The sequence below is a fragment of the Castanea sativa genome, chromosome 9 (assembly GCF_040712315.1).
Source record: "Castanea sativa cultivar Marrone di Chiusa Pesio chromosome 9, ASM4071231v1".
NCBI lineage: Eukaryota > Viridiplantae > Streptophyta > Magnoliopsida > Fagales > Fagaceae > Castanea > Castanea sativa.
This window is the reverse complement of record NC_134021.1, coordinates 10,483,581-10,538,200: the sequence shown is the minus strand read 5'-3', so window position 1 is coordinate 10,538,200 and position 54,620 is coordinate 10,483,581. Positions and strand designations below refer to the sequence as shown.

The 54,620-nt window shown below is 37.9% G+C and overlaps 5 protein-coding genes and 1 pseudogene across 5 annotated transcripts; 3 read left to right on the top strand and 3 right to left on the bottom strand.

The window, feature by feature from the left end:
* The first annotated feature begins 4,728 nt into the window (after nucleotides 1-4,728).
* On the top strand, nucleotides 4,729-7,355 carry LOC142609843 (patellin-3-like). Its single transcript, XM_075781562.1, has 4 exons — nucleotides 4,729-5,934; nucleotides 6,142-6,266; nucleotides 6,385-6,535; nucleotides 6,690-7,355. Exons 1-4 carry the CDS (start codon nucleotides 4,864-4,866, stop codon nucleotides 6,942-6,944), a joined length of 1,602 nt encoding a protein of 533 aa, XP_075637677.1. The 5' UTR covers nucleotides 4,729-4,863; the 3' UTR covers nucleotides 6,945-7,355.
* A 3,520-nt stretch (nucleotides 7,356-10,875) lies between these two features.
* On the bottom strand, nucleotides 10,876-13,685 carry LOC142610727 (large ribosomal subunit protein uL1). Its single transcript, XM_075782648.1, has 5 exons — nucleotides 13,569-13,685; nucleotides 13,217-13,466; nucleotides 12,312-12,477; nucleotides 11,230-11,435; nucleotides 10,876-11,144 (listed from the first exon to the last, which is right to left on the bottom strand). Exons 2-5 carry the CDS (start codon nucleotides 13,439-13,441, stop codon nucleotides 11,091-11,093), a joined length of 651 nt encoding a protein of 216 aa, XP_075638763.1. The 5' UTR covers nucleotides 13,442-13,466; nucleotides 13,569-13,685; the 3' UTR covers nucleotides 10,876-11,090.
* A 14,827-nt stretch (nucleotides 13,686-28,512) lies between these two features.
* LOC142611120 (putative transcription elongation factor SPT5 homolog 1) lies at nucleotides 28,513-31,641 on the top strand (annotated as a pseudogene).
* A 588-nt stretch (nucleotides 31,642-32,229) lies between these two features.
* Nucleotides 32,230-35,620, bottom strand: LOC142609989 (cytochrome b-c1 complex subunit 9, mitochondrial). The gene is made up of 3 exons (XM_075781711.1): nucleotides 35,330-35,620; nucleotides 34,504-34,551; nucleotides 32,230-32,572 (listed from the first exon to the last, which is right to left on the bottom strand). Exons 1-3 carry the CDS (start codon nucleotides 35,453-35,455, stop codon nucleotides 32,522-32,524), a joined length of 225 nt encoding a protein of 74 aa, XP_075637826.1. The 5' UTR covers nucleotides 35,456-35,620; the 3' UTR covers nucleotides 32,230-32,521.
* A 1,521-nt stretch (nucleotides 35,621-37,141) lies between these two features.
* On the top strand, nucleotides 37,142-42,908 carry LOC142610668 (protein CIA1). Its single transcript, XM_075782550.1, has 11 exons — nucleotides 37,142-37,658; nucleotides 37,755-37,901; nucleotides 37,982-38,200; nucleotides 38,298-38,356; nucleotides 38,441-38,506; nucleotides 38,633-38,704; nucleotides 39,861-39,923; nucleotides 40,805-40,874; nucleotides 41,923-42,006; nucleotides 42,302-42,374; nucleotides 42,481-42,908. Exons 1-11 carry the CDS (start codon nucleotides 37,431-37,433, stop codon nucleotides 42,492-42,494), a joined length of 1,095 nt encoding a protein of 364 aa, XP_075638665.1. The 5' UTR covers nucleotides 37,142-37,430; the 3' UTR covers nucleotides 42,495-42,908.
* Nucleotides 42,909-43,107: 199 nt separating this feature from the next.
* Nucleotides 43,108-44,819, bottom strand: LOC142610669 (uncharacterized). The gene is made up of 2 exons (XM_075782551.1): nucleotides 44,212-44,819; nucleotides 43,108-43,584 (listed from the first exon to the last, which is right to left on the bottom strand). The coding sequence occupies exons 1-2, from the start codon at nucleotides 44,721-44,723 to the stop codon at nucleotides 43,545-43,547; spliced, it is 552 nt and encodes a 183-aa protein (XP_075638666.1). The 5' UTR covers nucleotides 44,724-44,819; the 3' UTR covers nucleotides 43,108-43,544.
* Nucleotides 44,820-54,620: the final 9,801 nt, after the last annotated feature.

The following is a 54,620-nucleotide window of genomic DNA, read 5'->3' as shown; positions in this document are numbered from 1 at the left end:
TTTAAATTATTTCCACATTTATCGCTTTCCATATTTTGCTGAACAGAGCTTTCAACAGGGACCAACATAGCGGGCACTGTAGGCGGTGGTTGTCCAGGCTTGTTTGTGGATTTTGATCACTGAGCTTCCTTCTTTTTTCCGGCATAGAATCTAGGGACTGTGATGATGTCTTTTCGAGATGCTATGAAAGGCTTTGCCCACAGCCACAGACCAAACTGTTGTGCATCAGTGGAGAGTGTGCTCTCGCTTTCTATCCATAACTCACAATCCTTGTCGTCATGTGTCAAGCGGCCACACCGATAGCAAAGGTTTGGAAGGCGTTCATACTTGAAGGAGATCCAATGCTTCTGTTCATCCTCCAAGGTTATTAATCTACCATGGCAAAGGGGCTGCGAGATGTTAATGGCAATTTTGACTCTTATGAATCCTTCCCGCACTCCTTCATGCTTCTCTACTGGGTGGAGTATCGATCCAATAAAGCTGCAAATTTGTTCTGCCACGGGTCTGGTCTTGAAGCATATTGGGATGTCATGTACCTGAAACCAAAAATTCACGACATTAAAATTCATAGTACGTATTGACATGTCCTTATCATAGCGTTGCAGCACCATTAGATGCTTGTCAAAGCTCCAAGGTTCACTCACTAAAATCTTGTCAATCTCTATTTTGTCATCAAAAATAAACAGAGCGGTATGGTCTCCAAGTTTCTCAATTTTGAACCCATTCCTCGACCTCCATGGCGGCTGAAAGGTGTTGGCAATGGCTTCGAAATTGAGAGCTCGCTTAGTTAGGAATTTCACCGCTAAAACAAATTCTGTCACTACCTGTTCTTCCTTAAGGGATAGACCTGGTCCCTCCCTTTCCGAAAGAGAGAGGTTTTTCCAATGTTCTGTTCAGTCATCCATGGAGAATAGTAGAAAACCCAAGAATACAAACCAAGAGAGAAAAACGTAGAAGAGATTCGTAGTGTTTCCCGAGAGCCCCTGAAAAAAGAAACCCCACAAGCTCTTGAGATAAACCTGTTACCTCAAGAGAACAAAAAACCACCTTCGAAGGGAAGGGACACCAATTCTACAGCCTAGGAGAAGTTGGAGCCCCAACTTTCACTAGCGCAGAGAAACTCTCTCTCTTATTAACTCTCATAAATAGTTATATAGCTAAATTTAGTAAACAGCTAATAGATTCAACACACGCTCACACAAAACACAGTTATCCAATCCAAACAACATAATTTGGGCACAAAAAATATAGAAATTATTGAGCTTTATTCAACAATTCTACAAACACACCCAATTTCAAACCATATTATTGTGTTGTCAACTTATGATAAGAGTAGTATAACTTTTAAATAGATTTACCATTGACATTATTTTATCATGCACCAATCATAACTTAACACATTAGCTAGATGTAAAATTAGATGTGTCCTTAGGCTTATTGAAATTTAAAAAAAAAAAATTCCAAAATGACTGCCAGTTCCATTTTATGTTGCTAATTTTGGTAGCTTAGGTCATTCTCCAAGCTGTACCTTTTTTGCTGTGACATTCATCAACATCAAACAAAACTTAAGATAACTAGGCAATCAGCTGTACACATAAGGGAAATCCAACTATTGATTAAGAAGACTGCCTAGACTAGAAGGTGGTTTGTTATGTATCCGATGCATGTAGCAATGTAGCATCTCTCTCACTTGCCTGATTAAGAAGAATTGTTTCTTTTTTTGCCTTATAGAGAAGAAATCTCATTAAAACAAGAAGCACAGGAATTAAATTGAAGAGTCCTTTAGCTGTAAAAGAAAGGATAGGCTTTCTTTCTAACCAACCTGCCTAGGAAGACTGATTCTGACTCCAACTTTCCTTCATAGTATAGTAAACAACAGCAGCCATTACCAGTCCATTTAATATGTGTGCTCAAGTCTTTTCTGTATTCTTTCAGCGAAAGTGCAACAACAAAAATGACCATCAGTTTCACCATAATTTCGTCAGAGAGCGTGTAAGTTAAAGAGTATTAATAGGCACTATGGGCTAAAGAGTTACATGAGTTAAACGGGTTGAATAAGTCTCAAACAGAATTTAAAATTTTGTAACTCTTAAGATTAAAATAATAAATACATTTGTAACTTCAATAAGAGGCCTTTGTAACTTTCCATTCAACGGTCATATTCATTAAATGAAAAATAAATTGCAAGTTGCATTCATTTATTATCGGTACCTCAATATATACCACTCACCTTTATCACCCCCACCAACCATTACCTCCTTTGTTGTTACCTTTGTTGTTACACAACATAGACTTTTTCTTTCAATCTTTTAACACAAAGTATTCCAATAGTATGGCATTTTTCAAGTACTTCATCTTATTTATATTCATTGCAATGTCCATTTCAAACATTAACGTTAGCCTTGCAACTCGTTTACTTATACAATCTATTGATCAACCCTCTATGCCAACCTTGTCAATTGTACCAACTTTGCCTAAGCTGACATTGCCACATTTGCCCTCATTTCCAACACTTCCACCTTTGCCTTTATTGTCAACATTCCCACATACCATAATTCCATCCATTCCCACTTTGCCTAAACTAACATTGCCACCTTTGCCTTCATTGCCAAAGTGTCCAACACTGCCAAAGCCAACACTGCCGCCTTTGCCTTCATTGCCAACACTCCCAAAACCCACAATTCCGCCTATCCCAATTATTCCAACTCAACCAAAAATGACATTGCCAACCATTCCCTCAATCCCCCAAGTCTCATCTATAAATGAATAGTCTAAGTTCCCTAGGTAGTTAATAGTTTAATTCAATTACAAGGTATGCAATATTCAAAAAAATTAGAAGAATAAACCATTGTGTTGGTTGTATTACAATCAAATTTCAAAAATATGGGCCTCAAGCTTTTGAAGTATCTCACATGTTATATGCGAGGAATCAATTTATGATTTGACTGTTGTTTTATAGTTGCTTATTATCTCTATAAAAATCTCTTAAAAGTTGTCATTTCCATTCTCTCTAATGTGTAGTTGTTCTTATTAACATTGTTGTTGTTAAGAAATGAGAATAATATGTATCCATTATTATACGCCGTTGGACCTTGATTTGGCCTACCTTCTGTATGGAATAAAGGCTTGAAAAAAAGGGTGCAATTAAGATAACGTAACAAATTTTAACACTAACAACAGTTATTAGGAGAATAAAAGAAATACATTATACATGTCAAAGTGGACATTCTGGAAGATCTTCTTTTCCTCCATACTGCAATTTCCTACAGCAAACCCCATACAAAGAACCTTATTGAGTTGAAATTTTACCATTGCTTTTGTTTCATTAACCGACTTCAAGGATTCTTGATGAGTCACCATTTTTGAAAATTTATCTGCAGTCACATCATTAATGATAAACGCAAGATACAGAAGAATCTGGACTATCCAACCTATGTATAATGATAATCAAAACAAAAGGTCATAGAACACAAAGAAAAGCCTGTTAATCACTCAAACAAAATTCTGCAAGTACCTTCAGAAGATCACGTTATATTAACCAGTGCCTAGGTAAAGAGAAGGCAGGGTGTCAATTTAGAAGTATGTTCAAAAGTTTTCTGGAATAGCCACAGAAAATAGTGTAAATGGCATCGTTCACAACTAAACAAACAAGCAGATCATGTGCCACAATCTTTAGAAATAAAAGATTTTCAATCACAAACAACTAATTGAAAGACATACAAAGCCACCAAGCTTCCTAATTTCCTATTAAAGCTCTATGCATCACCAAGCAACTTGGCACAATGAACTAAACAACCCACCCTCATTTGCAAAACTCATGCAGATCAAACAGAAGCACCAACAGATAACCTTTTGAGATATAGCAATGTCAAATAAGGACCAACTATTGCACAGTCAAGATCTCATTGCATAAAACCACAAAAGAAATGCCAACCAATTGAACTACTAGACTCTCAAACATGGTGTTATTTTCGTTAATTAAGTATTAAAATGTTTAATTGAAATAACATATTAACTTCACCAAGTAGCTAGTGAAGAGAGTTCACGCCATTCACCCTTTTGAAATAAAGCACCAGTCAGCAAGCTCTCGTGCAAAGCATTTAGTTATTTATTTTTATGGGAACCCTCGTGCAATTTAAGAATGGGAAATTAGTACTATTAAAAAGAGGGATCAATTTTATATTACACACAATCTTGTGTTTGAACTAAAATTGTGTATTAAATCACAATTTCAATTCAAAAAACATTTTTTCACCTTAAACTTTATCTCATATTATATTTTTATCCCTAAATTTTTGAAAGTACGTTTTGCACCCTTATTATGATTATTGTTACATTTGCATTTCAATATTAAATTTGTTATTAACTTGTATGAAAATTCAAAATTTAAGATGCAAAGTGTAATCAAAAGTATAAAATTTATCTTTTGTTTTTTAAAAGAGTTTCAACACTAATTAATTTTTTATGTAAGCAGAGATTAAAATTCAGATTTCTTATCCAGTCAAAAGTGGTTTTACCAATGGAATAATTTGAAACCCACTAAATTAATCTTTTGTTTTCAATTGTGTAATATATAACAATTAACCTAAAAAGAAAATGGAATAATTACTTGCGGTTGGGCAAGATATTTATATTTTGAAGGAAAGAGTAAAAAGGTGATGAAAAAGTAAAATGCTTTGTATTATAGTAATATTTACTACTATAATTAGATTCCAGACATTTCTCAAACCTCACTTTGCTCTTTGTCGGTCTTACCGACCGAACTCTCTCATCTCATCGTAATCTAAAAACCTCATCGACACTCTTTTTCTTTTTATTCTTCACAAAACAAAACAAAAAAGCAAAAGCGCAGTCGCTTTCAAAATGGCAGATGAAACTCCAAACCCACCACCTCCAGCAGTGGCTCCACCATCCTCCGATGATAATCTAACTCTAGCAGCGGCGGTGGCGGCTGATAAAGAAGAAGAGTCACAGCCACCACCACCAGAACCAGAACCAGAACCAGCACCAGCAGCTGCTGTCACTGTCACAGTGACTGAGTCTGAGAGTACTGCGAAAGAAGAAGAAGAAGAAGAAGGGTCACTCTCGCAGCCACCCCCAGTGAAAGAAGAGCTTCTCCCTCCGCCGCCGCCAGCTGCAGTGGAGGTGAAAACTACATCTACCCAAGAGCAAGAGGTTGTTTCTGCTGCTGCTGTAGCTGTTGTTGTTGCTCCTGTGGAATCTGAGAAAGAGAAACCCACCAAGCAGATTCCTCACTCTGTTGTTTCTTTCAAAGAAGAGAGCAACCTGTTAACTGATCTCTCAGATTCCGAGCGAAAAGCTTTACAAGAACTGAGGCAGCTCGTTCAAGAAGCTCTGGACACTAAACAGTTCACTCAAAAGCAGGAAGGCCAAGTGGAGGAAAACAAAGAAGAAGAAGAACAAGAAGGAGAAATATCCATCTGGGGTATTCCTCTTCTTAAAGATGACAGGAGCGATGTGATTCTTCTCAAGTTCTTACGAGCCAGGGATTTCAAGGTGAGAGATTCATTGTTGATGATCAAGAACACAATCAAGTGGAGGAAACAGTTCGGGATCGATGCGCTTGTGGGCGAGGACCTTGGGGATGAGTGGGATAAAGTGGTGTTCATGCATGGATATGACAGAGACGGACACCCAGTGTGTTACAATGTTTATGGCGAGTTTCAGAACAAGGAGTTGTATGCAAAGGCGTTTGCTGATGAGGAGAAGAGAGGCAATTTCTTGAAATGGAGGATACAGTTTCTTGAGAAGGGTATCAGGAAACTTGATTTTGATCCTCATGGTGTTTCCACACTCTTTCAGGTTAATGACCTCAAGAATTCTCCGGGACCCGGAAAGCGAGAGCTTCGTTTGGCTACCAAACAAGCTCTTCAGTTGCTTCAAGACAATTATCCTGAATTTGTCGCCAAACAGGTATAAATTATCAATTGTCCTATTAAGAAATGGTTATTTTAATCGATTTAACAATTGTTCTAACAATATATCCCAATTGTTATTGTTTTTGTTTTTGGCCTTATTTGAATGTTTATGTTGGTACTTGGTGTTTGACTTTTATGTTGATTCTGTTTTGTTAGATTCATTGGATTACTTGTTTTGATTTTTGGTTTTTCATTTCTGAAGGTTTTTATCAATGTTCCTTGGTGGTATCTTGCTTTCTATGCGATCATCAATCCATTCTTGACCCAGAGGACCAAGAGCAAGTTTGTCTTTGCAGGACCATCAAAATCTGCTGAAACCCTTTTCAAGTTAGTAGATAATCATTTATTTATGCATAGTTTCGACCTTACTTTAGTTTTACAATTTCACATCCTTCTTTGTGGCTGGCTGGTTTTAACTTTGAATTGATGTTGATTGGTAAATTAGATACATATCTCCCGAGCAAGTGCCAGTTCAATATGGTGGCTTGAGTGTCGATTACTGTGATTGTAACCCGGACTTCAGCGTTTCTGATCCAGCCACAGAGGTTACAGTTAAACCAGCAACCAAGCAAACTGTGGAAATCATAGTCTATGAGGTCTGATTACATTATTAACTTTGTGTTCTGCATACTTTTTTGTGTACTCATTCTAACTTCAGATTCTAAATATGTAATGTTGGCTTGCATATGCATGATTGGTGATGATTGAAAGAGTTGTTCTTTTAATAATTGGAGATGGGGTAAATTGCAGAAATGTATCCTTACTTGGGAGCTTCGTGTGGTGGGCTGGGAGGTGAGCTATGGTGCTGAATTTGTGCCTAATGCTGAAGGTGCTTATACAGTTAATATACAGAAAGCCATGAAGAAGGCTCCATCTGATGAACCAGTGGTCACACACACCTACAAAGTTGATGAACTAGGCAAAATATTGCTCACAATTGATAATCCAACCTCAAAAAAGAAGAAGCTGATATACAGGTTCAAAATCAAATCCTTCTTAGATTGAGGATTTCAAATCTGCTAAAAGCACTCAAAACTTTTCTTGCAAAAACTGTAGTTTCTCCTGTCATTAATTGATCATCCTCATAATGGTTGAAGATTTCGGCCTTGTCATTGTGTCTGTAGATTGGTGTTTATGTTAGTTTTGGTAATTTAGTATATGGACATGGATAGATAATTACTCTACCTGTAGTTCATGGTGGGTCTGTTTTTCTTCTTGGCTGTTATTTTATTTGTTTATTTATTGATGGTGAAGATCACTGGTTTGTAATACTTGATGTTAGAATTATCAGTCTGTTTGTCATACAAGTTCAAGTGGAGTTGGAGTGATTGTGGTGTAAAATTTTGGTGGCCTTTACAATGAGGTGGTGTTACACTGTATTTTCACATGAATGAAGTCTGAAACTTGTTAGCCCCATTAACTTGTGGTATATATTGGAAGTACATTAATTAAAAAGAAAAGGGTCAGATTGGCATATGTAAATCTTCATTGGTTTCCTAACATTTTATCATTCCAATTTTCGTCCATTTTCTTGAAAATTGAACTAAGATGTATAATGCGGCAGCAAATCGGTTATTAATTTGAGGATAATATGTATGCCAGTCTCCTTCATTTGATTTTTGTGAAAAGCATATACTCTAGGTTTTTCATTATTTTATTTTTCCTAGGCCAGGAAGATCACTTCTTTGTCCATCAGTTTTTTCATTCAATGATGTTCTCATATGCTGCTTAGCATGCCAGCGTTTTGCCTTAGGTTGCATTGGTGGCTTTGTACTCTGTATTTGATATCACCAGATGAGTACTGATATGTGGCCGTTTCTGCAACCCAGGCAAACTAGATTTACCTAATTTCACGGTTGTGATTCTTTTTATTCACTTTCAGGTATCCCCTAATTTTCTTTATATTGGGTGATTGTTCGTAATCTTTGATGCTTATTGTCATACATCTCTTGCACATTGTTAAACGGTTTGTTTGGGTGAGATCTGAATGCAGGATCTGTTGGTGAGTTGTGCTTACAACATTAGATGTTTCTCATTTTTCATGCTTTTCTCAGTAAGCTGAACTTACATGATGTTCTAGGTGTAACATATGTGGATTCTTTAGTACTTTTTTTCTTTTGGCTGAAACTAGAGAGAGCAAACTTTAGGTTTTTGAAGGAACATAAAATTTTAAAAGCAAGTCACTGATCACTTGTTTTGTGGTTGAAGAGGGGGGAAATTTTGTGATTGAAGAGTGGGAAAATTAAAGCCAGTTAGTAAAAATATGCACTTCATGTTCTAGGTCTGACATATGCTAATGGTTTCTTTAGTACTTTTTTTTTCTTTTGGCTGAAACCAAAGTAGTGTTGATGTTTGTGTTTGGGTGTATTGCCCTTGGAAACTCAAGTGCAGGGAATTCAGAAATTTTGTTATCATTTAATATATAGGGAATTCAGCAAATTCTAAATTCGATTCTAGTTTTTAGTTTAAATAATTTGAATAAAGTAGGAGAAAATACCATTTTGGTCTCTACATTTTGGTAGTAGTTAATTTGGTCCTTACTATTTTCAAATTGTAGTCAATTTGGTCACTGTTGTCAACTAACATCTTTTCTGGCACTTTTTTGACAACCAAAAACAAATCTAATTTATCAGTCTCCAACTCTTGTAGACGCACAAATCAACTTAGCAATTAAAACAAACCCTAATTTGGGCCCAGAATGACTACAAATTGAAAATAATTGAGAAAAAAACTGATTGCAAATTGAAAATAACAGGGACCAAATACCCTAAAATGCATGCCTACCAAAATGGTATTTTTCACCAACAAAGTATGAAAAGTACCAATTTTGTGAAATTCATGGATGGATTTGAATTTTAATAATATATAAATTTGAAATGATTAGGTGTAAGATGTTATTCCAAATTCTTTATACGTTTTTAGATTTGAAAGGACTAGTTGTAAGATGTTTTTCAAATTTATAACACATGCTCTTTTTTGGAACATATAATTTAAAATCAAAATATTTCATAGGCTCAAATATTATTTTAAGTACATGAAGCTAATGCTTTAGCTTAAATAACATTTTATATTTGTACCAATTAAAACGCTCGAAAATTATTCAATATTTTTGTGTGTTTTATTTGGTATGTGTTTTTTTTTTTTGAAATTATTTGGTATGTTTTAGATGAGTAGCGGTACCAGTTTAGTGCCCAGTACGGTTCATGGTACCAATATGCCATTGACTACCTTAGTCTTTTTCCTAGCCAATTGGGGAAGGTGAGGCACAAGTGTAGGCTAAGCAAGCATGTTTCTTGCCTCGTTTTGATATTGGTGTGCCTATGAAATGGAAGGTTTTGGGAATAATATGTGACAATTGGGTTATTTTGAATGTTCCGGCTCCAAGGATATGCAATGGCTGAGCGTGTTGGATGGGAATGCTAACAGTGTTGATTTAGTCGGAAAAGGATCTCTTCCCATTGAAGAACCCCTAAGACCATCCTCCAATGAATATGTAGATTTAGCCTCCTTGCTCAAAGGTTTTATGAGTTTTTATATTAGTTTTGTAAGGAAACATTCTTGGCATAGATTATACAATTTACACGTTAATGTTAATGCGACTTTATTATCAATTAATGGTGTAAGATACTATCATTATAATACAAAATCCGCAGAGGATGGATATTATTCATTCAATTTTGCATTTTATGGTGGAATAAAAAATAACCACAATACCTTAATAGCTTGTCTTGATTCTTGAGTTCTCAGTCTTCCTAGTGTGGCAAGACACATAGCAAAATACTACCTTAGTGGTCCATAAAAACCATGCTATCCCGTAGCATTCAACAGGTTCTTTCTATTTCTGAGTTCTTCCCAGCTGAACTGATAGTGAAGCAGCCACATGAAGAATATCATTCTTGTCTTTTACTTTACATTTGATCAACATCACCAGCTAACTTACAAACAGTGGGCTGGTCATGAAGCCAATAAAGGGTGTTTGGTAGTGTTGTTTAAATAACGGTTTTAATTTTTTAAACAACATATATTTTCTTTTGGTAGTGTTGTTTAAACATCGGTTTTAATTGTTTAAACAACATATATTTTCACAACACTTTCATTCACGCGTATCTAAACAACACATTTTCTATCTCAAAAATGGCCCCGTGCTTTCTGCACATGAGAGAGCCATGATTCTTCAAACGCCCATGCTGCGAAAGCACATGAGAGAGCCATGATTCTTCAAACGCCCATGCTGCCATTGATTGCTTCGGGTTATGCCAGTTTTGAATCATAGTCGTCTATGTTTTGAAAGTTCTTTCACTTCTTATGATTTTGTTGCGATTGATGCATAAAAACAAGGCAATACGAATGCTGATCCAAGGTGACAGTGATATTGTCCCAAACACAACAAATCCATGCCAGTTATAAAAATTGCAGAAGGGAAATCACTAAATTACAGGGGTCTGTTGCCAACTTATAATTAATGACTAATGACTTCAGTCATTTTTCTCCCACCCAGGCCATCTTGGTGCAGTAAAAATCATTGAAGCAAAGAACCGAGCACCCTTCAGCCTTCGCTACTGAGTGCTGCTAGGGATACTAGAAAGTTTATATAATCCTTACCAACTGACATATTACTGATCACATAAAAGTAATTCAAGCATTCATTCATTGTGATGTTTAAGTGGCACTAATCACATTTTTGCCACATCAACTTGTAATGTTTTTCTAGTAAAATTTCTAGTAGCTTTAGCATTTTCAATATCTATTAGGCAGTAAAGCAACAATGAGATATTGTCATTAAAAAAAAAACCTTCTTAGGTTCCTTCTCTCTATTGGTAAGGCAATGAAGCTATCTTATCATATGATAAGTTCAAACATAAAAAAAATGCCCATGTTTATGAGCATAATAATAACAGAACTGACTTGAATCAAATCACCCCGCAAAACCATTCCCAAAACAAAAATAAGAAGCTTTTTTTACTCAACCAATAACATCAAATTTAAACAAAAATATCATTAACTAAACTTTGAAGCTAAAGAATCCAAAACAAGGAAAACAAAAAGGACCTCAGGAAAATTCCCCAAGGAATGTCTTGCGTGCATAATGCTCAAAAAACATTTCACTCATGCTGCTTCTCCTACATAACTCTCACAAACAGCAAAATGGAATTAATAGAGGCGTACGGCACTCCCCATGGTACTCTTCAGATTCAAGCACCTCACCTATTCAAGCACACACCAAATGCACAAAATTGATTACCACTAAACAATGGGAAGATAAACACTAGAATGTTTTTAATGAACTTACATTTTGCCAATTTTTCTTCAACAATGAAACAAGGAAGTTGACACTCATTTGCACATTCTGGAAGATCTGCTTTTCCTCCATACTGCAATTTCCAACAGCAACCCCCATACAAAGAACCTTCTTGAGTTGAAACTTCACCATTGCTTTCGTTTCATTAACCTTTGACTCCAAGGATTCTTGATGAGTCACCAGTGTTGGAAACTTACCTGCATTCACATCCTGAATGATATAAGAAAGATACAGAATAGTAGCCAACCTATGTACAATGATAATCAAAACAAAAAGTTGGGGACCACAAAGAAAAGCCTGCTAATCAGTTGAACAAAATTATGTAAGTTTTTTTAGCATCCCAAATTTTCAGAAGACCAAATTTATTATAAAAAAATCAGAAGATCAAGTTATTAACCAGTGCACCAGTAAAGGAAAGGCAGATCTGTGTCAAACTAAGACTTAAAGAGTTATGTTCTAAAGTTTTCAGGAATAACCGCAGAAAAGAGTGTAAATGGTAAGGTTGACAACTAAACAAACAATTTTACAGCCCCTTGTCTTAATGCCTGCAAATAAACAGATCACGTGCCCCAATCTGTACAATTAAAAATATTTTCAATCACAAACAACCAATTGAAGGACATAAAAAGCCACCAAGCTTCCTAATTTCCAATTAAAGTTCTATGTTGGCAACTTAGCACAATGAACTAAGCAACCTAGCCACATTGCAGAACCCATACAGATCACACAGAAGCACCAACAAATGACCTTTTGAGATATAGCAATGTCAAATAAGGACCAACTATTGAACAGTCAAGACCTCATTGGAAAAACTCAGAACCACAAAAGAGCTTATACATCATCAAGCAACTAGGCACAATGAATGAAACAGCCCACCCTTATTTACAAAACTCATACAGATCAAACAGAAGCACCAACAAATGACCTTTTGAGATATAGCAATGTGAAATAATGACCAACTACTGCAGAGACAAGACCACATAGGAAAACCTCAGAACCACAAAAGAAATTCTGACCCCGTTTGTTCAACAACAAAAAGAGAACCAAAAGCCAAAAACATAAAAACTACTTGCCTGCCTTGTTAAGACCAGGACCCAAGAGACGAGGAATTAGCTTAATCACAGACTCAGATGCTAAAAAGGCATGGTACTTCTTGGCGAGCTTCTTCACCAGTTTCTTATTCTTGTTGAGCTTCTTCAGCCCTTCCACATCCATATACTCCAATCCCACCTTCTCTGCCTGTACTTACAATAACATAAACCACATATGAATCATTCAGCATTGCAGTACAAACAACAACTCCAATCATCATTTCATATATACATCCCAAAATTGGAAGAAAAAAAAAATTATACCTAAAACTTGTAGGTGCAATGTCATATATACATCCAAAACTAACTTACTTTTAGGGATTAAACACAATGTTCTCCAATTAATTTCAACTATGTTTTTTATTAGCCAATGTGGCAAATCCATTTGACTTATTATCTAGGCTGCACAGATGGGTACAATATGGCAACATGTGCAAAATTTAAAAAATAATAACATGATAAGGCAGCTAGGGCACTGTTACAACACAGGTGCGACACGGATATAGCACCCCAAATAAAGTGTCAGTGCATCCTAGCTTATTAGCTGATTGGATTTGGATTTCAACTTTTAGTTTAAATAACTCAAATGGGCTATGAAATGTCACAACAACAGGAAAAAATAAAAATTAAAAAAAACAAAGATTTGTTTTTTATTACCATGTGAACTTGAAATAACTATGACAAAGATTCCATTTCAAATCCATTGCATCACAATTGTTTTTACATTGAGCAAAATCTCAAAAATTCACATAATAACAAGCAATTGTTCTTCAAATCCAAATGCAAACATAAGGAGTTGTAACTAAGTTTGACCCACAATTACAATAACATATACAAATTAGAAATGAATGGAAATAAGGTTAGAAGAAAAAAAAAAAGGAGTGAACCTCTTCAACGTGCTGAGCATCACCAAGCATACAAATCTTCATCTTAGGGCGAGGGATGTGAGGGAGCTTGACGGAACCACTGAAACGCTTGTCCTTCTGAGGGTCATAGTTCTTCAGCCCGATTTGGAGCTCAATGGTCTCCGTGAAGTTGCGCTTCTTCTCCTTCGCATTGTTCACCACCTGTGAGATCACCTCCCTCAACGTATCGCTCTGAAGCTTACTCATCGCTATACACCTTTTTCAACTGCTTCTGCAAATACACATTTTAATCAAACAAACAAAGATTTTGTTATATAGGGATTTGCAATGAATGTGAGATTGTGTGAGAGAGAGAGAGAGAGAGAGAAGGAACCTGTAGAGAAGGGTTTTGGGAGGCGGTACAGGGAGTGAGCGATGGCAGAAGAGAGATATAAATTTGCGCATTTGGATCTTATAAATCAAAACCCTAGTCACTTTCCGAGGGTTCAAGAATACTATATTATAAATTTGATCCTTTATATTTTGGATTATTTTGATTTTGCCCCCTTATATTTAAAATTTAGATTTTCGTCCACAATAGACTCAATAGTATATAAGATCATTTTGGATAATACTGAAAATTGAAAATATTGTAATAAATGTATGACTAGTATCGTGAGACCTATTTTTAATGAAAAAGTTGCTGAAAAGTTATATTTGTAGGTTTTGTAAATAGTGCACAAATGCATTATTCACGCAGAAAGTCAACATTCACGATTAAAAAATTAAAAAAAAAAACTGAAAATGCAAAACACAGACGCCCAAAACGCTGAATCCAAACTATGCCACAGTGGTTGGAGCCAAATAATAAGGACAAATATCATTTTTCTATTAGTGATTGGAACCTAAAGCTTTAATCGTGTTTAAAGTTAAACTTTGTCCTTATTTTAATAAGAAAACAGTGTATAACTTGTGCATATGTAATCAGAGGCGAAGCCACCTTGAAAAAAATCCTTAAAATATGTATATTATAAACTATTCTTTGGTATTTTACCCAGACAAAAAAAAGATTCACACTTTAATACATGTACAGACCCTTAACACCAAGAAAGTAGGAAAAAAAAAATTTCTCCCACATACCAAATCATATCACTTTTTCACTAAATTTACTATTCTTATTAGTTTTATCTCACCACGTATGTTTTCACCCATTTCATTGTTCCTAATTGAACTTTCTCTTAACTTTGACTTTGATTATGTATATAGATTACACGTAACAAGGACAAATATCATTTTCCTATTAGAGGTTGGAACCCAGAGCTTCAAACATGTTCTAAGCTAAACTTTGCCCTTTTTTTAATAAGAAATGTTATGTTCACAATATTTCACAACAAATCTTAAGTGGCAGGTTGTTATTCGCTGTTATTGATAGGCATAGAAATAATTTCAAGTGTGGGTTCAAATTAGAACCAATAACAATTTATCATCTAGAATTTATTGTGAATATATTATCGACGTAACATTTTTCTATCTCAATATTTAGTAAGTCATTTCTTAAAAAAAAAAATAAAAGTAAGTCATTTAATATTTTAACTTGAAAATAAAATAAAATAAATTAACAATCTTGATAATTAATAAAGCATAAGGTAAAATCACATTAATTTATAGTGTGTCCTATGAAACATAATAAAAATTTACATTGTGTGATACAAATATCTACTTGGCACAAGTGTGGGAGTAAAAAGACCCTGATGGGGATGTGGGCCTTTGGCCCATGCTAAGGAAGGCCGACCTGCTCTTGGGTTTAGAACTTGTTAGTACTACGGGTCGGTCCATACGCCGAGGATCCGAGGATCCAGCCGAGGGTGAATTTCCCTTCGGACGGACACCGGAGAACCTGGGACTTCATGGTAAAGGTCAGGGAATGACACGGTCAAGACCAATGGTTAAAAGGGGGTGAACCCTTGAATGTCCTAGAAGCACCGATGTTAGAGAAATACCAAAGATAAAGGCTGCCACCTCCACATTAAAGACCCTGCACCTACCACCCTGGCCGCATTAATGGGGAAGTGACACCTGAACAGTAGAAGGGAAACTTCTGGTTACTATTCAAAGGCACTGAGAAAAGAAATATCTAGGCTAAGGGGGAGTTGGGGCAACACGTGTACAAAGTATCAAAAAGATGAGTATTTAAGGAGCAACCTAGAATAGGAATGGGGGGCTCCCTTTTTTGTAATCAAAAAGAAAAAGAAAAAAGAGAAAGAGATAATATAATAACAGCTCTCGGCTTATGTTCGAGCAGGTTGATTTACAATATTCCTTGTTGTTTTCAAGTGTTTGCAATCTTTGGCTTGTCATTTAATCCTCAGACACTTCTAACCTGGGTTTCAAGCCCACCCTCTACAAATTCATATTGTTTAAGGCTCATTGGGCCTGAGCCCGTAACTGTTCTTGGGGCCAGGTGCAATTGTGCACTTACAATTGGCGCCGTCTGTGGGGAGTCTAGTCTACAAGAGGTAGGGATATTATGGCAGGCTTAGGCTCTCACCATGCAGAGTCACAGGGATCACAACCGGAGGATCATTTCGAGCGTCTTGAACGTCGAAGGGATCGTGAAGGAAGCGTCCACACAGAATACCCAGGAGCTAGCCATACTCATGGTGGGGGTAGCACTACCCATGAGGAGGGTTCTGAGTCCATGCAGAGGGAAATCAATCGTTTGAAGAGGAAGTTGCGTCGTGCTAAACGTAGGTTTTTACCGTCCTCGTCTAATTCTTCCTCGGAGGAGGATAGGGGAGGTGGCTACAGTTCAAGGTCGCGCTCCCCCACCAGTGCAACGTCCTCCGGTGAGGAGGACGACCAACCAACTCGCAGACGTAAAAAGCTTCGTTCTAGGGGCTTAGGCAACGATGCTATGAGTAGGGCGTTGCACCAACTCTCCAAATCTCCGTTTACATGGAGGATTGAGAAGGGGAGGCTTCCCAGGAGGTTCACCCAGCCCACCTTTACCATCTACAATGGCCGGACTGATCCAGTGGAGCACGTGAGTCACTTCAACCAGAGGATGGCAGTGCACTTTCACAACGAGACTCTGATGTGTAAAGTTTTCCCCTCCAGCTTGGGACCTGTGGCTATGAGATGGTTTAACGGTCTCAAATCGGGGTCTGTAGGCTCATTCGGGGAGCTAACTAGGGCATTCGCTTCGCGGTTCATTACGTGTAGCAGAGTCCCTCGGCCATTGGACTCGCTGCTATCCATGGCCATGAAGGAAGGGGAGACGCTGAAAGCATACTCCGACCGATACTGGGAAATGTTTAATGAAATAGATGGTGATTTTGATGAGGTGGCGCGTAATACCTTTAAGGTAGGTCTTCCTACTGACCACGACTTAAGAAAGTCTTTGACGAAAAAGCCCGTCCGCAACGTACGCCGCCTTATGGATCGTATTGATGAGTACAAAAGGGTAGAGGAAGACCAGCAGCAGGGCAAGGGAAAGGAGAAGGTTATCCCGCAGGAGAGAAGGGATTTCAGGTCGGACAGATATCACAACAACAAGCCGAGGAGGGATTACTTCGGGCAATCCGGCTCGGCAGCACCTCAGGCTGTAAATACTGTGTTCCGAGAACCAGTGCATCAGTTACTAGAGAAAGTTCGTAAAGAGCCCTTCTTCAGATGGCCCAGCAAGATGGCAGGGGACCCTGCGAAAAGAAATAAAAACTTCTTTTGTCAGTACCATCAGGATGTGGGCCACACTACCGAGAACTGTCGGACCCTGTGGAACCATCTGGAGCAGCTCGTCAGTGAGGGAAAGTTGAAGCAGCACTTATGTCAGCCCGCTGGGTAGGTCAGTCAAGTTGGCTCAAACAACCAGAGGAACAATTCATCTCGGCCAGCATTGGGAACAATTAATGTTATCTTCGCTGCACCTGGTAGGACCGGCTCAGGTCCCACTAGGGTAATGGCGGTTTCCCATCCTCAGGCCGAGGATGTGGGTAGCAGGCCGAAGAGGTTGAAAGGCACTTTGCCCGTCTTAGGTTTCTCCGAGGAGGATAAGGTAGGGACTATCCAGCCCCATGACGATGCTCTTGTGGTCACCCTCAGGATAGGGAACTATGATGTGAGAAGGGTGATGATAGACCAGGGCAGCGGTGCAGATATCATGTACCCTGATCTATTCAAGGGGTTAAGGTTGAAGTTGGAAGATCTTACTCCTTATGATTCGCCGCTTATAAGTTTTGAAGGGAGAGCCGTTGTGCCGAAGGGACAGATTCATTTGCCCGTTCAATCCGGCTCAGAAACGGTTGAGGTGGACTTTATTGTGGTTAACACGTACTCTCCATATACAGCCATCCTTGCCAGGCCATGGCTGCACGCTCTTGGAGCTGTTTCCTCTACCTTGCATGTTAAGGTTAAATTTCCCTCGGGGGAATGTGTTGAAGAGGTCCTCGGCAGCCAATCGGTGGCTAGGCAATACATATCGGCTGCTGTCCTGCACCAGACGGAAGCCGAATCTTCGGCTCTGATCATCAAAGACTTATAGCAGTTAACAGCTCCTGGTTCATTTGGGATGGTGACAGGAGAGGAGACACACTGTGAGGAGTTAGAGAAGTTTCCAATAGCCAATGACCCGGAGAGGTTCTTCCAAGTCGGCATACTTTTGCCACACCAGGAGAAGATCGAATTGTTAGGATTTTTGAAAGACAATATTGATGTTTTTGCGTGGGATCCTTATGAAGCTCCAGGCGTTGATCCGAGCTTCATTTGTCATCACTTAAATGTCAACCCAGCTATTGTTCTGAGAAGGCAGCCACCTCGGCGATCTTCCAGAGAGCATTCCGAGGCTGTGAAGGAAGAGGTTCTTAAACTTAGGAGGGCTGGGGCTATCAAAGAGGTTTTCTACCCCGAGTGGTTGGCCCATACGGTTGTTGTTAAAAAGAAGAATGGAACGTGGAGGGTATGTGTGGACTTTACCGATCTGAACAAGGCCTGTCCCAAAGATTCATTCCCAATGCCGCGTATTGATCAACTGGTGGACGCCACCGTCGGACATCCCAGGATGAGTTTTCTAGACGCTTTCCAAGGTTACCACCAGATTCCCTTGGCATTGGAGGACCAAGAGAAGACTGCCTTCATTACCCCGATGGGGAATTATCATTATAAGGTCATGCCATTTGGTTTGAAAAATGCTGGGGCTACTTACCAAAGAATGATGACCAGGATGTTCGAACAGCAGTTAGGGAAAACTATTGAGGTGTATGTAGACGATATGGTGGTAAAGAGCAAAACGATACCTTCACACGTGAGAGACCTGGCTGACACCTTTCAGGTGTTAAGAAAGTATAAGCTGCGCCTTAACGCCTCAAAATGCTCTTTCGGCGTTGGGTCTGGAAAATTCTTGGGGTACATGATCACTCATAGAGGCATAGAGGTAAACCCAACACAGGTTAAGGCTATTCAGGACTTGCAGCCTCCTCGGAACCCAAAAGAAGTCCAGAAATTAACCGGAATGATTGCCGCCTTGAACAGATTTATATCTCGGTCGGCTGACCGATGTCGTCCTTTCTTTCAGTTGTTGAACAAATGGAAAGGGTTCCAATGGACCGAGGACTGCGCGTTAGCTTTCCAACAACTCAAGCAATATCTTTCTCGGCCACCCATTTTGTCTCGTCCCGAGGCGGACGAGGTCTTATTTGCTTATCTGGCAGTGGCTGTCCATGCAGTCAACCTGGTCCTTATAAGGAATGATGACGGGGTGCAAAGGCCGGTATACTATGTTAGCAAATCTTTAAACGAAGCCGAGGTGCGTTATCTACCCTTGGAGAAAGCACTTTTGGCCGTAGTTCATGCCACGCGAAAGCTTCCTCATTATTTCCAGTCCCACACCATGGTTGTCCTGACCCAATTGCCCCTCAAGGCAGTGCTACGTAGTGCCGACTACTCAGGCAGGATAGCAAAGTGGGGGACCATCCTGGGGGCTTTTGACGTTAAATACAAGCCTCGCACCTCAGTGAAGGGTCAGGTCCTCGCTGACTTGGTGGCAGAGTTTATTGAACCATTGCTGGAAGAAACTCTAAAAGAGGCCCACATGGGTGAAAAATCAGTTGGTGTGATCATGGCCGCAATGCCCTCGGCTTGGAAAGTGTATGTGGATGGGGCTTCTAATTAGAGAGGTTCTGGTGTTGGACTTGTTCTAATGTCCCCAGAAGGAATTGTCTTCGAAAAATCTTTAAGATTGGCTTTCTCGGCTACTAACAATGAGGCCGAGTATGAAGCAGTCTTGGTAGGCATGCAGATGGTACGTAAGATGGGTGGAAGGGAAATCCATGTGTTCTCGGACTCTCAGTTAGCGGTCGGCCAAGTCATGGGGACCATGGAGTCTAGAGACCCCAGAATGCAGGAATATCTGGCCCAGGTCAAACGTCAACAAGCTGAATTTGACTCCTTTGCCTTAGCTCACATTCCTAGGAGTGGAAACACCCATGCAGATTCTTTAGCCACATTGGCAACATCTTCGGCTCAGGGTTTGCCCAGGATTATCCTTGTGGAGGATTTGCTAAAGCCAACTCTTACCCCCATCAATGTGGCTCGCATCCATCTAGTAAGGCCTGGGCCTAGTTGGATTGACCCGATCGTGTCTTTTCTTAAGAATGACATCCTTCTCGAGGACAAATCGGAAGCAGATAAGATACGTCGAAAGGCGCCACGCTTTTGGTTGTCCGAGGATTAGAAACTGTATAAACGATCCTTTTCAGGACCGTATTTGTTGTGTGTGCACCCTGACTCAACGGAAGCACTTTTGGAAGAACTGCATGAAGGAATTTGTGGCAGCCACACTGGGGGAAGGTCCTTGGCCCACAGAGCTCTGACTCAGGGTTATTGGTGGCCCAATATGCAAAGGGAGGCTCAAAACTACGCCAGGAAATGTGATCAATGCCAGAGGTTCGCCCCTAACATCCATCAACCTGGAGGAGTTCTTAACCCCCTCTCCAGTCCTTGGCCCTTCGCATAGTGGAGATTGGATATAGTGGGGCCATTTCCGAGGGCAGCAGGTAACAAAAGATGGCTGCTTGTAGGAACAGATTACTTTACTAAATGGGTTGAGGCGGAGCCCTTGGCAAACATTAGAGATGTTAATTCCAAGAAATTTGTGTGGAAGAACATCGTCACTAGATTTGGAATACCACATACACTTATATCAGATAATGGAGTTCAATTTGACAGCAAAGCTTTCAGGAAGTATTGCGGTGACATGGGTATCATAAATATGTACTCCACCCCATATTATCCTCAGGGAAATGGGCAAGCCGAGGCCGTTAACAAGGTCATAGTCAGTGGGCTTAAGAAAAGGTTGGACGATGCGAAAGGCAGATGGGTAGAAGAGCTCCCTCATGTTCTGTGGACGTATCGGACCACACCGCGCAGGTCCACTGGAGAAACGCCATTCTCTATGACTTATGGGGCCGAGGCGGTGATACCTTTGGAATCTGGTTTCCCCACCCTAAAGACAAGTTCTTTTAGCCCGAAGAATAACAAGGGACTCCTGGAGAAATGTCTTGATTTACTTGAGGAACGGCGCGAGGCAGCTATGGTCCAAATGACTTATTATCAACAGAAGCTAAAACGGGGATATGATGCCCACGTGAAGCTAAGGCCACTTGCACCTGGTGATCTCGTACTAAGAAAAGTTGTGGGCACCTCTAAGAACCCAGCTTGGGGTAAGCTAGGACTCAACTGGGAAGACCCCTATCGCATTGTTTCAGTAGCCGGCATAGGGTCATATCGGCTAGCTGACCTAGATGAAAAAATTGTACCACGCCCATGGAATGTAAACAATCTTAGAAGGTATTATTATTAATAAAATGTGCTTTTGTCAGTGAACATTTTAAAGTTATGAGTATCTCTGACATTTGAAGCTATTGTTCTTAAGAATCAAACAGAAACTTGGTTAAGTGTAGTCCTCGGACCACAAACCTTGTGGAAATTGATGTCTTGTCATTTGTTAAACAGAACCTTAGTTATGTCGGGTCCTCGGACCTCCTACTTTGGGAAAATTAACATTTGAAGCTATTGTTCTTAAGAATCAAACAGAAACTTGGTTAAGTGTAGTCCTCGGACCACAAACCTTGTGGAAATTGATGTCTTGTCATTTGTTAAACAGAACCTTAGTTATGTCGGGTCCTCGGACCTCCTACTTTGGGAAAATTAACATTTGAAGCTATTGTTCTTAAGAATCAAACAGAAACTTGGTTAAGTGTAGTCCTTGGACCACAAACCTTGTGAAAATTGATGTCTTGTCATTTGTTAAACAGAACCTTAGTTATGTCGGGTCCTCGGACCTCCTACTTTGGAAAAATTAACATTTGAAGCTATTGTTCTTAAGAATCAAACAGAAACTTGGTTAAGTGTAGTCCTCGGACCACAAACCTTGTGGAAATTGATGTCTTGTCATTTGTTAAACAGAACCTTAGTTATGTCGGGTCCTCGGACCTCCTACTTTGGAAAAATCAACATTTGAAGCTATTGTTCTTAAGAATCAAACAGAAACTTGGTTAAGTGTAGTCCTCGGACCACAAACCTTGTGGAAATTGATGTCTTGTCATTTGTTAAACAGAACCTTAGTTATGTCTGGTCCTCGGACCTCCTACTTTGGGAAAATTAACATTTGAAGCTATTGTTCTTAAGAATCAAACAGAAACTTGGTTAAGTGTAGTCCTCGGACCACAAACCTTGTGGAAATTGTTGTCTTGTCATTTGTTAAACAGAACCTTAGTTGTGTCGGGTCCTCGGACCTCCTACTTTGGGAAAATTAACATTTGAAGTTAATGGTCTAAAGAATCAAATGGAAAATTAGTTAAAGTCTTGTCCTCGGACTATAAACTTGATCAAAGTTAACTTCTTATTGTGTCTAGGAGTTAGTGTCTTACCGCTCAATAACTCGGATCTTAAGTTTTATTTCTTTAAAAGTATTAAGCAAATTTATGTGAGGAATGAGTGGTCCTCGGATCTTACATCCTACTAAAAACAATGCTGCACATTATAAGGTTTTAATCGTTATATGAGGTCTCTCTTTTTTAACCAAGGCATTGTTTAAACATATTAGCCATATCACTTTTTATTAAGTTTTTAATAACACGCGAATGACTGCGTGGAGGTTATGATTGTGCAAAACTTGAAGTTAGATTTGTTTGCTCTGCCCCTTTTTGACCATGTACTAATGGCAATCTTTATGACCAATATAACAAGAATAAAGTAAAATGGATGCGACATAAATGAGAATCAAACGAAATAGTTCTTCATTAATCACTTAAATGTACATTACATATTTAATCCGGATGTAGAAAAAGAGAAGTCCTAAAGCTAGGTCCTAAGCTTTTGGAGGGGGGTCTTGCTGAGAGGTACTGGTGGCCTCGGTCTTTTTCAACTCCAGCTCAAAGGGAGTCAGGGCTTGCTTTCCTTTGTCTGCTGTCTTCGTTGGAAGGACGTTGGGTTCCACTTTCTGGCTCAAGTCCTTCTCTGCATCCCCGCCTCCTTCCTTCTCTTTGTTGGAACCTGAAGGTTCTGTAGGATCTGGAATTAGCTGTGGGACCATCGGAGGCAGAGCAGGGAGAGTTAACTCAGGGGTAGGAGTAGCAGTAGGAGCCTCTTCAATCTCCTGTATCTCCAGGGGAAGCCAAACGTTCTCGGACTTCCTCAGATCCGAGGATAGAGGAACTCCAGCTACGTTTAGGGCTTCCCCCCAGACTTTCTGACAGTACTCCCGGCACAAAGCCGCGAAGGCCTCTGTCAGCTGCTCCTCGGTGGTTGTTACCCCTTCCTTATAACTCGCCTGCTTGGCGGCTTCTAGAGAACGATGGAATGCGCCGGCTTCCTCCTTCATTCGCGCAAGTTCTTTCTCCAAATCCGAGCGCTCCTTTTGGGCTTGGGAGAGCTCGTTATCTTTTTCACGAAGAAGCTTGCGCTGCCCTTCTATCTGGGTCTTCATGGTCTTCAGGTTCGCCTCGGCCCCATTTTTCTCTCTCTTTAGCTCAGCCACCTCCGAGGTAAGCTTCTCATTTTCAGCAAGGGCTGTGCCCAAGGACTTCTCAGTCTCCAGCCTGACTTCAAACTCAGTTCTGGCCTTCTTCTGAGTATCTTCTATAAATTTCTCGGCTACGAAGACTTCTTGAATGGCCTGCAGTAAAGTGCGAGGAAGTCAGATATAGCAAGGCACTTATGAATAATTTGATATTGTTAAAAATTGGAATCTTCCTAAAGGGGTTAAACTTACCAGCGCTAAATCCCTTTTTAAAGAGAGGAATAGTTGTGGCTGGCTCATTTTTTCCAAGGTTTCCATGTCCTTGGGCAGCAGAAGAGGGCGCTCCAACACTTCGGCCAAGTGGTGGGCATGGCCTTGTTGAACCGCCCTTATACTGGATTGGCAGGAGATGGGTGCACCGTCCAGCCTTAAGTCAGGGGACCAGGTGGTCGGTGCTCGGCGCACTTCGGCCTCGCTCTGATCTCCCCGCTTTCAACTGAGCGGGCCCTGCCTTTGCCTTTATCCAGCTTCTGCTGCTGAACGGCTGGCGGTTGTTGTCGCGGTTTCTTTGTTTCCTTGCCGCCTGTCCCCTCGGCCTCCCCCTTCCTCTTCTTTTTGGGATCCTCGGTTGGAAGTTTTGGCTCAGCTGGAGGAGGGGGAGGTGGCAAGGATGAAAGAGCTTGGGACCCCCCCGTCTTTTTCTCAACAACCTTCGCAGCTCTATTAGTCAGGAGACCCTTCATCCTGTCCATTTCCTCCTCGGATTCGTCCTCTGGTTGGGCAACGATTAATCCTGAAATTCCAGAGGCCTCAGTGGCTTCTTCTTCCTCATCAGAGAGTACGACGAACTGGTTCCCTCGAGGTCTTTCGGTGTCTTCAAGTTGGAATTGATCTATCTCTTCGTCTAGTGTATGTGAAGAAGACACCTGCTCTTCTGGAACAACGGTTGCCTGAGAGTGCACGGCGAGGGGAATTGCCGCTATGGGCTGGTTGTACAAAACGGTGTGAGGGGCGTCAGGGAGATCGTGGTCGTCCAAAAAGTGGGGCCGGGCTACGTTTATTCTCCTTCGTCTTCGGTCACCCGCGACTATGGCGTTTTCTATCTCCTGGAAGTCCGAAGAGATGGGAGTGTACCCCAGAATCAGATGAGCAGCTCTAAGTTGTAAGTCCTCGCTGACAAACACCTCGGAGCGAAGCACTCGGTTTAGATCGGCAACGCTGCAGTGGCTTAAGCGTGGACGCACGTGTTGCTTATCTGCAAAGAAAGACGTGAAAGTGAACAACATGGTCAGATTCACACAGCAAGTGATAAAGTTAAACAAATATAAATACATGTTAGTGTGCATGTTTGTGAGCATTAGAGGAGTTTGTGTGGGGGGGAGGTTAATCCTAAGGTGTTGCACCTAGATCACCCCACTCAACTGGGCAGTGGAGGCCGTCGTGCCAGTTCCCAGAGACGATCAGGTAGTCATCCTTCATGCCTTTGTTGGATTTGGGCAGACAGGAGATTAGCCTAACGACGCTGGAGTGGGATTTAATGTAGTAACCTACTTTGGAGAGTTTATGGGACTCGTACAGAAAGACGACATCGTGCCAGGTGAGGTTTAGACCCATTTGCTCGTTTAAAGCATCGACGCTACCCAAAACTCTAAAAACGTTTGGGAGGCACTGATCGGGACACAACCGGTGGTTGCGAAGGTACTCCCTAGTTACAGGTTTCATTGGGAGGGTCATCCCACCCTCTATAAAGGCTATCATTGGGATGATAACCTCTCCCTCTTTTCTAGAACCGGCCACGGCTTCTGCCGGGCAATATTTTAAACCTACATCGCCGGGAATGTTATACTTGGCTCTGAAGCCTTCCATTCCAGCGGCGGTATCAACTAGACACTTAAACCTACCCATCAGAAAAGAACGAAAGGCTAAACTCTAAAGGGGAGAATATCTACGAGGACAGCCGAGGACTCTATCCGAGGAGAAAAGGTTAAGAATAGAGAGAGCAAGAACTTACAAAGTTGAAGGTGTGCAAATTTCCACGGTTTTCTGCAGATAAAGTATGATTACTGATGTTTTGATGAGATTAGCCCCTGGGGAATTAAATGAAGGCGCAGGTTCCCAAAGCGTCACAATGTGCGGAAAAGCGGCCTCGAAATTACATTCGTCCCGCCCAAATTTTCGTGGAGTAACGAGGACCGTTGATACCCATCTCGCCGTTGAACGTGGGGGACAAAGTGTAGCTTACAGCAATAAATGCGTGCGTTTTTGAAAATAAAACCGCCAAGTGGCATCTTCTGGGACGCGAAACGATTTCCACACGCGCAGTCACTCACAAAGTGTGTGGAGTAGGTTCTCGTCAGATCAAAACCCTATTTTTCTCCTCGGACGTTGAAAATTAGAGTTTTGAAGGGCTATTGTGGGAGTAAAAAGACCCTGATGGGGATGTGGGCCTTTGGGCCATGCTAAGGAAGGCCGACCTGCTCTTGAGTTTAGAACTTGTTAGTACTACGGGTCGGCCCATACGCCGAGGATCCGAGGATCCAGCCGAGGGTGAATTTCCCTTCGGACGGACACCGGAGAACCCGGAACTTCATGGTAAATGTTAGAGAATGACACGGTCAAGACCAATGGTTAAAAGGGGGTGAACCCTTGAATGTCCTAGAAGCACCGATGTTAGAGAAATACCAAAGATAAAGGCTGCCACCTCCACATTAAAGACCCTGCACCTACCACCCTGGCCGCATTAATGGGGAAGTGACACCTGAACAGTGGAAGGGAAACTTCTGGTTACTATTCAAAGGCACTGAGAAAAGAAATATCTAGGCTAAGGGGGAGTTGGGGCAACACGTGTACAAAGTATCAAAAAGAGGAGTATTTAAGGAGGAACCTAGAACAGGAATGGGGGGTTCCCTTTTATGTAATCAAAAAGAAAAAGAAAAAAGAGAAAGAGATAATATAAGAACAGCTCTCGGCTTACGTCCGAGCAGGTTGATTTACAATATTCCTTGTTGTTTTCAAGTGTTTGCAATCTTTGGCTTGTCATTTAATCCTCAGACACTTCTAACCTGGGTTTCAAGCCCACCCTCTACAAATTCATATTGTTTAAGGCTCATTGGGCCTGAGCCCGTAACTGTTCTTAGGGCCAGGTGCAATTGTGCACTTACAACAAGCATTTAATGTAGGATGTTAGTTTAATTAAATTAAGACACAAAATTATGATAATGATCAAAATAATTTTTTATTTGAAAATTTTGATAATATAATTTTATTGAAATTAGGATTTAATTTATTTTTATACGATATAGAAATTATATTCTATTCTAATTTAAGTGTAATATATGTGTCTGAAGTTCTCTTTTAGAGACTTGAACCCTAGCTCCTATCTTTCACCCCACAATAACTTTATATTTGTAAAATGACCATCATGCCAAAAGTGTGAAGCTCCCTCCTGAATTTAAAATTTTTTAAACTTATATTATAGAGTTTTACTTAAAAGTTTTTTTTTCTTTTATCATAAAATAAACTAATTTTTTTTATAGGGAACAAAATCAACTATCTTAATAATTCATAAGTCACGAGGAGAACATCAACATATGATGTTTCTCAAAAAAAAAAAAATCAACATCAACATCAATATATGATATGATATGATGTCTTTTTTTTTAATAGGTATAAAAAGTAATAAAAGCTAATAAACAAATGATCTTTAAACTAAAAGCAATAAACAACATTATAAATTTAATAAAATGAATGTCTTTTTTTATTTATTTTTTATACATGATAGAAATTTTACTCTAACATAATCTAAGTATATATGTGTGTGAGTTTCTTTCTTGGAGATTTGAGGTCCCTTTGGTTGGAGGGGTGGAAAAGTGGATGGATAAAAAAAACGAGTTTGTATAAATTTACTCACATATCCTTGTTAAAAAAAAGTAACAAACAAGCAAAAAAAAAAATCACCCAAATTTATTAAAAAAATAAAAATCATATCAAGAAAAAAAAATCACATCTAGTTAAACAAGAGCCAAATTTTGCCCAAAAAAAAAAAAAGAGCCAATGTTGCCCAGGAAAAAAAGAGAAAAAAGGAAAAAAGGAAGAGGCAAAATGTCCCAGGAAAGCAAAAGATTAAAAAAAAAAAAAAAACAACATTGGTTAGGAAAGAAACTGGGGACATTTTTATTATATAACAAATCACACTCTCTTTCCCATTTTTCTCCTAATTTTGGAGAGAAAAAAATTTTGGTGGGTCTAGGAGAAAACACTCAAGCCCACCACATTTTTTTCCTTTCCTCTCCTCTCTTCCAACCAAACACTTTTTAAAAAGTTTTTACTCCTCATTTTCTCTCAAAAGTTTTCCATCCTCTCTATTTCACCTCCAAACAAACACACTCTTAAATCCTGACCCTTACCCCCGACACCCCACAAGTATTTATACTTGTGGAGTGACCATTACACCAAAAATATACGGTGCTTATTCAAAAAAGTCTTAACATTGCCTTATGACAGTGGACCCTAAAAATGAACATATATAATTTGATTAAACAGATTTAGTTTATTCATTATTTTGAGATTAGATTAAACAGAATTATTGAATTATATAGTAAGAACAAATCCTTTAAAAAATATATTAGCTTTATCACACGCACGAAGCGCGTGCAATAAAGCTTTTTTTTAGTGGTTCTATTTTGTAGAAAAAAATTTGTGTTTTTTATTTTATATATTTTTACAACAAATTATAGGTGGTTAGTTATTATTGGTTCAAATTTGAACTTAACACTAAGATTACTTTTTTACCCCAACAATAAAACCAGTAACAACTTGCCACTTATGATTTGTTGTAAAAATGTTGTGGACATATCATTTCTCATATATATAATATTTATTTTGAGAATCTAATTTATAAGTGAATAAAATAATTTGAAAATTAACAGGAAAGTAGTATTATTTTTTAGGTAATATTTTAGTAGAAGTTAGAGTTACAATTTTACCAAATTGCCCTTTAATTTTATCTCTATTTAAATATAGGGATATATGAGTATTTTTGAACTAAAAAAAGAAAAAAAAGTAAAGAATTCAAACCGGGAAAGCTAAATAATAGTATAAATAAATAATAATACTATAGATAGTAAGACTAAACCCTTAAATAAATAAAAAGGAAAAGGAAAAAGACAACAAATAAGGGGAAAAAAAAGAGAAAAAAGAAAAGAAAAGAAAAAGGAAACCGACTAACCTTTTCTGTTTACACTTAACTTGCACTCCAAGCACAATTTCCTATATAAATACAGCCTCCCTCCTCATCTTCACTCACAGACCCAAATAAACTCACTCGCTCCCATTCTATCAAACCTAGAGTTTCACTCTGAAAACCCACAAAGTTTTTACGAGAGAGAGCGAGAGAGAGAGAGAGAGTCGAAAAGAGGCATATAGAAGAGATGTCGAGCCGTCATCACAGAGAAGAGTACGAGGAGGAGCAGGAAGAGAGAGCCAAATCGAGTAGGAAGCGCCCCAGATCAGTTTTCGTAGACGATGTTGCCGAGGAGGATGATGATGAAGAAGATGACGATGACGATGACGACGATGATTTTGATGGTGGCAGAGGCAAGAAGCAACAGAAGAAGAAGAAGAGCAGCGGCTTACGATTCATAGATGACGAGGCACAGGTCGATACTGATGAGGAAGAAGAAGAAGATGAGGATGGCGAAGATGACTTCATTGATGGCGGTGCGGATCTTCATGATGATGGTGGTGATGATGATGATGATCGTCGTAGAAGAATGTATCGTTGCCCATTACTGCCACGCGAAGATGAAGAACAAGACGAAGATGTTGAAGCTCTTGAGAAGAGAATCCAAGAGAGATATGCTTTGCGCGAAGAGTATGAAGAAGATGAAGAAGGTGAAGTACAGCATCAATATTATTTGCCTTCTGTTAAAGACCCGAAGCTGTGGATGGTGAAGTGTGCGATTGGACATGAACAAGAAGTGGTTGTTTGCTTGATGCAGAAGTGTATTGATAAAGGGTCTGAATTGAATATTAGGTCTGCCATTGCTCTTGATCATCTTAAAGGCTATGTCTATGTTGAAGCTGACAAAGAAGCCCATGTTAAGGAGGCTTGCAAAGGTTTGCGCAATATATTTGCTTCACAAAAAGGAATGCCTAAGCTTGTTCCTATCAAAGAGATGACCGATGTTCTTACGGTTGAAAACAAAGCAAAAGCAATGGATCTTTGTTGGGTCAGAATCAAGAATGGGACATATAAAGGAGATCTTGCAAAGGTGGTGAATGTTGATAATGTGAGGCAAAGAGTTACTGTGAAATTGATTCCAAGGATAGACTTGCAGGCTCTTGCTGTTGGAAACAAATCGGGTAGAGGTGTTGTTGTTCCTCGTCCACGTTTTATGAACATTGATGAGGCCAGAGAACTGAATATTACTGTAAAGCGCGGTCGAGATCCAATGACTGGTGATTATTTTGACAAAATTGATGCCATGATGTTTAAAGATGGTTTCTTGTACAAACAGGTATCGATGAAATCAATCAACTCTCAAAATATAAAGCCTACTTTGGATGAAGTTGAAAAGTTTGGTGATATAGCAGCCAATTTATCAACTTTATTTGCAAATAGAAAGAAAGGGCATTTTGTGAAGGGTGATGCGGTTATTGTTGTCAAGGGAGATCTCAAGAACTTGAAAGGATGGGTTGAGAAGGTTGAGGAAGATAATGTTCACATCAGACCAGATATGAAGGGCCTTCCTAAAACTATTTCTGTGAATGAAAAAGAGCTTTGTAAGTGTTTCGAACCTGGGAATCATGTCAAGGTTGTCTCTGGTACAGTTGAAGGTACAGCTGGTATGGTTGTTAAGGTAGAGCAACATGTCCTCGTAATTTTGTCTGATACAAATAAGGAACACATTCGTGTATTTGCTGACAATGTTGTGGAAAGCTCTGAGGTAATTACTTCCGGTACTCTCACAAGAATTGGGGACTACGAGATTCATGATCTAGTGCTTCTAAATAATAAGAGCTTTGGTGTAATAATTGGTGTAGAAAGTACAGAAGCGTGTCGAGTTCTCATGGGAGTTCCGGACATACATGGTCAGGTTGCTCTTGTGAAGTTGAGAGAGATCAAATTCAAGATTGATAAGAAAATGAGTGTGCAAGATCAGAATCAGAATACAGTAGCTACAAAAGATGTTGTGAAGATCGTTTCGGGTCCTTGCAAAGGGAAACAAGGCCCTGTGCAACATATATATGGAGGGGTCTTGTTCATCTATGATCGCCATCACCTTGAGCACGCTGGCTTTACTTGTGCTAAAGCCAATTGTTGTGTTATTGCTGGAGGATCACGTGCCAAGGGTGCTAGAAATTATGGTGCTCCACCTCGCAGTAATCCTCAATTGTCAAATAGATTTTCTCGAGGGCATGATGATTTGGTTGGTAAAAGAGTGATGATCCGGCAGCCTCTTTACAAAGGCTGCCATGGGATTGTCAAAGAAGTTACGGGCTCATTAGTTCGGGTTGAATTGGAGTCACAGACTAAAGTTGTCACAGTTGATCGAGAATTTATATCTGAAAAAAGGAATGTGATTGATTCTAATTCTACCCCATATCCCGGGAGTGAGACCCCGATGCATCCTTCTCGAACTCCTATGAGGGATAATATTCCTGGAACAACACCAATTCATGATGGCATGAGAACACCTATGCGTGATCGAGCATGGAATCCTTATACACCTATGCGTGATCAAGCATGGAATCCTTATACACCTAGTACTCCGCAGTATCAACCAGGAACTCCTTCACATACATATGATAGTAGTTCTCCTCCTTATGCCAATGCTCCTAGCCCTTACTTGCCTTCAACTCCAAACTCAGCTTCCTATCTTCCTAGCACTCCTGGAATTGGTGGTCTGGATACAGTGTCTCCTGTTATAGGTGGTGACAATGAAGGACCATATTTATGCGAGACATAGTGGTAAATGTTCGCAAGTTGGGAGAGGAAGAATCTGCTGTTGGAATTGTTCGAGAGGTGCTTATGGATGGCTCTTGTAGGGTTGTTCTTGGTGAAAATGATGAAACCATGACAGCTCTTCCTGATGAAATGGACGTAGTGGCACCAAGGAAAAACGACAAGGTCAAAATTATGGCTGGTGTGCAACGTGGTACCACTGGGAAGTTGATTGGTGTTGATGGCAGTGACGGAATTGTGAAGGTGGACGACTCTCGTGACGTTAAGATTATAGAATTGGTTCTTTTGGCAAAACTAACATAGCCGTGATTTAACTTTTGTACACTCTTAGAATTGATTATTAAATTTGTTTTAAGGATTTATGTATGATTCAACTTTTAGCTTAAGTTTTTAATTTTGTTCTTTTATTTGTATTGAAAGAAGTATTTTATTTTATTTTTGTTCTTTTATTTGTATTGAAAGAAGTACGGAAAAAAAAGTTTAGAAGCGTGTTCAAATTTTCTGCAATGTGAAACAATAAAATGGTTGATATAGGGTTAATTTGACCCGTAAGAGACCAAATAACTAGGTCAACGTCATAAAAATAACCACTTGTTTTAGACTAATAAATTTTTGATCCGACCACAATCGACCCTGCGGCCTGTATGTTAGGTTTAACTTTTGGTCATATTGAACATTTTGAGATATAATTTGGCTAATTTCTTGTTTTGGGATTTCTTTAGTCACTTTAGAATAATTATTTTGATAATTAACTGTAAAGTTGTGCATAAATGAATAAACCAAACATCGTTAATTCACATTACTAAACGTTCTCCTAGTAATGTGAGTGTTACATTACAATGATCCAAATGCCCCCTAACAACTTTCCCTTCTCTATAATTGGTAAAAAAAAAAAAAAAGGTAATAAAAAAAACTTGTCCCCCCTACTTTTATCTTTAAATGATCAAACACCTGATTGTCTTAATTTCGCTATCGCAATTGGTTTCTGTTTTTTTTTTTCCTTTATTTTATTTTAAAGAATTCAGAGAATACAAAACATTCATATAAGTATGGGGTTCCACAAATTTTCCTTCATTTTATAGTAAAATCAGCATCATTATCATATCAATCATAAGCAAATCACCTGATAAGAAACTGTGACAGTAAACAGATAAATACAATGTTCTCATAGAAATCATTGTAGTCATCCAGAATTTATACCAACTCAGTACTTCCAAAAAGCTCAAACTATGCTTGGAAAAGATGTCTTAATGCACACAAGCATATTACACTTATTGCAAACATGCAAATGCTACCTAGCACATAAATGCTTCAAATTGCCAAAGGTATGGGACTTGAAAAACGCCAAGTAGAGGTATTTATAAATTCATTCTTCTGCAGGCCTTTGACCCAAAACTGGAATGTCTTCGTAACGTTTCTGCAGCATAACAAGAAATCAAATCAAATATGGAGGTAAGACTAGTAAATACACTCAACAGCACTTTGATGTTGTGTTGTCAAGCAGATTTTCTACTAGCACATGCTATTGAATACAAATCAATTGTCAACTGGATAAACTTCAAATATATAAAACATTTCCTTCAGTTTCAAATTTATCAATTTGGTAAGGTATTCTAATTCCTAGGCACAGCTGGTTAGATTCTCCACTTAAGAGTTGGCCATGTAAGTTTAAGTGCCTGCTCAAGCTTAATGCATCTGATCTTATTGCTTCACCACATGAAACCTCCATATTTAAGTTTCAAGTATACACTGATGCACATAAATTCAAGCCAATAGGTAACTAATAGCAGGCAGCATTACAATCTAAGACTAGAGAAGTAAACAGAGCATTATACAATACTGTAGCTGAGAAATTATAACTACTGCATAAGTATTTCTGGCCTGCACAGTAGTAAAGAACTTCAACTTTGCCAAGTAGAGGTATATAATACCATACCCAAACATTCATTTGGCACATGTCAGATGACACCAAACGTATTTAGGAGCTTAAATAGGTATTGGGAAGTAGATTATGAGTTTATGACTTGTATTTTATTATGCTTTTGGGAATTAAATAGCTCTAGTCAGACTTCTTATAAGTTTTACTTAATTTTAATTGGGGCAATCTTGCAATTTTCTGGTTTATGTGCATCAGTTATACTAATGGCCCACTGCGTCTTATTTTTATATTTTTGTTTTAGTTTAGTTATTTAGTTTGAGCTTCATAGTAGAACCCCTCTTATTAGGGTTTCAAGAAGTCCATATTTTGGGATAATTACACTTTACCACCGTAAGCTATATCCCAAATTACACTTTGCACTCTAAACTTTCAGAATGCACGGTTAGCACCCTAAACTATAGTCCGTGTTACACTTTGAAAAAAGCTTGATGTGGCAATAATTTATTGGAGGGTACATATAGTAGGTTTTACACCATCTCCTACAAACAATCTAATTTGTTCTTGGGTTACTGTTCACATCCCTAGAGCGGCAACTCAATTTCCCCTTTGTTTCATCCTCAAATCCTATTATTCCTTTTTACCATTAAAACTTTATTTCTATTTTCCAATCCCTTTCCATCAATAAACCCCTAATCTTAGTCATCCCAAATCCAATAAACCCACTGCCATGTAAATTCCAGCATTCTAAATCTGTCAATTCAACCTCTGTGCTGCTGTCTCACGTCATATCTACTTTATTATCAAATTTACATCTAAGGAAAATTTTATTTCCTTCTTCCAAGCTTACACTGCACACAAGTCTAACAAGTCTAAAACTTAAATCATTTCAATCCATTGCAAATAGAACAAGGGAAACAAAAAAATTTGCAATAATAAGGCCGAAACCAATAGGATTCAAGTGAATCAGAAAGATCAGGGTCAGATCCTACTATATGGTAATATTCAATAATATGATCTGAACTTGAATTGTATCAAAATTTAAAACCCAATTCAGATTGGCTTGTCAACAAAGATCTAATCATGACCATCCTGATGTACAACCAAGGGCTTGAGTATCCAAACATTTGCAAGAACTCAACCTAATCAAGACATGCAAAACCTCTGGCCATACAGCAAAAATCAATCATGTAACGAGACAAAAAACAGAATGTGAGTGAAATCAATAAATAAAAGGTTTACGATTCTATTCTGTACAATGTTCTGTACCTAACAGAAATTTATAGAAACTTGTAAGGAAAAAAAGCATCATTTCTTAAGCCCACATCTCTTCATATAGCACACAAATAGAATTTTGATATAAAATAGCCATATAATTATAAAGCTTTTAATGCAGTGTAAAACTCAACAGTGTGTAAGAGCAAGCAAACAAACCATAAACATAAATTCTATTATAGTAATAGATGTCATACCCCAACATTGTTCATTTCCCAGAGTTTATGAACTCCATAATCCACAGCCTGCACCCAGTTATGAAGATATTAGAAGACTTCTCATATAATTCTTCTTTTAATAACTGACAATACAGAAGCAAATAAAATTTCAGTAGTAACATTGAATGGGACACTCTAATTACCCAGTACCCAAAAACTTCAGTATGAGAATCAATGTAATCCAAATCTCTTAAAGTTTCAACTTCAATCCCCACAAATGACCAGAAAAAAAGAAAAAGAAAAAAGACCTACATTTCCCAGTCCTCTATTTATTTACTAACAATACATGCAACGCAAAAACCCACATTTTTTATTGGGAAGTTACACGACAATAATTATCTTATGGATTTGGTATGTACAACTTCTCTCTCATTATGTGTTGATTCCACATAGATGGTGATGCATATATCTTATACATGAGATACTTTCTTCATATTCACACACCCATTGGGTTTTGAACCCATGATCTCACTCTTCACCTTGCTTTTTTACAAGGGGAGGCCTCATTGGCACAAAGTGATACTAAAAATTTTGAATCTGAAAAGTACCATAACCTGTCACTACAGCAACCAAAAAATAAATCTCAACTTGACTGCTGGGAAAGATATTAGCTTTCAAAGGTGATATTCAGTAATTTCTTATAGTCCAATCTAATGGGTTTCAAAAAAAAAATTAAAAAAATTACGCAACCATGTTATGGATCTGAGACCTATCAAAGTCAGAGAGTATCATTTTCCTAGTCCTTCCAATCAGATTTCTCAGCAGAAAAAAATGAAATTGAAATGGGAAAATTGAAAAGGCTGACCCTTTCTCCGAAGTAAGCGCCGACGACGACGAAGGTGACGTAGATGGAGTTGCGGCGCATGAGCACCTTGTAAAGCCCTTCGAAGATGCCTCCTCCGGCGGTGCTTCTTCTGGCAGCTGAATCCATGGCGATTTTGGCTTTGCTGGGTCTCTCTCTTTTGCTCTCGCTCCTGAATCTTTGATCTTGTTCGCTAGGGTTCGGTGAGAGCTCTAGCTCGCTCGGCCTTGATTCGGTGAATGAAATGGAGAATTGGGAATTTGGGAGGTTGGTTTTGTAATTGTCACAGTCAGCGTTTCTGGTTTGGAGAGAGGTGGCCCAGTTTATGATGAGGATATTCTTCTGGGCTGGGCTTCTTGGGCTTTCTGGTTGTACATTTTGGACTATCATTAACTTTTTTTCTTGTTGTAGGTGGGTTTTTTTTTAGTGAATAAAGATACATGCTAAGAAGAAAGAAGGGATGACCCATCCCCATCTCTAGTTTTTAGGAGGAAAACCAATGAGGAAGAAAAGAGATGTTAATGGGCTTATCCTATCTTTTATTTTGTTTGGCAATTTAATAGGAATAAATTGAATAGCAAAAGGCAATCAAATTGAATGAATATTCCCTCTCAAATATCCCTTTCAAAAGTGAAGGGCGTTTACTTACGTGGTTAGTTATTTTATTTTATTTTATTTTATTTTATTTAAGAGGCAAGGGTGGCGGGGAGAAAAATTTTAACAATACCAACATGGTTGGTTTTCCAAAAAAAAAGGGTCTCTATTATTGCATAGGGGAAAGCCAAACCACGCCTTAACGGCTTGATGACAAATGGTTTGATTGATGAGAGGATGTTGTCACAAGAGAAAGGCACCGTAGGGGTTGAGAAATGATGAATCGTAGTGGTGATGATTCAAGAAAGGTGAATCGAATTGCTTACTCTTTATACATAAAGATGCTATTTAAGTGGTTTTAAAATTATTCCTCTAAACAAAACAAGGTTTTTTCTTTTACATTAAAATTTTAATTATTTTTTAAATGAAATTTTGTCACTTAAGAACTTTTCTTTTTATTAATTTTTAGACACATAATAAGGGTTAGGTGGTCGATTTTGTGTTCGTGCCTACATTTGAAGATATTATTGATCATCGAACTGATGCACATCAATTTCTTCTCTTTTCTTTTGATGGTTGAAGCCAATGTCGTAAAACCTATCATAGGTAATTAGCACGCTTTTTTTTTTTTTTTGTGTGACACAAGATAGAATTCTACTCTATTATTATCTAATAAGTGTATATGTGTGTGAAGCTCCCTCCTGAAAACTTGAACTCCAGCCCTTACCCTCCACACCCCACAAGCATTTATACTTGTGGAGTGACCATCGCACTAAGGATGTGCGGTGGTAATAGGCACACCTTGATTTCAAATGGTTTGGTCAATATCATTCATTGGATGAACACCCCTACTCAAAAGTGGGAGAACCGCAAAATTTTTTTATAATGAAATAAAGGTGAAATACTACTTTATTATATAAACTCCTAAACATAATTTAATTTCCAACCTCAATTTATAATTTTTTTAAAAAAATCACCTTATGACCTTATCTGCCACAAGACTTGGAGAGAAAATATGAAATAATGCTTCGCTCAAAAGACCTAAGTTTGAGTCCTATTGTCAGCAATCCTCTTAAATAGGCCACCAATTAAGTTTAATGTAAGTCCTGTCTGAAACTTACCTGAACTTATGTAGTAGCCTCCCTCACCTAAACTTATGTTTACCAAAAAAAAAAAAAAAAAAAAAATTCTAAAAGAAAGAAGGGAGGGGTTTTCTGGATTATGGGCCTATGAGAAGAAAGGGAAAAAGAAAGCCGCCACCAACTCAATAAAAAGAACTCAAACATAAGCACGAGTACACCACGCTCCTCCAACCCTAAAACTTCCGACGCGTCTCCGCGCGTGCCAAACCCCACCACCAAAATCAACTCGTCCTCGTCTTCACCACTCATCACGGCACAAAAACAAGACAAAACAAAACAAAGAAAACAAATTGCCTTTTTTTTTTCCCCTAAATCTCAAAAAAACTTCATTTTCACACACTCTTCTCGGACTCATCACCCAACTCTCCATGGAGTTTTACGAAGGAGCTTGCGAGCTGAAACTACTCCAAACTCTCGAAGGCCACACCGACAGAGTATGGAGCCTCGCTTGGAACCCGGCCACCGGCACCGCCGATACCCCTCTCGTCTTCGCCTCTTGCAGCGGCGACAAAACCGTTCGAATCTGGGAACAAAATCCTTCTCCCTCTTCTTCCTCTTCTTCTTCTTCTTCTTCCTATTCCTCTTGGAACTGCAAGGTTGGTAGCATTTCCTTATCTCCGTAACCAAACACCCCCCACTAACTAACTCACTCTTTTTCTTTTTTATTTTATCAAACTCGATAATTTAATCAGGCAGTTTTAGAAGACACGCACACGAGAACCGTCCGATCTTGCTCTTGGTCTCCATCAGGAAAATCACTAGCCGTTGCTAGCTTCGATGCCACCACTTCAATTTGGGAAAACGTTGGTGGCGATTTCGAATGTGTTTCCACTTTAGAGGTAATAATAATACCAATAAAAACTTTGTACATTGCTCGTGAAATTGTGTACATTAAACTTGTGTTATTACCAATTTTTAGGGTCATGAGAATGAGGTGAAAAGCGTGTCGTGGAACGCGTCCGGGTCGCTGCTCGCCACGTGTGGTCGGGACAAGTCGGTTTGGATTTGGGAAGTGCAGCCTGGGAACGAGTACGAGTGTGTTTCGGTTTTGCAAGGACATACACAGGATGTTAAGATGGTTATGTGGCATCCTACATTGGATGTTTTGTTCTCTTGTAGCTATGATAACACTGTTAAGGTATAATGTTTCTGCTTTTTTTTTGTGTCTATGATTAGCCTATTATGAAGAAAATTTCAGTTTTTGATTACGTGTTGATTTGATCAATAACTCGTAGGTTTGGGCGGATGATGATGACGATTGGCAGTGTGTTCAGACTTTAGGTGAACCTAACAAGTAATCTAACATTGCATCCTTAACCTCTTTGTGTAAATAGTGTATTTTTGCCTGAGTGTTAATGATGTGTTAATGATGTGTCAGTGGTCATTCTTCGACGGTTTGGGCACTTTCTTTCAACAAAACTGGAGATAAAATGGTCACATGCAGGTAGGTGAAATAATCGAGATGTGTGTCTTTTGCTTTTGCTACTCGGTTAATGGCATTGGTGGGAAAATATGTTGTTTAAATTATAGTGGCAAGAAGAATTGAAATGGTAATGCGCTATTTTTGCAGTGATGATCTTACTCTGAAGATATGGGAAATGGACGGCACAAGTATGCAATCTGCTGATGGCTATGCTTCTTGGTGAGGACTATGCTACCCTTATATGTATTAGCTATTTTTTTTTGTTGGGGGCGGGAGAATTTGCTTTTGGTGTTGCACATTTAAGAACTTCTACAATGTTGTTTGAGATATTCTATTAATGGGAGGGTACAGAGTATGTGTGTATGTATTTCCAACATCTTGTGGAGGACTTCAGCTCCTTCTATTCTTAAATATAAGATATATTTGATGGACTTTCTGTTAGCACCAAGCGATGAAGTAGGGACTAGAGAGCATGTGTAAACCAATTTTCTCTAGGAATTCACTTGTTATATGTGAATCTGAATCTCCATCCCTTCCACCTTGTTGCCTTTTGATACTAATATTATGTCTAGGTGTGATTGGATTATTTTCTTCTCTTGCCTGTGATAGGAAACATGGTATTTTGAAGCTAGGTTGTTATGAACTTCACAAACACACAAATGTGCATGGGTGTGACATTCCCCACTCTCCCCTAGGCTGTCCACACACACGCCACTTGGGGGATGAGGGTGTTCCACGATCACTATTATTATGAAGAAATTTGGTCTTTGCTGAATATAATATATTTCTTACAAGTTTATACTTTCAAGAGTAAGAAAATCAATGCTTGTAAAGGAAACAAGAAGGATATGGCTTATGCTAGACTTATTCATAATACTCTACTGTATAATTATTTATGTTCCCTTGTATACTTCCTCTGTACTTGAGTTGCACCCCATTAATGCTTTTATAAATAAATACATTATTTGCTTAAAAGAAAAAAAAAATGTAATTATATACATGGTATGGGATATTAGTGAGTTATTCAGGATTTCAAGATTTTACTGTGAGGCCTAGAGGGGATATTTTCATCTGATAATGTTTGTTTCATTTTTTTTTTTTCCAAAATTATATACAAAAATAGCATAATCAATATTATCTTGATGCTTTTCCATAGGGATGAGTCATCTATTGTTGAACAGAAATTATGCAATGTTGTAATGCTGTTTTTATAATACCTGCTTCATTAACTATATCATACATCACAAAGGAATCGAAGTTAATTTATTTAGTCTGTATTATTTGATAAAGCAGTGCTTATTGCCAAGTCTTTTACACTTTTATGTCTGACTGCTTATTGAACGCTAATACAAGGTTCCTCCTTTTGGGTTTTCAGGAGACATCTCTGCACTATCACAGGTTATCATGATCGAACAATTTTCTCAGTTCATTGGTCAAGGTAGTGACAGTCGAACTTCACTGATAATTGTTTTACTTATATAAAAAAATGGTAGTGACAGTTGAACTAATTACAAGAAAAAAAAATTGTTCCATTTGGGGGTCTATTTACTTCTATTTTTGTAAACTTTTTCAGATTTAAACCCCATCTGCTCACCCTTTTAATGTAAAACTAGCATTACAAACGGCCCCACAGAAATTGTAAATAGTAAATTGTCTATATACTCTGCCATGATAGTATGGGTGTGACTGCACATGTTTTCTGCTTACTCAACCCCCACCTCACCCACAAAACACATACACAAACACAAAAAAAGGGGAATAAGGAGAGGCTAAGGAAAGCCTTTGTTTCTACACTTGCTTTATTAAGACATCAAATAGTGTTTATACCATTCCTAAACTCAAATGCTAAGTCTGGGGGCTAGTCATATGCTTGGTTTGAAAAGCTCGATTTTTGTGCTGAAGGGTATTAACTTATCACCATCATCCTGTCCACCATCACAATTGTTTGGCCTCTTAGAGTTCAAATAGCATATAAGAAAGATTAGATATTATATAATACTCAAGTTAACTTTAGCTAATATTTTTTCATATAAAAGAAGGGGGGGGGGGACCGTTGTATTGATTTAGCCCTCAATTTGGTTTGGTTACTTTCATCTTATTCAATCAAAATATGTGCAATGCTACATACATACATAAGTACATATATTTGTATGCCCATACATTATATGTGTGTGTGTGTGTGGAGTGGGGTTTGAGTGAACTTAATGCAAGTTGTTCTTTCCTACATGAGGCAGTTGTACTCTTTCCTTTTATTTGTTTATTTTTCAAAAAAAGTTGTCCCACCATGAGTTAATTATATTCTCTTTGTGAACATGACAGTGAGGGTATTATTGCCAGTGGAGCAGCTGATGACGCCATACGATTTTTTGTGGAGGAAAAAGATGGTTTGGTATTCAATAATACCCCTTCACCTTTTTATTTATTGACATCAGTACTGACAATGCCGCATTATCATCATTGTTTCTGAATGGATATAATTAATGGGCATTGATCTCCACTGTCCTGATACATATTAGCCTCCATGTGTGCTGAGGATTATTATTTTTATATTCTTAGGGGAGAAGGTCTTCTAGATTATGTGATCTGAATATTTATTTCCTGCCCCCACTTCCTTGGGGGTGTTTATGGCAATGAGCTCAAGCTCAAATTGCATCTCCTTTCCTTGTTAAGAGTAAAGTGGAGGGTAGGTCGTGGGTTCAAGATTCATTGGGTGCTTGTGTAACTTACTAATCAGAAAATTGTTTGGGATGTTTATGTTAGCATCCCTGCAAACACTTCATGATTTCTTGGAGGGACCATGTTTAGAACCCCGTGTGGATGTGTCTGAGACATACATATAATGTGTTTAAAAAAAAAAAAAAATCAATGATAGAGATTAGTGTGAATTATTAGAACATGACAAACTGTACCTGCAAGTGATAGTCTTATTTAGATTTATTTTCTAGAATGAAATATATGTCCTTTGTAGAGATGAGCAACAGCCAACAGGGAACTTTCTTTGTCAATTCATTTTGTTGGAAGTCATGTCAGTTGGAGGGATGAGCTTAAAATTAATATCTTGATGACGACAATAATGTTTATTTACTTACACTAACACCTGTACAGAGGTTCTCTCATAGGTCTTTTAAAATGGAAGAGTGAATTTTTTATTGACCTTTTATGAAGTTTTTAAGGGGATTTTTGTACTTGAATTGTTTGACCCCTTGTACACTCCTTGTGTACTAGGGTGTTCTATTTTTGATATCAATAAAACTTATTACTTATCAAAAAAAAAAAGGGGGGGGGGGGATTTTATTTTAAGTCTGAGAAAACCAATTTGGCAGATTGTGTAGTGTAACCTTTAGAAATTCTTTGAAATTCTATATACCTGATTTTTTACTTTTGGAGTTTGAGACTACCAATTGAGATTATCAACTCTATTGTTGCTTTTATAACAGGTCGATGGACCTTCGTATAAGTTGCTGCTGAAGGAGGAAAAGGCACATGGCATGGATATAAATTCAGTGCAATGGAGCCCTGGGGTAAGATTTCTTACTAGTAAATCTCAAGTGCAACCCTATTCACATGGCCACAAATTCTTCTTGAAATCCCGTTCACATAGCTACAAAATCTTCTTTCCCACATGATGAAATCCAGTGGGTAAATGGGTTATGGGTGCCCAATATATACTAACAACTTCATTGTTTGTGAACTAAAACGTTTTCTTGATATTTTGATAGATCAGGTAACCACATCTTGCCGTGCTTAAAAGGCGTTCTATTCATCTGTTTACCGTTTTAGTCTCATTTATCTGTGTTGATTTTTCCTTTATATTAGGAAAAACGACTATTGGCTTCTGCAAGTGATGATGGTACGGTCAAGATATGGGAACTGGCTTCACTATGTACAGGTCAACATGTCTTGCCAAGCATAAAAATGGTCTATTTGTCAACTTTCCATGGACATTTAAAGTCTCATCAATTTGTAATAACATTGTTTTTTTGGTCAATCATCAGGAAATGGCTACTAGCTACTGCAAGTGATGATGGTACGATATAAAGATATGGAAGCTAGGTTCACGAAACGGCTCCAACTTCTAATTATTATTTTTTGATACCAATTATGTCTGAATGAGTGATTGTACAAATTCTACATTAATTGAAGTTTTGTGAAATATCAAGATAGTTTATTTAGCCAAGCCTTTTGGCTTAAATGGCATTAGCCCCCTCAGTAAAAGGGGAAGCCAGGTTTCAAACTACAGTCATCTGGGTAGGGAGGGAGTTTATTCTATTGGATAAACCAAGGTAATTATGCCTAATACAAGAAAAGGTTAATTTCTCAAGGAAAATGTGGCTGTAATTACTGTGCAGCAGATTTGCTCTGCTCATTTGAACCATAAGTTGTTTATAAGATAATTTTGTCTCTGGCTTTACATTCTCCTCTCTGTGATTATTAGTTCAAACCAAGTACAATGTATGTGGTATTGAGTGCCCAAGTAAGAAATCTGGTTGTAGCTAGTGAAAGTATCGCCTTGCTAGAAAATCAGTAAGAAAGAAATTGCACTACTACTATTTTTTTATTTTTTATTTTGCTGAATAAGGCGCACTATTACTACTTTGCTAAGTGTGAAATTCGTTGCAACATTTGTTTGGGTGTCAAAGTATGAGCCTTAATATAATAATCTACATTGCTGAGTCAACTACGGAGAGTTGGGCATTAATTTACATTTTACTGACTAAAATTAGGTTAAGTTGGATACAGAACCTTAGGGTTCTCTAGCTGATAGTTCTAAATTTCTAATCACTTCTACAACTCTCACAACTACCCTTTGATTATCTTGGACCACGCACCATGCATAGTTTCTGGAAGCTGGTGAAGTCTGAGAGGAGAGAAATGGAGTTTATAGGCCTTTTCAATCAATGACCGGAGACCAGAAAAGGGAATAGAAAGATAGTCTTGAACAGTTAGACTAATAATTATGATTGATTTGCTAAACATTCATTCAAGATTCAAGATGACCTACTAAAAGAAGGAATGTCGATAGAGAAACGTGTTGCATTCTTCATACTTTTCAAAATCCTCATCCTGAGTTTGGATTTGCAGAATTGAAACTCCTGGATCTATCAAGTAAATCCAATATAAATTTAACCAACATAAGATAATTTTAGGAGATTTTGACCAAAGAAAAACATTTATAATATTATGGAATTGCATATATAGTAAAGAAAACTTAGATTCTTTTGCTTGATATGAATTTAACAACACAATGATATAACTTTTGGATTTTTCTCAAAGAAAAACACAAGATATTCTGAAATTTTATTTCAAATTCACATATTAATAAAATTTAGATCCCTTCATTAAAAAAAAAAAAAAAAAAAAACTATCATTTCACACTTGATCTCAAGTCATTTAAACTACAGATTCAAAAAATCCAAATAATTTTCTTTCAAAACGAACATAAAAAAAAAAAAAAAAAAAATCAGAAGTTTTTATTTATTATGGTTTTCCTTTTTTTACCCCCAATAATTAAAAGTCCTATTTAAAGAATCATACCTAGACCTAGAGAACAGGAAGAACAAGAAGGAAAATCACCTATATTTTGCTGCGATCTATTAACCTCAAAGCCAGGAAACCATTCACATATGTTTTCTTCAGTATCAAAAAAGATTAAGATACGTGCATAACTGTGATTGAAAACAATAATAAATAAATAAAACATCTTACAAAAACAAAATATTCAACACCTGTTTTCTATTCTTAACCCGCTAGAATTTGCTCTCCTTCCCTCATCAACCAAAGCTGCTCGAGCTGACATGATTCCATTAGGAACTAAAGAAGCATCAAAAGCAGAACAATCTATCCAATCCTTCAAAAGCTCTTCCTGACCCCATATATCTGGAATCCAAACCTGACCAGCCACCTCAACTCTGTGCCTCTTCAGCCTCTCACGTGCACTATCTTCTGGCATGGCCACGGCCATAAAGCTCTTCTGTTCTTTGCCAACATCTACTAGACTCGAAGGCAGGCCTTGCAATGCAGTTTCTTTGTTGTCAAAGTGACTGGTTTTTGAAGATGAGCTTTGTGTAACCTTGTTATCATCACCATCATTGTCATAGGAAGGGCTTTCTTGTTCAGTTTCATTGTTATAATAAGGGTGATGGATTTTCTTGGACTCTAATGGTTGAGAAGGAATATGGCAATGGAATTGATCAGCTGAATTTTCGTTATCCATTTTGGTGGGGGGGTTTTTTCTCATGCAATGAGAATGGGAAATGATTCTTCTTCTTCTTTTTCTTCCTCTTCTTCTTCTTGTTCAATTTTGCTTCTTTCTATATTGCTGACTTTTTGTTGAAAGATTACATGGGGGGTTTATGTGTGGGAATAAAGCAAAGAGAATGGGTGGGGAGTTATTTTCCACGTCATTCACAAGTGGTTTCTTTATGTATGGTAAGTGACAAGTGTACGTGTCTTGTTAGAGAATGGATTCCAATTTGTGTGGTTTGGTTCAAATATGATATATAATGCAAAAAGGAAAAACGAAAATGAGAGGTTTTATGGAGGTGGGGGGTGATTCCTTGGATGGATTGTGAGGTTGATGTTGATTTTGGGGCAAATTGTCTGATTTTTGGGTTTGAACCAATAGGGTTGCAGGTTTCGATTATTGAAACCAAAAGAAGATAATATGGAATTCTATTTTTATTTAAATGAGATTGAGACTGGATTATGACGTCTAAGAGATATTTTGATGTACACCTAACACACTTTACACCATTTACTTTAGTTTGGGACTCAGAAACTTCCTCCCTTTATCCTTTGATACTTTCTTTCTTATTTTCATGTTTGCTCAATACTTTATTATGTGGCATTTGCTTAAATATAAAACTCCCTCTCAAATGGGAGGTTGTATTTTGTGTAACACTAACATATTCTTTTGTCTGGAAATAAATCTAACACAGTTTTTTCGTGTAAAAAAATATTACATGTAACTGTTACATAAAATAATAAATCATCTTTTAACTTAGTTTTCTGTCAATTATGAACATGAATACATACATGTATGATCTATAGCACTCTCAAGTGTATATATAATGATCATAGACAAGAATAAAATTCATATTTATTTTCCATAAGTATTGAAGTAATAAGTTATAGTTAATGTATGGTTAAAATCAGTGGCGGAGCTAGGATTTTAATTTTAGGGGGAAGATGAAAATAAAGAACTGAAGAGAAAATTAATTTCAATTTTTATAGTTAGTATAATAGAAAAAATACTTGACTAATTACACAAAAATTTTGATTAACATATAAATATAAGGTAAGTGTTAAGTTTTTTTTTTTCCCCCTTCTGCGTAATGCTAGATTCAGTATAAATGTTGTTGTATTTAAGATACTTCATAGGTGACTATAAGTATATTTTTCAAACAAATAAAAGTTTAAAAAAACAATCAATATATAGTCATTATTATATGAAGTTAAAAGAGTTTCTTACTAATCACCAGCCGAGAAGAGAATATTACAATTAGAACCAAGAGTGACCCCCTAACACAATTACATACAATTGCAAAATTAAACATCATAAATTTAAAGTAAACAAAAACTTATATATATATATATATATATATATATATATATATATATATATAAAAGGGGGGGGGGGGGGGGGGGGGGTTGGGTGAGCTCAGGGAGGGCAATTGGCCCCCCCCCCCCCCCCCCTCTCGACCCTCCTACCTCCGCCCCTGGTTAAAATGTTATGAGAGTGCATGTAAAATTTGTCATTTGTCATTTGTCAATTGTCATCTCAACAAATAAGTAAAAAAAAAAAGAAGTCCCAATTTCTTTATGCTTATAATATTACTCCTTGCTCAAGCGTATCTATATCGTGCATGTGATCTGCAAGGACAGTCCTCTTCTTGTCGTACATATTCATGGCCATTAGGGGTTGAGATGACAAATAATGTAAATAATAAAAACTAAAAGGACAAAAAGCACCATTAATTGGTTGATTTAAAAAAAAAAAAAAAAAGGCCATACGCAGATAAAATAGAGAGATTCTCGGCCATTAGGGGTTGAGATGACAAATAATATAAATAATAAAACTAAAGGGACAAAAAGCACAAATAATTGGTTGATAAAAAAAAAAAAAAGGCCATACGCAAATAAAATAGAGAGAATTAGGTTATATTTAGTAACAGTTTTTGTTTTTTATTTTCAAAAACTTGTTTTTGGGAATATAAATAAAAATAATAATTTTCTTGTATTTTTGAAATAAAAAACATATTTGGTTAGTTGAAATTAAAAAAAAAAACTAAAATATGTTGTTACTAGGATTTGAAATTTAATGCTAACTTATAAAATGAGACAAATCCATAAAATTAATGCGTATTTTCATTAACTTTTGAAAATTAGAAACTGAAAACAACATTTTACATATTTTCAGTTTCCTTCACAAATTGAGTTTTAAAAATAGTTTTTGTTTTCTGTTCATTTTGGGTTGCGAAACAAGTTTTATAGTCTCAAAAATAGAAAATTGTTTTTAGAAACAGAAAATAAGGGAGAAAAAACAGTTATCAAACATACCCTTAGATTTTGAACACAGTCATTCCCCCCCCCCCCTCCCACCAAGTGAAACTAAGCACTGATTTTAAAAACTGAATTAGACAGTTCAAAAGAAATTTGGGCCCTAAATTAGTTCGATAAAAATCAAAAATCAAACTCAATTTCGGTTTTTAAACCATTACAGTTTTAAAAACCATAACACTTATAGTTAATCTCATAAGTATGTAACTGGAAAATACTCCATTGTCCAAAGTGGATTAAGATAGGGTGCAATTTCTAAGGCTATGTTTGACTTGATGTAAAATGTTTTTCGAGTGTAAAATATTTTCAAGTGAAAACACTTTTTAGAATTGAAAATATTTTCAGTTGTTTAGTTGTGTTTTGGAAGAAATGCAAGAAAATGGTTTCCAGTGTTTGGTTTGCACGTAAAATTATTATTAGAAAATACGTCAAATGGTGGTCAAAGAATATTCCAGGCTACAAGTCATGATCAAAACCAGGCTAAGAGGTTCAAATTCAGGCCAAAAGGCATTACCGTCCATTGATAATGGTGGTCTGGAATGCAAAAAGCTGTCTTGTATCTTTCTTCTGGATTGATTTCAAGTTGCCAAAATCTTGCTTTGAGATCAAACTTTGAAAATACTTTGGCATTGGAAAGATGCTGGAAAAGAGCACTTTTGTTTGGCAGTGGAAACTTGTCATCAACAAGGAAATGATTACGATCTTGGTAGTTGATTACCAATCTGAGCTTTCTACGAACTTGTTCTGCATGCTTATTAACATAGAAGGCTTCACATGCCCATGGAGAAGTTGTGGGTTCAATGAGGTTTTCTGAGAGAAGGGTAGCTAACTCCTGCTTAGCTAGGGACAAGTGTTCTGGGTTCATACCTCTATGACTAGCTTTTGTAGGGTTAACATCTTCATTCTTTTTGAAGGGAAGGGTTATGAAAAAGGCTGGGTTTTTCCATAGTGGTTTTGGGTTTTTGAGGAGGAATTCTGAGTGGGTGGCTGCACAGCATTCATTGATGATCTGGGCTTTCAAGGAATCAAAGGGGTTTATTGAAAACAAATGTGGTACCTGGGTCCATGTGAGAATGTGTTGTTTATGCAAGAGGCCTTTTGAGGACCATCTGAGGCTGGGTATCTGGTGAAGGAGGTCAAATCCTATGAGGAGATCTCTGCCTGTAAGAGGAGATCCAAGGACTTGGTGTTTAATGGTAAGGGTTGGGAATATTATAATGTGAATGGGTTTACTTTTCTGAGTAATCAGAAATGTTTCTCCATTGGCTGCTCTGAACATCTGATGATGGGGTATCCAAAAATCTTCTGGTAAAATCTTAGGATGAAAAATTGTTGCTGCTGCTCCTGTGTCAAACAAGGCTATCACTGGGATGGGTCTGGAGTAGGTATCAAAAAGGATGTGAACTTGGGCTATTCGTGTGGGGCCAATTATTGGGGCTATAAGAGGCTGAGATGTGTATATGGTTTGGATTTCTGGGTCTGAATCATCAGTAATGCTTGCATCTGATTCATCTTCTGAGGTTGAATAAGCCATGACTGCCAAGGCTTGGGGAGAATAATCATCATCAAGTGAAAAGAGTGATTCAACATCTGAAAATGGGGTATCATCTGCATGAATCTGAGCTTGCTCCAAAAGCTTTGCTGCTTTTGCTTTCTTTGGACAATTTTTTGCAAAATGACCAGGCTTTCTACATACAAAACAAACTTTTGAAATTTTGCCTTTGAATTGCTTTCTTCTGAGAAACTTCCATTTCTTTTTTCTGAAAAACTTCTTCTTTGGATGAGAATGCTTCTTCTTCCAAAAATACTTTCTGTAATGATCTCTTTTCTTGGTTGGACAAGAACAAGTTTTATCATAGCACTTAATCTGCAAATCTTTCCTTTTGCAATTGTCTTTGAGCTTGCTATGGATCTTGTCAATCTCTGAAAGAAACTTTCTTTGATTGCATAGTTTTTCCAAAGCAATGAGGACATGCTGATAGATGTCTCCAAGAAAGGCTCGCTGCAAGGTGATTTTTTGAAGATTCATCATGCGAAGAGTTTCATCACCAAGTGGTTCGGGAAAAGAATTCAAGAATGTGTGCTTGGAATTGACATCATCCATGCCATTAAAGGCATAATATCTGCTTGACATTCGGTCAAAGTGTTTCTCCAAATCTTTTCTTTCAAAAGAACAGCATTTCATCAGTAGGAACTCATCTCTAGCTACTTCAGTGTAATGGGCTAATGAACCAAGAAATTCATTATGGAGGATCGTGAAAAAATCCTCAAATGTGTTACTCTGGGCTGCTTGTCTTTGCTTGTATTCTCCAAGGTTTATCCACCATTGTCTTAGTCTACCTGTGAGTCTTGCTACAAATTTGGCAATTATTTGGGTAACTGTATTATTTGGGGCTTGAAGTTCAGCTGTACACCATGAGTACATATTGAAAATCTCGTCATGCCATTTTGAAGGAGGACTGTTATTAAGGGTGAACAAGTGTTTTGAATATGTGGTTGATGAGTAGGTTAATCTTGTATGGTGATCAGGGATGACAGGTGGTGTAGGAAATATTGGTGGTGGTGGTGGAGGTTGTTTAGGGCAAAAGACATCATCTTCTTCTTCTACTTTTGGATCAGTCATAAAGACTTCATCTAAGTCAAGATCAGACAAGTCTAGATCTGCTTCATCAATGACTGGAAGAACAAAGGGTTCTGTCGGTTCTTGAAGAGTTAAAGTTCTGAGAAATGATGATATCGGGTTTGGAGGATCAGGATTGATGGCTAAGAGGTTCATATCTGGGGGTCTGGAGGAAGCACCAATGATTGGATCTGGTGGTTGGTATAATGGTTCCTTGTCTTTTTTGATGGGAGGAGGTTCATTTTGTGGTTTGGTTGGAGGATCTGGTCTGGGTTGAGGTTCTAGTTGAGGTAGTGGTATGCTAGGAAAAATTCCACATGGTTTGAAAGGGTTTTGAGCTGGATGTGTCATGTTTAGTGGTTGGAGGTTTTGGTATGGGGAAACTGGGGAGAATGGTGAGGGTACTGGTATGGACAAATCTTTATACAATGATTGGCAAGGTTGGTATGGCATGTAAACTTGCATTGGAAGAGCTTGAGTAGCTGTTTTTTGTGAGTTCTCCAAAGACTGGAGTTGCATCAACAACTGTTTTTTTTCTTTTTCTTTTGGCCCAATGAGGGGAAAGGATACAGATAAATCGTTTACTGTAGAAACAATTGTCTCCAATTCTTGTTCAATTGACTTTATCTTCTTCTTCAAATCTTCAATGAGGGAATTTGAGGATGAAAAGGTATTGGTTACCGCTTCAGTCAACTTTTGTTGGTTGTCAAGAATTTTTTAAAGGACTTGATTCTGTGCTACAGCATTTTCTGCCTGCCAATTAAGGGCTGCTTTAACTGATGAGACCTATTTTTTACTTCCATCTGGATTGGTTCCAACAGGGTTTTTTATCTTCCAAACATGTTTTATATTGACTTGTGGGTGGTCAAAGCTTTCTAAGGGAGGAAAATTTTGTGAGTATGAGGGTGATGCATGGTCAAACATGTAACAAGATAAAGGCTTTTGTGTGTGGGTTTGACTGGGAGGCTTGGGTTGACATTTATGTATTTGGGGAAGGACTTTTTGGTAATATGGGATTAAAGGTGGTTTCTGGTTTTGTTGGTTTTGATCATAAATTTCTTTGCATGGGGAAAGGGACGGAATTTTTTGTTTTCTGGATCTGGGGTAGAGGACATAGTAATCAAACCTTCCTGAAGGTTCTCCAAGGAGGTCAACTTCTGGGTCTCCTGCTTCATATCTTTCTTTGAGAATCTGCTGGGAAGACTTTTTCTTTCTTCTTTTCTTATCTTCTTCAAATATTTCTTCTTCTCTGCATTCTTCACAATCACAAACATCCCACCATATGTGGCCTGTGGGTGATTTTCCTTCATAAATAGGTTTTCCATCTTCTTGAAATGCTTTGATCTGAAGACCATCAAGACCTTCATATGAAACTAGCTGGATCATAGTTGTTGGAAAGACTGTCACTTCTTCTTTTTCTGGTGTGGTTGTCATAAACCTAACTTCAACATCACCATTTTGATTCCTGATGAAGAAAGGAGTGTTGGACTGGATTGGCTGAGATGCCTGATGGAGAGTCTCATATTTTGTAATCCATGACTCTGGAAAGAGCTTTTTCATCTGGTCTTTGTTCAACTGTCTTGGAACAAATGTGCACATAGGCGTCATGCCTGGATCAACTTGGATCAAAAGTGCATCATTGGACTGGGCTATCTCTGGTATAGCTACATCAAAAGCATGGTTTTGATGTCTGTAGGCAAGCTGATAGTGAAGTGTGGCTGCAAAAGTATCAGGTACTTGGGAGGCTCTTGTAATCTAGACTTGGACTTTAAGAGCATCACAAAGGTGAAGGTCTCTGAGAGACATGTTGAAATTGGGGAAAAGGGCGACAAAGACTGTTCCTGCATTAAGTGTGGTTTGGACAGTACCTATAACTGCATTGTGATATTCCATAAATCTAGAATCAAGAAGAGCAATTCTAGAAGCTATATGGAGTCCTTTTTTGCCATGAAAGGTGAGTGCAAGTCTTACTGCACCAAAATGGAGGTGAGTATAACCTTGTCTTTGCTATGGGATGACAAACTCTCTGGGAAGGGCAAGAGTGATGAAATTTTCTTTCTCACTGGCTGGAATATTAAACTGGTCAAATTTTGAGGCTTGGACATATTCTTTGACACTAGAGGGTTGAGAAGGACCTAAAAATTTTTTTATGGATTTTTTGAAAGTTTTTTGGAGTATCTCAAACACAGTATAGGGATTTACAATGGAAAAATCTGTAATAGGTATTTTACTATCTTCAAGGATATGGGATATTTCATATAAGTATTCTAATCTATTTGCAGTAGATTTTCTAAGGGAAAGATCACAAGAAGTGGTAATGGTATCAGTGACTGTTGAGGATGTGACTGCTGAGGATGATGAACTGGAACTGGCCATGACTGTTTCTAAAATAAAGAACAATTTTCCTAAGATCTGACAGGACTAAAACGCCACTCCTAGGCCCACGTCCACTAAATTACTTAGGAAAAATAATTCTTTGACACTTTTAGTACAACTCCTTAGTTTTCTACTTGATTATCAAATCCCGTTTTCTGATGTGATTATCACAGAGGATCCACAATAAGTGGCAACTGTTAATCACAAAGCATACTAATCAGGACAATAATTCAAGTATACTAATCGAAGGAGAGTGAAACTGATTCTGAGGCTTTAGCAGTTTTTGTAAAAGATTGCATGGGTATGGATGATGAGTGCCAGGCTCTGATACCACATATAGGGAGAAATGGACGAAGAAGTAAGAGAAAGGGACGAAACCAATGTAAAAGACTAAAATACGAAGGAGGTAGTGGTATGCTAGGAAAAATTCCACATTGTTTGAAAGGGTTTTGAGCTGGATGTGTCATGTTTAGTGGTTGGAGGTTTTGGTATGGGGAAACTGGGGAGAATGGTAAGGGTACTGGTATGGACAAATCTTTATACAATGATTGGCGAGGTTGGTATGGCATGTAAACTTGCACTATGGCAGAATCCCTCAATCAAGGAATCTTTTGGTTGGACAAGAACAAATTTTATCATAGCACGAATTATTGTGGTATGGAGGACTGGAGGCTTTCTAGAAAGGTAGTCAGTGATAAGGTTATCCTTTACTGTAGAAACAATTGTCTCTAATTCTAGATTTATGGAATATCACAATGCAGTTATAGGTACTGTCCGAATTTCTTTGAAAGTGGAATGATAATGGAGCCCCAAACAATACAGTTGCCCGGATAATTGCCAAATTTGTAGCAAGACTACATGTTTGACCATGCATCACCCTCATACTCACAACTGTTAATCACAGAGCATACTAATCAGGGGCTGTAAGAGGCTGAGATGTGTATATGGTTTACACCACCTGTCATCCCTGATCACCATACAAGCCTTTATCTTGTTACATGTTTGACCATGCATCACCGATTTAGATGCAGACATTGATGAAGAATGGTTCAATTCACACTTTGTTATTGTAAATTATTTCGTCCCTTTCTCTTACTTCTTCGTCTATTTCTCCCTATATGTGGTATCAGTCTGACATGTAGTTAACAATTCCAAGAAAAACCTTGGAGAATACAGGCAAAGACAAGCAACCCAGAGTAACACACTTGAGGATTTTTTCACGATCCTCCATAATGAATTTCTTGGTTCATTAGCCCATTACACTGAAGTAGCCAGAGATGAGTTCCTACTGATGACAAGTTTCCACTGCTAAACAAAAGTGCTAACCCTACAAAAGCTAGTCATAGAGGTAATCACCCACAGGCCATATATGGTGGGATGTTTGTGATTGTGAAGAATGCAGAGAAGAAGAAATATTTGAAGAAGATAAGAAAATACTTTCTGTAATGATCTCTTTTCTTGGATGATGAACTGGAACTGGCCATGACTGTTTTTTTGTAATGATCTCTTTTCTTGGTTGGATAAGAACAAGTTTTATCATAGCACTTAATCTGCAAACTTTTTGGTAATATGGGATTAAAGGTGGTTTCTGGTTGTCTAGATCTGCTTCATCAATGACTGGAAGAACAAAGGGTTAAGCCATGACTGCCAAGGCTTGGGGAGAATAATCATCATCAAGTGAAAGAGGTTCATATCTGGGGGTCTGGATATCTGGAGGGTGGACAATTCCTTCTGCTTGAACCTTATTTTTGGAATTTAACTTTGCAACTATACATGCTGAAGTAATTTTTTGACCAAACCAGGGGTGATCTGCTTTGTGATACTTGGACCATTGACCATCATGAGCATCATTTTTCAAAATTTCATGCCAGAGTTTGTTAAAATATTTATTCTCTCTCTCTCTCTCTCTCTCTCTCTCTCTCTCTCTCTCTCTCTCTCTCTCTCTCTCTCTCTCTCTCTCTCTCTCTCTCTCTCTCTCTCTCTCTCTCTCTCTCTCTCTCTCTCTCTCGGGTAAAGGCCAAAAATAGGAGTTCAATTCAGTTGAAGGTAAAATAGAAGTATAAATGATTTTACACTGAAGGAGTCAAAATTTTACAGTAAAACTGAAATCATTGTATTTTTTGGTCCATCCAAACAGTGGTGGAGTAAGGATTTGACTTGAGGGGGGCGGGGGGAATTACATTTGACTAGAACATTTATACAAGTGCAAACGAACATATATATATATATATATATATATATATATATATATATATATATATATATATATATATATATATATATATATATATTCTTTGAGATCAATTTGTAAAATAACAATTCAACCTTGTGTATGTTAAGCCATATTTAAATGCAAGAAAATTCCCAATAAAGTAAGATATTCTATATTATATTTTATATATATATATATATATATATATATATATATATATATATATATCTATTTAGGGATTTATTTACATGAATAGTCCTTTTAAAATTTTAATTATAAAAAAAAGTTATAACTCTACGTACTTACGAATAGACATAGAGTACAACTTATGTAAATTTGTTTTTTTTTTTTTTTTTTGTAAAGCTATA

What these genes read in the sequence shown, in the direction of transcription:
- LOC142609843 (XM_075781562.1), top strand. Translation starts at nt 4,864, where the DNA reads ATGGCAGATGAAACTCCAAACCCACCACCTCCAGCAGTGGCTCCACCA. An exon ending in CTGAATTTGTCGCCAAACAG is followed by an intron (nt 5,935 to 6,141) that starts GTATAAATTATC and finishes TCATTTCTGAAG; the next exon opens with GTTTTTATCAATGTTCCTTG. An exon ending in TCTGCTGAAACCCTTTTCAA is followed by an intron (nt 6,267 to 6,384) that starts GTTAGTAGATAA and finishes TTGGTAAATTAG; the next exon opens with ATACATATCTCCCGAGCAAG.
- LOC142610727 (XM_075782648.1), bottom strand. Translation starts at nt 13,441, where the DNA reads ATGAGTAAGCTTCAGAGCGATACGTTGAGGGAGGTGATCTCACAGGTG. An exon ending in ATGCTCAGCACGTTGAAGAG is followed by an intron (nt 12,478 to 13,216) that starts GTTCACTCCTTT and finishes TTGTAAGTACAG; the next exon opens with GCAGAGAAGGTGGGATTGGA. An exon ending in TGAAGAAAAATTGGCAAAAT is followed by an intron (nt 11,145 to 11,229) that starts GTAAGTTCATTA and finishes GTGCTTGAATAG; the next exon opens with GTGAGGTGCTTGAATCTGAA.
- LOC142609989 (XM_075781711.1), bottom strand. Translation starts at nt 35,455, where the DNA reads ATGGATTCAGCTGCCAGAAGAAGCACCGCCGGAGGAGGCATCTTCGAA. An exon ending in GCGCTTACTTCGGAGAAAGG is followed by an intron (nt 34,552 to 35,329) that starts GTCAGCCTTTTC and finishes AACTGGGTGCAG; the next exon opens with GCTGTGGATTATGGAGTTCA. An exon ending in GGGAAATGAACAATGTTGGG is followed by an intron (nt 32,573 to 34,503) that starts GTATGACATCTA and finishes GTTATGCTGCAG; the next exon opens with AAACGTTACGAAGACATTCC.
- LOC142610668 (XM_075782550.1), top strand. Translation starts at nt 37,431, where the DNA reads ATGGAGTTTTACGAAGGAGCTTGCGAGCTGAAACTACTCCAAACTCTC. An exon ending in AATGTGTTTCCACTTTAGAG is followed by an intron (nt 37,902 to 37,981) that starts GTAATAATAATA and finishes ACCAATTTTTAG; the next exon opens with GGTCATGAGAATGAGGTGAA. An exon ending in CAGTGCAATGGAGCCCTGGG is followed by an intron (nt 42,007 to 42,301) that starts GTAAGATTTCTT and finishes CCTTTATATTAG; the next exon opens with GAAAAACGACTATTGGCTTC.
- LOC142610669 (XM_075782551.1), bottom strand. Translation starts at nt 44,723, where the DNA reads ATGAGAAAAAACCCCCCCACCAAAATGGATAACGAAAATTCAGCTGAT. An exon ending in GGGTTAAGAATAGAAAACAG is followed by an intron (nt 43,585 to 44,211) that starts GTGTTGAATATT and finishes TTTACTTGATAG; the next exon opens with ATCCAGGAGTTTCAATTCTG.